This window comes from Prosopis cineraria, unplaced genomic scaffold (assembly GCF_029017545.1).
Source record: "Prosopis cineraria cultivar Desert tree isolate PC_DT_omini unplaced genomic scaffold, ASM2901754v1 PC4, whole genome shotgun sequence".
Classification (NCBI taxonomy): domain Eukaryota; kingdom Viridiplantae; phylum Streptophyta; class Magnoliopsida; order Fabales; family Fabaceae; genus Prosopis; species Prosopis cineraria.
In genome coordinates this window covers 21,790,129-21,862,217 of record NW_026555335.1, presented here as the reverse complement: position 1 = coordinate 21,862,217, position 72,089 = coordinate 21,790,129, and the positions used below count along the sequence as shown (strand labels likewise).

The window sequence follows — 72,089 nt, the reverse complement described above, 5'->3', positions numbered from 1 at the left end:
AAATCTTTCTGTGCAGATTATCAACAGTTGGAGATGATGATTTCTGAGGAGGGTAAATCGTTTTTCTGCATATTCAATTTTTGGGGTGGAAGAGATGGAGATTTTTTTGGTGGAGAAAGGATCATCTTGAACGGTTCTATTCAATGCGGGGTCTACTTGTAAAAGTTGATGATTAGGTAAGATTCTGTTGGTCAGAGCAGTATTATTAGAGCATTAAAGTGAGCATTTTTTCTTTCTGATGTTTATCTCACAAAGGGTGAAAAACACCTCACAGAAACAAATGCTTGTCATCCAAGAAATGTATGGATAGAAAATTTAGTCATTGTCCACTTTAGCCAGTGGGTGATTCAATTGTCTGTTATCTTTAGAATTTTGAGGCTCCATTTTCTTCAATAACTTAATGCTTTTCGTTTTTGGTGTGCTTCATTTTGTTCATGTTCATCTCAAATAGTTTTTGTCGACACATAATGACTTCACTGCAGAATAGATTGCCCTGCTATGTCTTGAATTTTTTTCCTTTTAAATTTCCGAATTAGGGATGCCCTGCTATGCCTTGGAATTTTTTGTTTTTAAAATTCAGATTAAAATTGTCTCTTTTAAAATTTGGCTTCAATCCAATTTTACCTGTGAAGTGTGAGCCAGGTACATTTTCTTAGTTCAGGTTATGAATTTGCTGGGCTACTACACTATTTCTTTGTTTATGTACTAATTATTAATTATACATGGAATTATTGCCTTGGAATGTAATTAGATCTTTTCATTCGGGATTCTTAATTCTTGGCGACAACTCTTACTAATAACCCCTGTTTCTTTCAATTTAATATATTTGGCATCATTATTATGATGTTAAGATGTTCGTATGGTGATACTAAGATGTTGCAACTCCATTGGTTTTTTTTTTTAATTTTAAATTTGCATAGGTAGTGTGCATTTTTGTTTCCAAAAGGTTTAAATTAGATCACATTTCCTGTTTTATGTGGCGTTGGGCTATCATTTTAAAAGTATTTTGCGCAATAAATTTACTTCTTTCTCCCTTTTCCTTTTTATATGATTTCCATGGTCATTTTTCCTTCATTTTCTTCATCATTCTTCTTCTTTGTTAGCCTTTTATTTTCTTTTCTTTTTTTCCCCCCTTCTTTGTTTACATTTTACCTTTTTTGATTGTGGTTCTTTTTATTCTCATCTTCATCTTTTGCTCTCTCTTCCAAATGATGCCCGACGATGTCCAATCTCAGATTCTTCAATTTAAGCTTCTCCAGATGTCTTGCTTAGCTTCCTTTGGACGGAATGAAGTAGTCTTATTCCTCAGATTCGATCTCTTTGATTGAAGAAGCAATGTTTGATTTTTTAACTTTATTTATTTATATTTTTGTTTTATGAATGATGCTTCTAGATAGACCTAGTAATTTAGGTGGTTGCACTTATTCGGGTTGAGAACAATTAAGCCTTAAAATACCTGAACAATAAAAAAGCATATATATTCAAGTTTGATGATCACACATCAAGCTTGTTCAGATTGTTTCAAATATTCAAATTATTAAATATTATTTTATATTATTTTTCAATTTTTTAAACCAATTCCGATTTTCATTTTAAAAATTAAGAGTTTATAAGCAATATAACCCTACAATGTATTTTTTTTTCCTATCCTTATTAAAGTGAGACTAGGCATTGAAATAATAAAAATAAAAGCATATAAAGTAGTCTCGTGTGTTTATTTTTTCTTAATATATATATAATATATATATATGTTACAATTGAAAACAAGTAGTAGAATATTCAAACTTCAATAGGAGAGCGAAAATGTACAAATTGGAAGTTTGGGAAAGAATTTGTTAGTGCTAAGTGAAATTTGAAGTGATTTTATTGTTAATAATAAAAATAATTTGAGCATTTGGACTAAGTCTATTTGGATTTGGTTTTGACTTGAATTTCTTAAGGTGGCTTGAATAAGTTCACATATAGAAAAATTTATAAACTCAAATCCAATCCAAAAATTCTTTGGGGTTATTAGGTTGGTTTATAGAGTTTGATTCAAATTATTAACTTTATTTTCATGTGAGTTGTTTATTTTGATCTTTCAAATGGGTTTTTTCCATTGAATGTGTCTCATTCTTTAAGATAGGTACCCTAATTTAATGGAATCTCATAATTGTGTTCAATATATAATCGAGGTTTCATTTAACTAGAGTCAGAATACAAGTTGAGTTTGATAGGTTGCCCATTCAAGCTCATTTTTTAAGGGTTTAGGCTTGAAAATCATACTCCCTTCATCCAAATTATAGAGCATTTTGTAAGAAGTTTTTCTATCCCAAAATATAAGATACTTTGAGTAGATTAAAGTTTCATTAAATGCACCAATTCTAATATTATCCTTTCTCTTTTTATAATTGCTTTTTATCACTTCTCTTTTCAATATATTAAATAATGGGTATTTTAGGAAGTTTATATTTTTATTTTGAAAAGATAAGATTGTTAAGTGTATTAATAAGGTTTATTGGTATGTGAGATTTTATTTAAAAGTTTCTTATAATTTGGAGTGAGGGAGTATTTTTTGTATAGCCAGGCTCCTATTGGGCCTTGTAAAAACATACTTGACTTTGATAATTTTTTTAGGCTCGTTTTTTATTTTACCGCATAATTTTTTCTAGGTCTCAAGGGATGTTTCTGTCATTTTAGAAAATTATAGAAAATGACACTTTTGCCTTTTATTCAAATTAAAAAAAATTCATAATTTTTTATTCACAACTTTTGTTTATTTATTAACAACTTTCGTCTCTAAATTCACAACAATTTAATAGCTATTGGCAAATTCTGATCCATGGGTTTTAATATATATCAGGTGTTGAAAATTTATAATTTTTCATTCACAACTTTTGTTCATATATTTACAATTTTTAATTTTAAATTCGCAACAATTTAATAGTCATTCACAACTTCGCATTTGTAGGCTTTAATATGCATCAGGTGTTAAAAATTTGTAACTTTCTATTCATAATTTTTATTCATATATTAACAATTTTTGTTTCTAAATTTGTAACAATTCAACAGCCATTCACAACTCTGAATATGCAGGTTTTGATATGCATTAGATATTGAAAATTCGTAACTTTTTATTTACAACTTGTGTCCCTAAATTAACAACTTTTGTCCTTATATTTGCAACAATGCAATAAGGAATTGTAATTTATCAGTACCTTTGTAAATTGATTAAATCAGCAAAAATTAATTACCACTTTAATTCAAGAAATAACGACTTTCATTAATTTAAATGACAAGAAAATCTTAAAAAGTGACAACTATTTAAGGTTTTGTTGTCAGTTACATGATTTACAGCTTGCATCAAAATATACTACAATCCTTTTGACAAAAATATATGAAGGGTTGAATCTTCTAGTGTCATCCTAACATGTCAACCATTCTCATGCCAATCTGAAACAATAAAATAGCCATTCATTAACATGTCTATTTTTCAAACAGCATAATCATATATCTGTTATGTTTTATTTAACAACAACTATTCTTCTTATATTTATAAATTTGTATTGGTCATTCACAACTTTGGTTGATGCATTTATAATATAACTGAAAATGATATATCATTTGTCATTTATTCATAAGTAAGCATCCATATCCATGTACAACAGAGAAAATTAAAAAATGAAGACCTCAATTATGAAGAGGATATGAAGACCTTAATCATTTATGCACATTAACCCACATCAATTTCAATTATTACATATGGGAGGAGAAATTTTTAAGGAGAAGAATAAACTTACCTGCATATTGCACAGCTAATAGAGGAACCTATATATATAAACTCAAAAAGAAATAAGATAGACGAGAAGGAGAAGGAGAAGAAGGAGAAAGAGATGGACTAGAAGAAGAGCATGAAGAAGAGAACACGAGGATAACAAGAAGACGAAGCAGATGGAAGAACGCACAAGAATGACTCTGAGGCTTGAGATTTTTGTTTTATTTGAGGGCAATTTAGTCATTTCTTTTAATTCCCTAATGACAGAAAAATCTCATGGGACTCCAAGGAAATTATGCTATTTTGTGGGACCATATATCATTTACATAATTTAAATGGATTTTTCTGTTATTTTCTCATTTTAATTTTTGAATATTATAAATATATTTTAAAGAAAGAAAATATAATATTATAATGTAAAAATTAAAATTTTAAAAATTAAAAAATTAAAAAATAATTTTGTAGTAAGGATACTTTAACATGTGTACAATAGCGCGGAATGTTGCAGACCTATTTACAAGACTGTATCAGATGCTACATGTGTTCTTGAAGTCATTGCAGGCGAGGACTTTAGGGATAAGGCAACCATTGAAGCATTAAAGTATGTCCCAAAAGATGGATATGTTCAGTTTCTGAGAATAGATGGATTAAGAGCAAAGAGAGTTGGAATAGTGAGACGTTTCTACGATTTTGGCAGTGATTACTTTCTGGCAGAAAACTTTTGAGTAACACCTGAATGGCTCAAATCTGTTCTGACAAATCTAAGGTATATATTGAAAACTATTACGAATGGCTCAAATCCGTTCTGACGAATTGTCGGGTAAGCTATTAATACTTTGATTCATATTTTAGGCAACGAGGTGCTGTTTTGGTTGACAATTTGGTGATAGATAACATTGACAAACTTTTTAATGGCTCAAGTGAAGACATTGCAATGTCAGTTGAATTGAAAGTATCCCTGAACTCATACCTTAAAGACCTGGTTGCTTCCCCAGTGAGAACCTTGGCAGATGTAATTACCTTCAACAAGAAACATGCAAAATTGGTAAGGATGTTGTTCGTGTTTGATTTGTATGGAAAACTATATATAACCTCCTCAAACTTAGCATTTTATTGCCCTAATATTAAAATCGAGCATCTAAAGGCCGCATGATTGTCACATGAGGTCATTTTTCCCCCTCACATGATTGCAAACTTCTCATTCCCCTAAAGTATGAGATATCATGTGATAATCACATGATTTAGCTGTTATGAAATGTCTTCGCATGTGATACTTGAAGTATTTCATTTTACAGGCTGCGTAATAAACATTTTTAGGCTATAGTTTATGAGAGTTATATATAGTCTCTCTTAATACATGTGATACTAGACGCCAAGTTAAAGTGGTGTGGTGAGAATAAAAGTTTTTGTAAAGCATTTGACAGTGTATAGAAAATTGCAGGAGAAACTTGATAAGTATGAGCAGGACTTTATGGTGGAAGCTCAAAAGACAAATGGAATGGGAAAAACAGAAAATGAAGCATTATTAAACATGATAAGGTTGTTGCAGAATGGATTTGAGAAAGTTATGAAAATGAATAGACTAGATGCAGTGGCGATCATCCTTGGTTCAGGCTTTATTTGTGTACTTGCCATTGGAGGTTGTGCTGGAATTGTTGTGCCTGCAGGGCACAAGAAGGACGAGCCATTTGGGATTTGCTTAGGTGGGTTGAGAGGCTCAGAGCCAAAGCTTATTGAAATTGCTTATTCATTTGGACAAGCTAATAAGATCAGGAGGCCACCTCCGCGCCTTCGTATGCTAAAAGCTTAAGTTAAATTGAACAGAGGATGCTGTTGTATGTTGCAGTCATCAGTTCCCATTTTTCAAAACTAGCATTTGCACCTCGTGTGACGCATAGGAAGCATACACTTTCATTGCACCCAATTTCAGAATTTTACAAATAAATATTATAAAAAATTATAATAATAATCACCATCAAGCATCTAAATTATATTATTCCACTTACATTGTCATTAAAGATGAAGCAACTAAATTTAAAAAGAACTTCTTTATATGTTAAAAAACTAAAAATCACAAAAAAAAAGTTTATCAATAAATAAAATGATATGAAAAAAAATTGATATTAAATTATGCAATTTTTTCAATGATGGAAAAACTGCTCTCCTTGCATTATTTCTATCAATCATAACAATATGCTTTATAACAAATCCAAATGATACAAATTTGATATAATATAGAGATATTAAATTAGTATGTTGTGTAGTATTTCATTAGATAACAATATTAGTTTGTTTTGTAGCATTTGATTAGATAATATAGAGGTATTAATAGTAATTTGAGATACATTAAGAGACAATAAACTCCCCTAGGTTTGCCTAAAAAATCATAAAATTATATCTTACAAAACAAAAAGAGCCATTAATATCCTGTGGAAATGATACAAATTAAAAATGAAATGCATTATAGTCTTGCCAGCTTGCTTATAATTTAGCTCTTTTCTCGAGGCTTTCCTTTCTCCCAGTAACAATTAATAAATGAATTATAATCAAGCAAGTTAATTGAAACAAATTTTCGAATGTCAATAAGGTATTGAGAGTATGAAGTTTCTAACATATAACCATATCTCACTCAAACTCTCACTCTTTCTACAATTTATTTTCTACAATTGATCTCACCATATACAACTACATTGAAAATTAGTTTCTACTTTTCAAATTCTAAATTATAGTCCTCACTGATTATGAGGAAGATTATCTCCTTCTCGCTCAAGCTCTCACTCTTTCTAACATGATCAAAGGATTGGGCCAACACCTTCTACCTGAAACATAACCTCTTCTTGCTAGTGCTCTAGAATTTGCCATCAGCCCATCACTGTAGAATGCTTCGTTGAAGTTGTTCTCATGTCAAAATGAGCAACATAAGTATGTTTGAAGAAGTAATCTTAATAGTAATTAAGCATAAACAGTTATGGAATATATGAAAAATGCGATGTGAAACTTTCAAAAAAAAAATGTAATCTTCATCATAAACATCATGAACGATTAATATTAGCATGGTGATTCAAGAAGACAATGATATTTGATAAACATTAAAGAAAAAATTAAATAAAAGTAATCATTGACTCATTTATTCCTACAGAACCATGCTGCAGACATATCAAATAAGACTAAGTAGTAGCAATTAATTTTGATTGTTTAAAAAAGATTTCATTCCACGTGAGGAGAAAAACAATTGATCACAAAATGATGTTAAGGAATGAGATTACACTTATACTTAAATAATCTTAAATGCGTTGCATTAAAAAACCTAGAAAGTAAAACATATTTACTAATTACTTCTTAAACGTGCTGACAAGACAAAGTTGTTACAAAATATGCTATCATGGGAAAATTGAATTGCTAATATTAATCACCAAACTTTATTGCTCTAAGAAAGCCCAAATTATGACTACTTGTTTTCAATGGATTAGATTATCATGGAAAAACCTAGAAGAGTTTCTTTGATGTAGCTAGTGCATTTTGCTTATCCAAACATAAAAAATAAATGATTGTGATCAATAAAATATATAAGGTTTACATGAAGGTTCATACATCTTTTTAATTCAAAATTGCATTGGTACAATGGTAAAAGGTTGCTGCAAAGCATGAGGCTATATATATATATAGATATTAGATAGGATTTGATGGTTTGCGTTGCCTATATTATTCTCTAGAATGCAAGGGGAGTCTTGCATGTGTATATAGCTGTTTATTTCAAGCTTGGAGTGGGTAAGAAAAGCTGACATCCATCACACCTGCTCACAAAATGTGCTTGGTAAATAAGAAAAGTTGATGACTTATCCGCATGCATGTAAGAGTTGTATAGTAAACATCGATATGACAACTTGACTAAAAAGAACCTCCTACAGAGAACTTTTAGATATTGCAGCATTTGCTTTATACTTGACTAACACAGCAGATGTTAAAGAATCAGATAGAGGAATATGCATAGAGCGAGACTCCAACATATCAATTGCCATTCATGCTTGCGACAAGCTACATGCTAAGATAAAAACAATAGATTGGTAAAGGTAGTCACTTAAAAATATTTGTGCACCCTCCTTGACTAAATGCTCCTTTTTATCACTATTAGCTAAACTATTCATGGGTACATTTGTAGGATCAGAATGTGGTGAGGTCTCTTAAACTTTTTTGCAGCCTGTGTCTCTTTCTCCAAAATGTCCACAAGTTCATTTAACAAAAAGTTCAAGAATTCATGTGCATCCAGCAAAGGATAAAGATATCTATTAATCAACTAGAGAAAAAACCTCATTGGAATGTACATTTTGTCATCACTCAAAATAACATCCCTCAATCATTTCTGTAAAATAAATATCAAACATTAGTTCCCAAAAAAGGTAGAACCATAACCTCAATCATCATTTGACATGCAGTACCAACACTAGTAAGTAAGAAAAAGAATATCACACACTCTTATTGTTTATTTTCCTTCTTGTCTAAAAGAATAAGAGTGGCAGAATCAAAATAATAATGTTCCAACAAATAATCTGCAAAAAGAACATATATTATCTCTCAACTTTGCCTTATAGAAACCTTAACCACATATAATAGAATCTATTGTTAGGATCAATTATTAGAAGCAGCAGCAACATATTATGAAGGAAATACCCGAACCTGTTAAGTTGGATGGACAAACACAGACATTTATAATGATACAAAGCTTGTTACGTTGGATAAAGCCACATTTTGAGTCCCCTAGTTAAAATTTCTATGCCATCAATTTATGACAAAATGAAGTGTAACAAATAAAATCTATACCAGAGCAAAGAAACAATAAAATGAAGTAAAATAAGCTAACAGATAGAAAGATGATACTGTCACTGCTTTTGAGAGGCTAGGAATTCTCCTGCAACATAAATGCTTCCTTGCCTCTCACCTTGATCCCTCCAACCATTATACATTATCCACCAGCAGCTGCCCTTCTATTGTCTTTTCTATCTCAATAGTCTATTCGACAAATTTAAATTAGATACAAAAATTTTGAAACTTATGGGAGAAGAAATGAAGATGGAACATGACATGTATTTTTTGTCAATATCATAATGCCAAATATATTCCTTAATATTGAATTGAACACACTCTTCCATGTTAAAAATAATAAAATATGATATTTTTCATGAATGCCTATAGTCCCTAAGCATACTATAACGCGCGTGGTTATAGCCCTAGGTGTTGCCTAGAGATGAGATAATATTTTTTGCATATCTAAAATTTATTCAAGAATACCATAGTTTATTGCAAACTACCTTACTTCCTACAAATTGACATCATCAAAAATAAAAACCTCTACTTGAGCATAAAAAGAATAAGGAGATTTGAAGAACTAAAATTTACCTACTAAATAATTTGTTTTCAAGGGCTTCAAGAGAAGCAACATACCAAAAGGCACACTCAACTTTAGGAGCTTTGTCAATTTCATAAAATGCTATAGCCTTGGCTTTCCCTTCTTCTGCTAATAGATGATTGAAAAAAAGACCTTTCAATAGTCAATGAGCAGTAGATATATGAAGAAATTCTTCAAGTGTGATTAAGCACTTGTGTTATGTGATGCCTTAAGTTTTGGTTCTACATGTAAAACCATGTGTGAAAGCCTTTGTTGTCCACACAAGTTTAGCATCTATGCTTCATTGCATTATGACAAAGTGCAAAACCATGCATGAAACTGATGGTAGCCACATATGATTTGTCACTTGTTGCACAATCACACTTTGTTTTGTTGAGTCTTAAATTTCTCAAGCTAAGCTAAAATTATTCACTTGTATGATCATTGATTCACAAATCTATATCTCTTGATCCTGCAAAATATTTCTTCAGTTATGTGAAGTTCCATGCATAAAAATGCACTAGATAAATTTATGCTTTAATGCTTGCAATTTCATGCATGATACCATTCTGGTTTCATGAGAGTTTTAATTACACAGAAAGGCTTTGGCATTCTGCTAGTCATTTCATGTGTGAGAGAGAAGAGGTTCTACGTATAATTTGTCACACAGAACTAATGATAGTTTCTTATATGCAAAACCATGCGTGAGAGCAATATGGTACCACACGAGTTTTAACACACAGAACTAAATGAATTTTCATAAGTGCAAAACCACATAAAAGGGTAATATGGTACCACGTGAGTTTTAGCATATAGAACTGAATGGTTTTTCAAAAGTGCAAAACTACATGTACAAGGTATTCACGCGTGATTTATTACACTCAGTTTTCTAGAACAACTCTAGTGCAAATTCACGCATGATTATACCAATCACTCATAAGAAAATACACTAATAGATAGAATTACTGTTGCAACGGTCTGTCAACTTTTAAAAACTATATAAATGATTCATTTTAAACCAAAAAAAATGATCATTGAGCGAACAAATTATAATTTGTGCATTTAAAGTGCTTTCAAATTGTGCTTTTACTTATTGCATTTATTCATTATTCTTGAAAAGAATTGTGGAAAGCTTTCATAAGTTTATAAGATTTCAATTGTATTCTCATTTACTCTTTAAGAGAGTTTTCTGTAAAAGCTTATCTTATTTTATCAGAAATCTTGAAAAGAAATTTTTCAAGTGTTTATAACAACTTGCTGGATAGTAGCAAGGTTTGTTAAGTAAATCAAGATAAGTTTAGTCTTGAGAGTTATATTATGGTAGCAAATACCCATTAAAGCTTGTGATTTTAGTTGAAAATCTCAAGTGTGATTTTGAGGAATGGACGTAGGCCAATTTTGTGGCTAAACCAATATAAATCTCGTGTGTTTCATTCTCTTCCTTCACACTTATGTTCTTTACTCTTTTCAAGTTTTAAAAATTTTTAAGTGTCACCTAATGCACTTCCTCTTGGGTGCTAGCCTATCCTAACATGTTTAAAAACAAGTTATAGTTTCAAACCCAAAGGATAATCTATGAGATACAAGTATTAGTTCAACACTGTTCAATTTAGAGTCTGGTTGGTTGTGCGGTACTTTATAGATTGTGTACTTCATTTCTGAATACAAACTATAGATATGTTTTAGTAGAGACATAATAAGATTTAAAAAATTTCGTGTTAAACAAATAAGTATATGAAAAGTTATGATCTCTTTAATTTAAGGCCAGAAGTCTGGAAATCACTAGAAGCAAGTTTAGCTAAAGTGAACTTTGCTTGTGATTCTGGAATGACAAGCTCACGTAATGGCCTAAATGATATTTGAATATTAAAATTGAGTTTAATATGGATAAATAGGTACCAAAATCATGCGCATACGATTATTATTCAATGAGTTGTGAATTTTTAAAGTTTGGATGTAAAAACCAGAAATAGCTATATTTTAATCTGGAACAGTAGGGATCTTGAGGCTACAAGTGGTTCCTGTAACAAAGGGAGCTTCTATAAATGATTTTTCTTTTATAGAGAACATCTCAAGGTTTATTTAGAGGCTAAGATCATGCCCAAATTATTTGTCTATAATTAGTTATGATTTTTCACAATTAATACAAAATTCTAGAAAATTTATGTACGAGGCAGAAACTTAAGAATTCCTCATGTCCAAGTTACGGAATATATGTTCCATATTTGGGCCTATACTAGACATGGGTTGTATAAGGCACTTGTTGCCACCTAATCTAGTCACTATGAGCCAAAGAAGTTTAAGTTTATATGTTACAATTATATGTTTTTAAGCCAAAGTGAGTCACCTTTTCAATCTCGAGGTCAAGCACTAAGTTGGGGTAGGCTAGGGTGCATTCTTTATTTATAAAATAAACTTTGTATGAATTTTAACCCTAGTATTATCATAGGAGTTGGTATTGTAAGAAAACCTTGAGGTTGGAGACTTCAAGAGATAAAGCAACAACAGGTAGCTAACTACTACTAACTCTTGTATTTATTTTTGAGCATGTTAAGATGAACTATTTTCCATGTATGCTTATAATGATGATGATGATGATGATGATGTTATGTTGGATTCCTTGGCCAATGTGAATTTGCATGCTATGGTAATGATGTTTATATACATGGTTTCTCTTTAATGTTTTATGAAAAGGTATGAATATATCATGTTGTAAATACATGAGTTGTATAGTTGCTACTGAGATTCTCTGAATCTCAATCTCTCTAACTAACCTTTTAGGCACTGGTGGAATTGATAAATGAAAGACTAAGGTATAAAAGGGTGGCATACAAGAGAGTGATCTTTTTGACTAGTCATATATATATATATATAAACATATAATAGACATTTAGTCTACTAATATTTTGAGGATATTTTCAAGGCCATATGTTATATGGCATATCTTTTATATAATGTTATGGATGATTGTAATGGTGTTCATAAGAACACTTTTTATGATTTAAATTTTATGATGCGTGGTGAGACTTGGAGAGTAATAACCGTGCTAGGTTAAAGAAAGGAAAGGAACTAGAAAGGTCAGGATTGAGATCTCACTAAGGTTCTAAAGACATACATGATTTGAAGTAAAGATAAGTTTCAATTAAAATCATCCTGAGCCGATTAGTGAATGATATCTTCTTATCTATATCTATTAAGTATGCCATATTACAAAAAGAAAGAAAAGAATTTTATTGTTTTTCAATAACTGGAGGAGTTATGTTTTCAAAGAGTAGTAAAAAGTTCTACTATAAGTACTCTGATAGTGCTACATTGATTTTGTAAAGTTGCTAATCAATCTGGACTTTATCATTCCCAATCACACAATTAATAATACAATCATAAATCAATATTAGAGTAATAGCCCTTTATTTTTTTTTCAAATCACGGGATCCTGACTTTTTAAAACATATATTCAAATAAGAGGGCAAGCAAAAGCACAAACGCAGTCATACGACTCAACAAGACACAACATCTTAACCTTGAAAAAGTGTCATGCGCTGCAGCTTGTACCACATGTGCTGCAACATGTGGTACAAAGTAACGTGCTCTATTTCTGTTTGTACCATACGTTGGGCAAGCACATCATGCACCGTTGCACATATGATAGCAATTTCTACTATCATATGATAGCTTGAAAGATGAACTTTCACTGCACGCCATTTCCACATCTAACATCCGATTAAAGTGATTTAAGGTCCCTCACAAAGCTTACAACATATGCTAGCTAATGGAATAAGTTTAGACTGGATCTAATGATATGATATAAAATTGGACAACTAGATGCAAAAAGTCACTTTTTCATTCAAAACTTACATCCTAAATGCTCAATTCTCATTCCTTATCTTATTAGACCACTTCAGGCCTTGAACTAAGCCCAAAAGGATCACATACACTTGATTGAAACCTCATACCACATATATTACATCAATTCCCATTTTGGCCTCTTAATGCTACATAATTGTAGACTTGTATGTGGAATACACATATAACACATATTAACATATATAAAATTAGACTTGTTCTATTTTTAACCCTTCGACTCTTACATATGGGGCTTCGTCTTACTATTTGTATCAAGTTCTCATATATATACACAATTCACTATCAATTTCACATTTAACACATCATTTCACATATAAACAAGTGGAACAAGTTATAAACAACATACAATTACTTGAATGGCATCTAGGCCTACCCACATACCCTTCACTAGGGCACCCTTAGTGAGATGCAATATCATACACAAATACAAGCAAGATTTCACAACACTATTCATATACACAATAACTTAGCATCCTAGTTGGCAACTCAAACTTTAACAACATATTATACATTCATTTTACTTAGATAGTAGTCATGCCACTATTAATCAAGGCTACTCTTTTCTTGCTTCCTTTTTCGGCCTTCTCATGCTCTCTTCACCTATGTTTAAAAGTAACAGAGTGAGACATACATCCCAATAACTCAGAGGTAACCCCAATTACTAGTTAGTAAGCAAAATCATAAACAAAAGATAAAGTAGCATGTGTATTAGTAAAACAATACCATATGCATATATAGAAATTCATTCTCATTAATATCATCATGCTCATGCAATGTATTCCTAGTTTCACCTAGTGGAGTAATCTCTACGCTTAGACTAGGACTTCCAATCACATAGAACAGGGCCTACCATACCACTGCTCAGACCAGGTAATCCTTTTTGCATATAGGTGGTTTTTTAGGTCTGTCATGGTGAAGTTAAACTCTATGCTCTGGATCATCCCAAATAAAAGGCTGATCCTTCCTCATTAATTGAATCAAAGGGATAACAATTTATGAAAATCCCTAAATAAATCTTTGATAACCAGCCAAACTCAAAAAACTTCATACCTCGGTTATTGAATTTAGCCATTCCCATTGTAACACTGTGTTTACTTTGTGAGAATCTAGTGAAATACCCTCAACTGACACCATGTTTTTGAGAAACCTTTCCTCCTGTAGCTAGAATTCACACCTATTTAGCTTAGCATATAACCAGTTATCCCTCAAAATCCTTAGTACAGTTCTCAAATGCCTCACATGCTCTTCCACATCCTTAGAGTATATCAGTATGTCATATAAGAATATGACAAAAAACTAATCTAAGAAAGGATGAAATATCTAGTTCATGTAGTCCATGAAAATTGCAGGCACATTTGTCAACCCAAACGGCATCACCAAGAACTCAAAGTGGCTATATCGAGTATGAAACATTGTCTTAGGAACATCTATGTATTAACCCTCAATTGATGGTACCCAAATCATAGATCGATCTTAGAAAACACTAAAGCTCTCACTAGATGATCTAGCAAATCATCTATCATTGGAAGTAGGTACTTGTTCTTTACTATCACCTTATTTAGTTTCCTGTAGTTAATATATAATTATAAGCTGCCATGCTTTCTTCACAAATAGGACTGGCGAACCTATAGTGATACACTAAGGCATATGAAGCCCTTCTCTAGTAACTCTTCAAGCTACTTCTTAAGTTCTACCAATTTGAAGAAGCCATCTTATATAGAGCTTTCGAAATAGGCTTGGTACTAAGTGCCAAATCAATAGAGAATTTCACTTCTCATTCTAGTAGCAAACCTGATACCTTGTTTGCAAACACTTTAGGAAACTCGTTTATTACTCGAATCTCATCAATATTACCAATTCTGTTTCCTTTTACTATAAAGAAAACTACATAGGCCTAACAGCCTTCAGAAACTAACCTTTCAGTTTGTACTATTGACAACAATCTTGGTTGATCAACAGTTATTGTGGAAATCACAATTGGCATCACATGAATTGGTAGTAATACCATCTTTCTGGTGCAATCCAAGGTAGCATCATTTACTATTAACCAATCCCTTCAATGACCACATATAGTCCTTGCATAGGAATTAGATCAGATCTATCACAAAAGTCTTACCCTCAAAGCACAACTCAACTTCCTTACACACTTTATTGGTCTCATCTAGTAATCCAGAAGGGACAAACACCTTAACTATATAGGGTAATTCATACACAGGCAAACTTAGTTTTTTCATATAACCATGCGACATGAATGAAACAGTAGCTCCTGAGTCAAATAGAGTCTTAACTCTTTACTTGTGGATAGAGATTATACTTGTGATTAGATTCGGTGCTTTCTGACCCTCCTCCTGGGAAATAGTGTACACTTAACCTGGAACCATCAGTTGCTATTCAAAAACTCTGCCTTAGTTCTTGGGACAATCCTTCATAAAATGGCCCATGCCACCACAAATGTAGCATGTCTAATACCTTCCAGGATGGTTTTGCCCACAAATTGTACACATTAATGAGCATGTAGTGCTCACATGAGATGTAGGGCAGTAGCTATTTGACTCGACTGTTGTGGAGATCTAAAGTCTCTAGCTTTATTAAACCTTATACCTTAGCCAATCACTTCTTGAGACTGTGATCCTCTACTGAAAACTCTCCTGCCTGAGGATTCAAAACCACTGGTGCTAGAACTACCTCTCTTGAATATTCCTCCAATTGGGCCTAACGGAGTGGAAAATCACCCATAGTTATCTCTTCTCTTCTCAACATCTACCTCCCGACCTTATCTTGCAGCTATATGAAGTCAGTTATAGGTTTCCTTATATGTAGCTTCTCCCAGTAATGCAATTTGCCTTCTATACTTAGGGCAAATCTTCTCAATCAACTTCTTAACCTTCTATTTGCTATTATCTTTCTCGTGCAAGTAAGTCACAAACTTGAAAAGTTAGTTGAACTTCCTCATAAATGACTCCTTATCCATGTCTACCTACTGAAATGGATAAAACTCTACTTTCTTTTCATCTTTAATGCTATAAGGAAGTGGTAGTCAAAGATTTAAACTGCTCCTAGCTAAGTCGACTAATACCAGAAGGTCTAACCAAATGCCACCAATACTTGGCATCCTCAATCAATTGTACTATGGCTAATACCACTCTCTGCTTAAAGGAACATGGAGTAACCTCAAAGATTGTCTCCATTCTCTCAATCTAGTTCTCAGCATCCCCCCTCTCATACTATGATTGAAGGTTAGTGGATTCAACTATGAAAAAGTCCTCCAGACTCAGTCTATAAGAATCTCTTAATCTTCCTTACCAGTCACTGGCCTATTACCTAAAGCATGGGAGGTCGCTGGCCTACTCAATTGCATCTCAAGTTCTACTCTCTCTTCAGCCTCAAGCCTTACCTCTTACTTTGGCCTTGGCTCCTCGTGATCCTTATTATGGTTCAGGGCATCACAGCCCACTGGAATTTGCTGAATGTCTAGCATTACTTCCAACATACGTGCTATTATAGGGTTATTACCTTGAGCTTGTTTTGATGGCACCTCTAAATCTTACACATCTTGGGCATTTTGAGCCCGTGTGTGTTGTGGAATTCTACCATATCCTCTCATAGCTACTGTAGAGCAACTGTAGCTTTCTCCCCTCCTTTAGAGTAAAGGTAAAAAGTTAGTAAATAGGTGGTTTGAGGTCGAAAAAGAGCAATGAATATGCAAAAGTTGCCAACTAATGTGATGTAATGCACAAAGAGACCAAAACAAAAGAAGACTAAGACCAAACTATAAAATCCCTAATCAATCCGAACTTTACCATTCCCAATCACGTAATCAATAATATGATCATAAATTAATATCAAAGTAATAGCCCTTTAGTTGTTTTCAAATTATGGGATCTCAATTTCTTAAAATATATATTTGAATAAGAGGGCTAGCGGAAGTGCAAATGTAATCATATAACTCGACAAGACACAACATCTCAATCCCAAAAAAGGTCATGTGTCACAATTTGTACCACATGCATCGCAGCATATGGTACAGAGCAACGTACTCTGTTTCTATCTAGGTTATATGCCACGGCGGGTGCATCTTGTGCCATGACGCATATGACAGCAATTTCTGTTGTCATCTGACAGCTCAAAAGATGAACTTTCACCATGCGTTATTTCTACATCCGACATTCGATTGGAGTGATTCAAGAGCCCACACAAAGTTTACAACATATACTAGCTAATGGAATAAGTTTGAACTTGATCTGATGGTCCAATCTAAATTGAACACTCAGGTGTAAAAAGTCACTTTTTCATTCAAAAGTTACACCCTAAGTGCTCAATTCTCATTCCTTATCCCACTGGATCACTTCGGGCCTTGAACTAAGTCTAAAAGAACCACATACACTTGATTGACACCTCATACCACATATATCACATCAATTGCCCATTTAGCCTCTCAATGCCACATTACACAATTATGGATTTATATGAGGAATATGCATACAACACATATTCACATATGTACAATTAAACTTATTCTACTTTTAACCTTCCGACTCTTACATATGAGGCTCCGTCTCACCATATGGTTGGAAATCACAATATACTTGACTCTTCTAAATGGAGCTCCACCTCATAATTTGTGTCAAGTTCTCACATCTATACACAATTCGCAATCAATTTCACATTTAACATATCAATTCACATATAAACAAGTAGAACAAGCTACATACGACATACACTTGCTTGAATGGCATCTGGACCTACCCACATACTCTTCACTAGAGCACCCTTGACGAGATACAATATCAAACACAAATACAAGCAAGATTTCACAACACCATTCATATACACAATCAATTATACATCCTAATTGGCAACTCAAACTTTAACAACATATCATACATTCATTTTACTCAGATAATAGTTATACTACTACCAATCAAAGCTACTTTTTCCTCACATCCTTTTTCGGCCTTCTCATGTTCTCTTTACCTGTGTTCAAAAGTAATAGAGTGAGACATACATCCTAATAAGTCAGAGGTAACTCTAATTACCGGATAGTAAGCAAGATCATAAATAAAAGATAAAGTAGCATGTGTATCAGTAAAAGCAATATCATATGCATATATAAGAATTCATTCTCATTAATCTCATTACGCTCATGAATTGCATTCTTAGTTCCACTAGTGGAATAATCTCTATGCTCAGATGAGGACTTCGAGTCACATGGAACAGGGCCCACCATATCACTGCTCAAAGCAAGTAATCCTCCTTGTGGGTGCTTTCTTAGGTCTATCATGGCAGAGTTAAACTCTACGCTTTGGATTATCAAGACTTGCTAGCTTTATATAAAGTAAGACCATAACCCCCTTCCCTAGTTTAGGGTAACCTCGTGGATCATTCCATATTCTAAGTCCGTCGTGGCAGAGTCAAGCTCTACGCTCTGGATCATTAGGACTTTTTAGACCTATTCAAGATAGGGCCATGTCCCCCCTACTATAATCTAGGGTATTCTCACGGATGCAATGCATGTCAATGCATATGGCACCTCAAATTTCATTTCAATCAATACTCACACACCCGTATGCATATTATTTCATAATGCTGCTACTTTATCAATTCCACAACACAAATGCACGTAGTTATATAAAAATACTTGTAAACAGTTTCACAAACAAACAAGTAAAAGAATTATTCCAATTACCTTTAACCATTGCTACTAAGGGTTATCAATCACACTAAGCTCTAAAAGGTGTATATTCTCACGAGAAATACCACAAGTACTCAATCTACACAACACAGTGTCTCTCAGTCAATTCTCAATACTTAGCACAAGTATTGATTTAGCTAAACCAAATCCCTTAACACATAAAATAGTTCAACAAATCCTTTTTAACTTATAAGTTTGTTATCCATAGTCATTGGCCTAATAAGCTATTCAAATGATCATAACAACCTCCTAACTCATTTATTCACATAATTTCATCCTTTTAACCTAACCTTTAGGCTAATTTGAGCTTGAACTCTCAATTCTTAACCATTCAACTCCATACTAGTCATAAAACCTTAATTCTATATTCATTAACCCATTTTAAACCTTTCTTTTAGACTACAATACCTTAAAACTTCATGATTTAATTTCTCAACCAATGAAATTCAATAAAAATGGGGTAGAATTGAAGCTTAAGATTGTACAATACTTACCTAACAAGTTACTAATTGAAGCAGAATTCAAACCTCCTATATATTGCTTGCCCTAGTAGATAAGAACCTCTTTTCCTCTCCGACTCTGCTTCCCAGCACTTCTTCTTTTACTTTCACGAGCTGATCATGTCAGCTTTAAGTGATTCTTGGATAATACACCGCAGCGTGTGGCATAATAAGGTCAATCTCACTTGTGTTCGTGCGTTATGACTTGGATTGTCATTCTACCCTTCAATCCTGTCAACACTATAACCAAACAACACAAAATACTATCTCAACATCTAAATGACAATCAATCTACTAATTACTAATTTACCCCTTAGTTAGCAACTAGTTCGTAGGATTGAAATTCATGATGGTATAAATTTCTCCTTCTATTAGATGGCATACTTAGAGTGTTAAAATGTTAGATGTGGCAATAAGCAATTGGACTAAACTAGGATAAATCTCTTGTACAGTATCTCTATCCCTTACTCTCTTACATTCAATGTATTTTACTCTTGCTCTCTTAGTTCTTTATTTTGGATACCTTATTTATTGTAAGATCTCTATATGACAAAGTGATTTTTAACTCCTTAAATTGTTTATTCTCTTGTTTTAAAGACTTACAAATTTATTTTTAAAGAGTTTTTGTTTTCAATCTTATACATCTTTTTTTTAGAAATTTGATTTAATCTTTCTATCAAGAGTTTATAAACTCTTGCAATTAAAGTATTTGTAATTTATTTAAACTTGTTTTGATAAACTTCTAGTTATACCTTCATTTAAGCTAAGTTTTGTAAAATATTTTATTTGAAGTGAAAAATTTGCTAAACACCCAATTCACTCCCTGTTGGGTGTAGTTGCTTGATTTGACAACTTCTATAAATAGATAAACCTAATACTTATTGTTCTTCAAATCAAAGGAAAATTTGTGATTTTTGGTGAGCATATCTCTCATAAGCTAAAAGGAAAAAAATTTAAAATTCCAACACTTGCAATGGTTCAGGAATTGCTACTAAAATCACAACCATTGTTAGTGCACCATCAAGTTTTCACTGGTTATAGCGATTCTATAAACTGCTACCATTTTCCTACTAAATATTCAAACTAATCTACCAAATTTTGGGTGCGATTTTGTTTCAATTCAGGCATAGCCATTTATCTAAACCTTTACATTTCTTGTAGCAGTTTGACTATGCTGTATTGCTTGCTACACTTTATATAGTAGCAGTTCCACAAACTGTTACTAAGGTCGATGGTAGCAATTTAAATCACTACTAAAATAGCTCTAGAACCATTATATATACCTTTTTTTATAGTGAATGGTTTCCACCACTTATGAATTTTGTCAAAATGAATGTGGATAGAGTTTTGTCTAGATATAAGCAACAAGCTACTTGTGGAGGTGTCTTGAGAGATTGTAGAGGTAACTAGATAGTGGGATATTTAGACTCTATAGTTCTTATTAATATGCTTATTGCAAATTAAGCACTTCCTCAGTTATTCTTGGGATGTCAAGCTTTAATTTATTCCAAGAAAAAGCAATTGTGTCACTGATACTTTGGCTAAAAGAGGTCTTTCCAACTTTGCTTTTAATGATATTACTCCTCAAACTTGAGGAAATTAGTATTAAATGAGTCTCTAGGATTTGAATCCCCTTAATGTAATGCATTTTAATAAGGCCCTCTCTCATAAAAAAAAAGGTAGAGAACAACCTCAAATAAATTTGTTGCCAAAAAAGGTGTAAAAAAGAGAACTTCTTCTCATCTTGATGATCTTGATAAATATATTTTTAGGCCAAAGCACCCTTGTTTATATCAATTAAGTATTATTTATGATTTATAACAATAATTTGGCTTATAAACTCTTGTTATTAATTGGATCCTATTTTGTACACTTTTATTATTTGGCAAACTCCTAAATTACCATGGTAGACTTTTTCGTACTATGGTAATCAGTCTGAAATTGTTTTATTTATTTATGAAAAATCCTTTTCTACCATGACAAAACTTTGTAAAGTTAGTTTAACTCTTTTCTATTATGGTAGTGTTTTCTAATAATACATTTTTTCTTTCTATCATGAAAAGAAATTTTCTATGATGATAAGTTGTTTTAAAAAGATGAGTTTTGTTCTAATTACTATGGTAGAGTTAAATAATTGAGAAAGAAAAAGTGGTGTTACACGGAATAAATTTTAGTTTTGTAATGCTCAAACAAATGAGCACCGAGTACGGCACACACAAGTTTCAAACCTCTATAGATGAGGGTGTCTTTATGATACTCAAACTCAAGATGGTTGGTTTATGCCACCATAAGTTTTGGAGTTTTAGAGAGGAACTTGATTATGAGCACTCAAAACATACATTGGCTAGTGATGACCCATGTGAGTTTTAATGTGGCAATATCAACCAAGGTTCTAGATGTCTTATCCTTATGAGCAGCGTAATCTTTCTCAGGAGTTTTGAGTTTTGTTTACAACTTGAGTTCTTGAACTTTATATCCTCTTATTGGCTAGTTGGTACCCACTAGCCTAATATTCAAGTTCTTTTAGTTTAAGCCTTAAACACCTAAGTCATTCTAATTTATTTTAAGTGTTCAAAACTTGTCTTAGCTATAATCTTGTAGTTTGGACTACGCCCATGGGTTTTTAAATGTGTTTAAGAGATCTTTTATAACATCTTGGTAACTAATTTACTAATCAGGGGTGGATTAGTAATTAGTAAATGATTGAAAATTTGGATGATTACTTGATGATTTTAGTCTTTGGAGTGTTTAATGGACAGATACAAGTGGATGAATCGTGTTTGGGGTTGAAATGTATGAGTGTGGTAAGGATTTTCCTCACTATGTCACGCTCTGCGGCACAAGTTGCTTGCACCATAATGCATAGCATAGAAATTTATTAATTTAACTTGTGGTTTAGGAGAGAAAAGGGAGTAAAGCACAAAAGGAGAAGAGGAGAGAGCAGAGGTCAGCTAGGGCAAGCAATTTTTGGAGCTTGGAAGGTAATTTTGACAAGTATTTTTTTGGGTAAGTATCGTACAACCCTTAGCTTCTATTCTACTATAACTTCTCCCAGAATAGGTTATAGAGAAATTGAATTAGAAAAATTTAAGGGGTTAATTTCTTTCCCTACAGTAATAAAAAAGTTATTGAAAGTTAAATTAAAGTTTTGTAAGTGGTTTGGGGGTTGAACAATAAAGTTTTGAAATTATAAGCTTGATTTTGGTCCTAAATTAAAGGAAAAAAGGGTGAAAATGGAGTAGAGGTGAAATGGGGCTGTAAGAAGTGATAGAAAATGGTAATTGAGGAATAATGGTCATAGAGTGACTAAGTGGAAGAGAATGGATGACTAAATATATCTTTACTTAATAATTAAGTGTTTTTTAGTCAATTGAATTAATTGACTAATTATGCCAATTGTGTGTAGATTGGCATATTACGCAAGTAAGTTGAGAAAGGGAACTTGTAGAGAGCTTTAGTGGTTGTGAAAGTTTACAGGTAACCTTTATTGTGACAGAAGGGTTGAGGTAATTGAATAACTTCCTCTAGTTGATTATCTCTTATAACTGTTTGAGAGTATGTTTAATAATCATGAAAAAGGTTTTAAAATCAGCATGTTTTCCAAATGAATGTTTAGTACATGAGATTGAGTTTGTTTTAAAGAAATGAGTTTATGAATCACATGATTTGCGATATAGATATATATAGTTTTACATGTGTATAAAATGTGGTAATTGTACAAAGGCATGATCATAGGGATGGAAGTTCACCTGTAAGGAGAAGTAGAGAAAGATCATATGGCATTACTCTCCTTGGTACTCGATGGGGTACAATGTTAAAGATATAATTTCCTTAGTGCCTTTTTGCCTAAATGTTATGTTCAAGGATAATTTACAAAAATCTATGTTTGTGGAAATAGGTTGATTTATATGTGTATATGATATAAATTATTATCAATTAGGTGTATGAGGTTCTTTTGGACCTGGTTCAAGGCTGAGTGTGGTCTAACAAAATAAAGGGATCAATTTAGACGCTTGGGTGTGTTAATTTCTTTCAAAAAGTAGCTCTTTGTACTTAGGTATTTAAATTTTGATTGGCTCATTAGATTATATCCATGCCTATCTCATTAGTTAACTTATGAAATAAGCTTCATGTGGATGCTTGAATTACTATGATCGAATGTCGTATGCGAAAACTGCGCACGTCAGAAGTTCACCTTGTGAATTGTCTTATGACAATAGAAATTGATGTTATGTTCACCGCAACGCATGCGTGTCATACCATAATACATGGCATAGAGTGGGTTGATCATGGCTGTGCCACATGCCGTGACACATATGGTACACATTGCAGCACAACTCCTATTTGAATACCTTTTTTATTTTAAAAGCATGAAATGGGTGTAATGAATGTATCTGTTTAGTTTTTGCTTTGTACTTATCTAATATATCAAAGATTCTTGATGCTTTGCAAAATCAAGTCTTAGGCTCAAGCTTTTGAATTAGGACTTTTGAATATAGTTTGGTTTATGAATATGGTGATTTGGTTAGCCTTCCTAATGTCAGGTAGATATTGGGAGAGGTTACCTCTTTCACTTCCTAAACATATTCCTCATGTTGGGCTATAGTACTCTTGTGTGAATTCTAGCATTGCAAAAAAGCTTATGCTTTTGTACGTCTTATTCTCATGTTGTGAGATTTAGACCCACATATGTTCGAGCTTAAACCTTCCTAGACATATCACTAAGCCATTTATCCTTGTGTTAGCAAGAATAACCCATACAAGTATTAGGTTTTGTCAAAACATTTAATAGATTTCCTAAAAAAGTTCCTTTGCTTAGTTTCCATTATCATACACACAATCCAATAGTCTTAAGTAGCTAGTTAACGTCTCTAATGGCTAGAATCATCCAAATCACTATAAGTAAAACCTCATTCAAATAAGTGGGTAAGAGATTAATTGGTTGCATTCATTATTTTACCTACTGTATTGACTATTTTGAAAAGCTCTTTATTTCACTTTATTTCACTTGTTTATAAATTTTCATGTTATAGAAAGCATTTATACAATTATAAATTTTAAAAAGAGATCTTTCTAAGTGATTTAACTGCTTATAAGGATTGTAAGTGTCTGTAAAAAGAAATCAAGGCTAGCATCATCTTATGGTTGTGTTGTGATTGCAAACACCCTTTGAAGTTTGTGGATTAAGTAAAAACTCTCAAATGTGATTTTGAGGATTGGACGTACATCAAGCAATTTTGCTGAACCAATATAAATTTATTTTGTTAAGCTTCTTTTTCCCTTTACTTTATTTAATTTGGAAAGCTCTCTGTTTCAAATTTTGTTTTAATTCATACTTAATCTTTTGGTTGAAATTTAAAAAATATATATAGAATATTTAATTCACTCCTCTAGAGTGATCAATTTAACTTTCAACTATGTGAATTTGGATTCCTCATCCGATTGGTGTAATGTCCTCCTTGACATTACTAATATTCACCATACAATCATAACAAATAATGATAATTAGGAGCTATAGATTGCTCTTAAGCTCGCAGTAGATATAGAAGGGTTAAAGTTAATAAACAATTAAAAATAATTTGAAATACTTAAGATCCCAAGAAAACCCTTCAAATAGGTAGTTTGAGCTTAAACTTAATAATTTATATGGAAAAGTTTGGGAAGCAAAAAACTTGAAAACAGGGCTAAAATGTCATTTTTGTGCAATCTGGTAATTATGCTGCGTTATGTGGCCATATACCATGGCATATGTGACAAAAAGTTCAATTTGGCTGCTTTATCGTATGTTGCGGCATGCGCAATTTATGTTGTAGTGTAAATGTCAGATAGCATTTTTGCTATCATGACAATTTTTTGGGTGAACTTCCGACATATGCCATTTTAGCACCCGACGTCCAATTGGAGTAATTAAAGTGCTCACACGAAGCTTATTCAATAAGCTAACTAATGATATAATTTTCATTACAATTTGATGTCATATATGAAATTTAGACACTTTGATATAAAAGTGAGATTTTAAAATAGTTTTCAAGCATCTAAGTACCCAAAACTCAAAACTTATACCATTAACCCATTTTAAGGTTTGAATTAAGTCCAATGAACCAATATATACCTGATTAAGCATTGAACCATATAATAACACACCAAACACAAAATTTTTCCACCTAAGGCCGGTTTCACCATTATTGCTAAAAGCACAAATTCACAATCACATACCATTTGGCCTCTAATGCCATATAACATACCACATATACATTATCACCGCATGTATATAACCTTTCTTGCACTTATATTAGTATTTTAGCCATTCACTATAAAAATCACCACACATTCACATCATATACAATATTAGGCTAAAATACAAAATAGTATAGTATAATACAAGTGCTAACCACAACAAGTTATGTATTCTTAGTTGGCAACTCACATTGTTTTATATTTAAGTTTATGTACATACAACCCAAAGCAAAATTAGGCATTACAATTGCAACATAGCAAATATGCTAGCTCTTGCCCAATTCCTTCCCTTGCTCAGACTTAGTAGTAGAACCTATAAAATAATAACTATAGGTTGAAATAAAAATCTCAATAACTAAGATAATCTATATTATTGATTAACATACTAAGTTATAAACAAGTTAAGTGCTTCATCTTGAAAATCCATCCCACATCCACATACAAGGCATTTTTTTTAACAAAGAAGGCCATGGCAAAAATTGTGCAAAAGAGAATAATCAAGTCAAATCAGTACTTAGAAAGCTTATGCACCCTATAGGTGGCTCATCTAAAATCTTAATATCTAGATTATCACCAAGAGCATGAGGTGCAAGCTAGTCTGCACAATTATTAGTTTCTCTAAAGACGTGATCAAAATTTATCATTGAGTCTCTCATAATGAGGCCTCTGATTTTTATGTTTGTTTCAGTGATTGTCATTGAAACCATGACAAATGAGCAAAAGAGCTTTAAGAGAGTTGGAGTAAATATTGACTCTAGAAAACTTGCTATTCCAATAAAGGTTGAGCCCTTTAAGGATACCCAAAAGTTCAGCATTACTTACTAGGATATAATAGCTAGGTATTTAGATAAGCTTTTAATCCAATTTCCTTTTTCATCATAGATGATACCTCCACAAGCAACATCTTTATTTATGTTAACAAAGCTATTAGTGTCAAGTCTAACCCAACCAAGTTCAAGGGGTACCATTTAACTTGAGATCTATCATGATCCATTGATATGAGTTGGAGTTTTCATTTATGTGCATGTCCTGAACCTTAAAGTCATTATTGTGAAAAGTGACATCTACATTAGTTAAGATTGATTATCTATACTAGTTGTAAAACTAGTATAGATAAGACCGGTGTAGATAACCTGTCATTATCTACATTAGTTATTTATAACCTGCATAGATATTGTATATATCTACATCGATTTTTCACTTAGTGAAAAAAAATTAAGAATTTAAAAAAATTTTGCTTAAAAATTATTAGCTACACTGGTTATATTTATAATCAATGTAGATATATATGTTATCTACACTAGTTATATTGATAACCAGTGTAGATATCCATCTTACCTACATAGGTTATGACAATAACTGGTGTAGATATATGTGTTAAAAAAATATCACGTTTGTTTCTTTCATTTACCCCCAGCCATGTTAAGCTGAAATTTAATTAAAACTTGCAATCCTATCAAATTTAAAATAGTCAAACAACCAGATAGATCTAATACAATCAAATATTGATCAATTGAAATGAATTGTTAAACATTTACATTTCCTTTCACATAAAACTATACAAGTACATAATTAAACATCAAATGAATTGTCAAACATGAACTACACAATCCTATTCAACTACACTATTTTTTTCTACAACTATATAACTCACTCTTCTAAAGGATGATTGCTGTGATGGTGTAACAAGAATAGTCGCCAATGTCTTCTAATTTCTTGGATTTCTGATTTAGAAAAGGAGACAGATCACTAAACATCTGAAAAATAAACAAAATTAACCTAACAATTTCCAAGTATACAAAAAATAAACATCTAAAATTAGATTTATCTCTTTAGTGAACTAAGTCAACTCGACCGTGATGATATTATATGCGTTCTCAACACATAAAAGCCGCACAATTTAGTAGGGGGTTGATTATGGTTCGATAGAATAGCACAACATTGTCAAAGTTATATTAAAAAAACTATATCATCAAAATTATATAGAATAAAAACATGCATGTGCTATTTACCTTCGGTGTTATCCACATAGGATCCTTAACATCACGTGGGGCCTTTCCTAATCATATTTGCTGGACAATTCTTATAGCCCTATCATCAATATCATATAGCTAGTAACTTAATCACAGAGAAAATATATTACAAGACTTATCAAATTAATACACTCAAACACACTTACTACTCACAAGACTTCTTCATTGCCAGATTGGGTTTACGATGCAAAGAGCATAAAAAGAGGATAGAATTTCTTTTCATTAAAAAGACTATCTATTTCTAGTGTGTACTACAAAAGAATAAAGTCACTTAAGCAAATATTTAATACCATTACAAATAAATTTAAATTCAAACATGTTTACTTATAGATTGAGAAACATGGCAAAGTAATACTCATTGCCACCTTCACTGAGTCTCTAATTCATATATTCCTCCTTTGCTTATTTGGTGGTCTCCTTATCATTAGTGAAACATGGACAAAGAAATCCATATTGTTTATCTTTTGCTTGAGAAAACCAACAATTGATGCAAAAACCTATGAAAATACAAACAAGTTAGTTTCAATAGCCGATTTGTTTAATTTTATTTAAATTTACAAGAAAACACTTACATTATCCTAATTTGAATATCTACCATAGTCAAGTTAGTATCAATGAGAATCTGACATAGATCCTCATTCTCAATAAAGATTTGGTAGTTCTTTACTCCAGTAAGATCAGGAATTGCTTTAAAACATCTAGGTGGAAATGATCCACCATATGCCATCAAGACAAAATGGTCCTACTTGCTCAGCTTGAACAACTTGATCTTCTCACCCACTTTGTAGGTTGATGAGGTCTCTTGTTAAATTAAAAAAGTTGGTAAAATATGCTTAAATATAAATAACACATTAAAATTAATTAATTTTGTTACTGAATCTTGAGGGTTCCTAACAAGTCTTTTTAGCCATAAGGTAAAAGTAACCTTGGTATCTTTCACCGTCCTAATCTTATCAGTGGCTAATAGAATGGGAGCATCATCAATTTTCACCTCTTCAACGGTGACCTTGACAACATTTTCTTAGACTTCTTGGAAGTGACATTTTAACCCCTTCTGGATCCAACCTCGTGCTACTAAGCATCTCTCTGAATCCCTTACATACAAGAAGCATAGCTCATCAAGATTAGGGGCAGGATCATCCTCTAAAGGAATCAGAACAATGTTACTCCCTTTAGTGCTCGAATGGCAAGCTGGAGAGTACGACATTAGGACACTTTGGTCCTTGTTCAAGCTCATCATCATTACCATTTCCTCCTTCATCTTTTGCCACCTAGCTTCAAGGGTAGCCTCTGCCTCTACCCTTACCTCTTCCCTTGACTAAGCTAATAGCTCATTCATCTATTCTCTAGTCACAAGTTCTGAATAATGCAGTTGCCTCTACCCTTAGCTCTTTTAAATACATCTCTTATGCTTACCCCTGATACAAATCCCCTAACACATCCAGGATGATCTAGTTTCCCCATAGCAATAGTTAAGATGTCATTCTCTCCCTCTAGAATGAATAATCCATCAAATTGTTTCTTTGTAAGCTCATCCTTTAACATGAAAATACCAAACAATTAGTAATATTTTATATTTAAAATACATATAGATAGGAAAATTGCTATACTTACAATTTTTTGAGCAACATTACAAGCATGCTTGCTTGAAAAGGACCCATCATTCTTTTAGTAAGCATGAATCCATCTCTCATTGTGATGTACTGGAGATAATGGAGACAAAAAAATAGAAGGATCAAATTGAGCTTGTTCTTCCCTCTTCCTTCTCTTGGCGTCCGTCAATTCTTTATTGGCAAAGCATAACCACCACGAGATTTTATTAGAGGACAATTATTCATCCTTCTAATTTCTTGAGCCTTTCTCCTTCTTTCTTATAAATTTGAATTACTAAAATATTCATAATTTAAGAAAAACAATGATATATAACTTAAATAAACTAATAAACTAACTCACCATAGCATCTGGTGCAGTCCTAAACCTAAAGAATTCGTCAAAAGTATCTGGTTCTAAAAATGTATACTTGACACAAGGATTAGGCTAAGGCTACCCTTCTGACACCTTGACATGCACAAATCTTTTAGCCAATGATGTCTTGGAACCCCTCTATCAGTCATATGCTTAGGTCATTAAAATTTTGTATCATTAGGGACATTATAGGTGACCTATGACCTGTAATATATACCATTAAAATAATTAGTGACATACTTATATTAATAATTAGTGACAAAAAAGTGATAAAAGTGCTCACATTGATGGCATCCTAAATCTGTTCCTTGACACGTTTGGGGACATCAGCCATGTTGATGCCAATATACTCAGCTTGTTGCAGGCTTGGAGGTCTACAAAATTGGTAAACTTGGCTATGTTAGGCCCGATTGGCTTCCAATTGCTATCAAACTAGATCAGAATCCTTTCGCCTCTACTTTAACTTAGAGCCAATTCCCTTAATCACATTCCACTTCTAGGTCTCCTCATTCATGTAGATTGGCTGCTACCCACAATCTAGGTTTGGTCTCCCATTGCAGGCATACCCTTATCACTAGTAGTAGACACGATTCGAGTAATAGAAAGGTTAGGCTGTCCCCAATTAATGCTCTGATCCTCCATAATCCTGTTTAGACAATAAAAAAATTCATAAGTGATCAATAAATTGAATAAATAAATTAATAAAAAAATCAAACATAATGATAAATATTTTTTATGGTAAAAGAAATAACTAATTAAGTGATCAAACACAATGATAAATAAATAGCTAAATTTTAAGATAGTTTTAAATAGTGATATTAACCCATATCCCTTCACGGTGATCATCTCTTGTGCCATATTCATCATCTACTTCATCTTCAACATTTAGTATAAGCAAGCTTATTGAGAAGGAAGGAGTCTCAAAAATATCAAAATTTGAACAATCCTTCTCATCAATATTAACCTCCTTTTTTGCTTCAAGAGCTACTGATCATCTTTCATTTCTCGGATCTATGACATAAAACACTTGTTTCGCTTGATCTACCATAATAAAAGGTTCATCACTAAAATTTAGAGTATTCAAATTGACCAATGGAAATCCCAACCTATCCTGATGAAAATTATTTTTTACATCAACCTACTTGCATTTGAAAATAGGAATGGATATGAACAAAGGATTCAAGTTTTTCCCACTTGAGAAGTGCATTCTTGGGGCCACTAGCATAACACCACTATTTTGTGCATTACTCCTATTGTCTATAGACTTTGTGTAGAACAAATACCCATTAATATCTAATACAATCTAGCATATAACATCACACTTAGGACCTTGTGTTAGCCCTTTAATAATATCAAAAATGCAATCTTCATTCTCAACCTTTTATTTCAACCACTTGTAAAAGTACTATCATGCTCCCTAATTAATCATTGCTCAGTCATCCTAATTCAACTACTTTTCTCCCTCACAAGTTCTTTATGCACATTTATGTAGTCTTGAACTTGATCAACATTATTCAAAATGTGTAAGTATGCTTGTTGCAATTCACGAGGATCTACGATCTTCACAGATATGCCATGCCTACGATCTTTGAAATCATATTGTCGCAACCCAACAGTTTGTACATTATTCAAGTAATCTTGACAAAATTCTATTGCTTCTTTAGAGACATATTTTTAAACAATTGATGCTTCAGGACGGCATGGACTCTTCACATACCTTTTTAGGACTTTCATTATTTTTTTCAATTGGGTATATCCATCGTAAATGAACAAGACCACACAACTTTATCTCTCTTACTAAATGAATAATTAAATGTATCATAATGTCAAAAAATGATGGAAGAAAGAACTTTTCAAGTTGGCACAAGATAAGATATGCTTCATTTTCTAGTTCATCCAATTGTTCAATGTCATGGACTTTATGACATATAGCATTGAAGAAAAGCAAATCCCGGTTATGATGTCTCTCAATTCATCTTTCCAGAGGCCTCGAATAGCCACTGGTAGTAGTTGTTGCATTCAGACATGATAATCATGAGACTTGAGGCCTATTAATTTTGAATCCCTTATCAATACAAGCTTTTTAAAATTTGAAGAATACCCTAAGAGCACTTTCATGTCGTATAAGTTGTCACAAAAGCTTTTTTTCTCATCCTTGCACAAAGCATGCTCTACCGGGGGACAATAAGTCCTCTTACCATTTGGACTTGGATGTAAGTCCTCTTTAATTTTTATATTCACCAAATCCAATCTTGCCTTCACACCATCCTTGGACTTGCCTGATATGTTGAGAAGTGTTCCAACAATAGTATCACACACGTTCTTCTCCACATGCATGACATTAATACAACACCTCACATTAAGATAATGCCAATAAGGAAGGTCAAAGAAGATAGACCTCTTTTTCCAAATATTTTTTTCACTACTCTTTATAGTTTTACCAAAGGTAACATTGATGTCTTTCACTAATTGATAAACTTGCTCTGGGAAATTTCATGCTCTTGCCCGCCAAAAAAAGCTTTCCTCATTTTACAATAATGGTGACCTTCTTCAAGAAATCTTCTATGGCTAAGATAAACTATCTTTTTTTCATAATGAAGTTGATGATAGCATGTGCCTGCTTCACAAATTGGACATGCTTTATGCCCCTTAACGCTATAACCAAACAAGTTTTCATATGTAGAAAAATTATTTATGGTGCAAAAGATCATTGCAAGTAGCTTGAATACCTCGTTTTGATTTGCATTGAACACATCCACATGTACCTTCCATGGCTTTTTCAAGTCTTTGATCAAGGGTCTTAGGTAAACATCAATGTTATTTCTCGGTTATTTTGGTCCTGAAATGGATATAAACTATTGCAAATTGTGCCCTAAGGCCAATTATAACATCATAAAATTTTTTGTTTCAAAACAATTTAACTCAACCATGATAAAAAAGTATCTATCATGGTAAACAAAAGTCAACTTATCTTTCAAAACAATTTAACTCAACCATAATTAAATTACAGCTACCCAACACATTTTATATCAATAAATTCAATATAAAAACATTTAACAATTGGCATAAGCTTGCACAATACAACATCTCAAACAAATCTTACCTCCCATATGCCATTAGGCTAAAACCATATTTTTTCATCCTTATACTCCCAACAAGTACAAACCATAGACTAACAACTAAAATAAACAACTTAATCAATTCCAAAACTAGCCAATTATTTGGCCTTATAATCATGCCATTTCAAACCATTCAAAATAAATTAGATATCATATTTACAGTCATCCAAAGTGTACCAAAAGTAAAAATAGTTTGAAGGCCATGATTACATCATTACATTCATATATTGTCAATAAATAAAAAGCCCGAGTATTAGCAATATAACACATCAAAAATCATAAATCAAATACTCAAAAGAAACAGTGGATCTCTACTACTAAGCTTCAGGGATTCCTCCACGCGCCACTTTTTACTCTTCTCATAAAAATTGTTAACCACATAATGAGACTCAAAAGTCACAGTAACCAATGCTAATTTATGATAGTGTATATAAAAATTAAATGTGTCCTTACTAAGTGGGGAAACAACAGTCACATAATTCCAACAAAAATACAAAAATATTACAATACACTACAACAACCATCCTTATCTCTCTCCATTAACCTCGAGCCGTATCTCTAACTCAATACTAAATTACTCGGCCAAAGGTAGATTAGCCGAGCCCTTACAAGCCACCTACTGGGCTCCAATAGGGGCATACCATGTGGCACATAAATACAAAAAGCCGCAAGTCTCCCAACAACTCCCACAAGAATAAAAAAAATTCATATCAACATTGTACAATTATACAACATTACAATTTTTACAACTTTCTCATTTTCAACAATATTACATGATATGCCACTTGGCAAAAATACTTCAAAATGCATCTTCAAAATTTCACATTTTTTCATAAACATAACAAAATAATTTCTCAACAACAATTCATAATTTTATCAATAATTACCCAATTAACATAAAGCAACACTAATCACAAATTAAAAGCATGGTTACCTCGTGGCTTTTTCAATATATTTTTCATTACAATTTTTCTCCCACCATAATCTTCACCAACAATACAATCTACAAATAACATATTATTTATAAATATTAGTTTCAATTATTGAAAGTAACAAAATAACTCTAATAATAGAATCAAAGAATATAATATAATTCCTAATATCAATCTTAATACAAATATAGAATTAGTACTATCAAATAAAATTTCTAACTCTCTTTTAGTCATCAATAAATATTAATAAGCTAAAATCAACCTCTAAACTAATTTCTATTATCAAAATTTTTCGTTTTATTTCACAAATTCACACCTAAAATATCCAAAAATTGAAAATGAGTCTCAAGCCTAGAATCATCATCCTATAGCCATAATAATGCATTTCTCATCCTAAATAATCATCTAAACCTCAATAAATTAACATATATTTTTGGATTTAATAAAAATCTAGTTTAGGGTTTGATCCATAAGCCTCAAATTCAAATGTCATCAATAAATTTATACTCTAGAATATTTATTATACTACTAACAACCTCAAAAATCATATTTATCAACATAAATTCATCCCTTTTTCAAACCTTAAATTTTTTACCATTAAAAAATTAAAAACCAAAGAAGAAGGATGCTAATAAAATTTTTAGAATAAATAAATAATCTTTAAAAGCTTAAAATCACATTCTCACCTTTAAAACTCAAATCCCCTGCGCTTATGAACCTATACTCTATCGCTCTCTCTCACTGTGTTTGTGCACCAGGAAAAAGAAATGAACAGATGAAGGAAAAATGAAAAGGAATAGGTGTGGGTTTCTTTAAAAAACCATTATGGGCTCCACATCCTTTTTCCTTTGTTCACTTTCATTTTATTTTTGTTTATGTATCTACACCTACACAGTACACACATAGCCGCGAAAAGATCCACTCCCCACCCCTTCATATATATATATATATATATGTTACATTTCTCAATCTCTCTCTATCTTATATTTTTTTTCTTCTTTCCTAATAATAATAATGATAATATTTTTTAAAAATCTTAACTTAGAATTATATCTTAAATTAGTCCAATAATTATCTCTTAAATAATTGACTTACTTCTAAATATGTTCCAAATTTTTATTATCTCAAATTAATTATCAAAATTTAAATTGGGATGTTACAATAGTCAGCTCAGTGGTACCAAGTTCAGCCTCAACTTGTTAAGTAGGAGAGGTTGGAGGATTGAACCTGGGGAGGCTCTCCTCATGGTATTTATCGTAGAAGAATAATCCCACCTACTATTGTGGGGAAGCCTTATCTCCTGACGCTCTATTAAGAGGGGGTTGTCTTATGTAGAACCTAGGGGGAGGTGTGTCCAGCATGGTGAAAGTCTAGGGGGAGAGGCCCTTGGTGAGTTAGGGCTGTTACACCAATCATTGTACTATGCATATTGTTATTTAGTGAATTTCTCTTTTGTTATTATATCAATTGCATGTTCACTATGATAACTGTATCCTTGGACAAACTATAGTTATTGTCCTAAATATCCCTGATCAATCATCTATAAGGGATCATAGATGAAACAAGATTATTATAACTTTAATTAATTATAGAGATACAAATTAAAGTCATAGGCACTTGAAAGAGTACAAGGTGTTGGATCGACCCATTATGAGAAAATTGCATGATACAAGTCATAACCTTATCCTATATGTAATCATATCACTAAGCCCTTTGACCTAAGATCATCATGGATTCCTACTTGATGACTAGTGAACTTTGACCTAGTCAAAAGTCACCTTTGACTGGGTGATCATAAAAGTTATGATTGAGTTTAGTGATATTCGTGCAAAGGAATATGAGTGGTCAAGATAGAATTTGTCCCTCACATTAAGTGAAAGATATTACTGGGCCCTTTGATGAGTAAGATTAAGAAAATGTGTGACCATACTATAATGGAAAGAGTTTTTCCATTATTACAGTCAGTCCACTCAGAGATTGAGAAAGTGATAATCAGGTAAAGGAGAATGATAATTCTACATCTCACATTTGATTGAAATATTGCGTAACAAAAGAGATGTGATACGATTACATGATAGGCTATATCGGATCATCGATCCCCATATGAATTGGGTAGTTGCAATGTCTTGCTAGAGGCCACTTGTGACTTGTGAGCTAATAGCATAGTTAGCCTACTACCAACTTCATATAGGCCTATAAGATTGCACACAAGAATAGTCCAACTCAAACTATAATGTTCAAGTTCATTGAATCTAGAATATAAGGGAATGAATTATATATATATATATATATATTTTTGAATATTTATTTGATAAATATATATATATATATATATATATGAAATATAAAATTCAACATATAATTTTATGTATATATATATATATATATATTCATGTGTGTGTGTGTGTATGATATATGTATATGATATATAAAATTAAATATATATACATATATATATATATATAAAATATATGTGTGTATGTAAATTTTCAAAATATATATGTGTATATATATATATTCGTATTAATATATATAATATAATGTGTATATCTGATATTATATTATATTATATTGTGTTCGTTTTAAATTTAATTTTATATGATAGATTAAATTTAATAACTAACATGATATAAAAAATATCATATCAATTGTATAGTTTGAATTTATAAGATAAATTTAAATTAGATATAATATTATAAATTTTATTTATGAGATAAATTTAATCTAAATTTCAGTTGGCTCTTCAAGAGGAAGGCAAAAACCCTAATCTATATATAATAGATACAAGAGGACGTGCAAAGAGAGCAAGTTAGAAAAAAGTTTTGATAGCCAAATACTTGGAGAGCCACAAAATACCTTAGAGAAAGGAAAACCAACGTTCAAAGAAGAACGAACGTTGGGAGCACTAGCACACTATATGAGTTAGAGAGTTGTTCATATGGATATCGATAAGGGAGAAGATCTACATTGTCAGCTTCTGAGATCTAAACTCTTGAAGAGAATATGTGTCAAGTTTGAAGAATTAAAGGTAACTCTTAATCCACCTTAACTTAAATGAGTTCGTTCGGTACATATCAGGATAGGAATTTTAAAATTTTAATTTCTCACTATGCCTCCCTATCCAACATAGACAATATGATATACTTGCATTGCATGCACAATATAGGAGAAAAGTTGTAAATTATCAAGAGAAGAGGCCATAAACTGTGTATGCGGCTAAGGTTACTATAAGGATTCATGCCATCCGTACTAAGTCCAAGTCTAAGGTTCCTTAAATCACTGCTGAACTCAGGGAATGATTTGTCAATTTTCTTTCATTATTCTGAATTGGCCGGATGTTGGAGCTTTCTGTAAAAAATCCTTTCATCTGCATGCCATCTCAAAATCTTCACATCCTTTTCATTAGTAAACAATCGCTTAAACCTTAGTATAATTGGAAGATACCAGAGCACTTTTAAAGGAGCTTTGTTCTCTCTGTACCTTTGCATCTCACATACCAGACACTTCTTCTTTTTTATATGTTCTTTCCTATACAGTATGCAGTCATTTGGGCATGCATGTATTTCTTAAACTTCATGTCGAGTGGACATAAAATTTTCCTCACCTCATAGTAACAAACCGGCAACACGTTTTCCTTCGGAAGCATTAATTTCAACAACTCCAGCATTTCTATGAAATTCTTATCAATTCATCTAGATCTAGCTTTCAAGTTCACCAATTCAAATACTGCTTTCAATAAACTATATTTCTCACACCTCGGTACAAAGGTGTATTTGCATCATTACACATATTATTATACGCTGGGGATTATGCAAAGGCCTCTTTACCCACTTTATGAATCATGTCCTCTAACAGATCAACCATATCATCATCATCATCATCATCATCAACACCGACATCCCACGCTTGAGATGTACTCTGCATTAGCATGTTCAGTCTTTCACCATGCTATATCCATACTCTATAACTTTTGAGAAACCCTTCACAAATTAAGTGTTCGTATATCTTATCTACACTTAGCCACCTCTCATTCAAATAGTCCTTACAATGATGGTAAAACCTCTCATTATCGTCTTTAGTATTGCTCCGAGCAAATTCTAGAAACCCCTTAACCTTATTAGCATACTTTAGGCTTGTTCATTTAGCATCTATCCAACTACGATCCATGTTTAATTTGTCTTCCTAAAACATGACAAATTTCATGATTTATTACTAAATACATCAAGATAGGGCCAAACAATGAGTTACATGTTAAAAAAAAAAAGAACTAAGTATGCTAACACAATAATTTCTTTTTTTTAAAAGAATACTTGTTAGAGTTGGCTTCCCTCCTATCTAATAAGTAAGAGAGAAGCTAACTCTATATAGAGGAAAGGAAAAAACAATAAGTTTAAAAAAAATCAGCAAAATCTCTCCTAAAAGTTGAACTTTCTAATAAATTTACAATTGAAAATACAAGAAGAAAATAATATTTTTTAAACAAAACAAAGTCGCATGCAATGCCTAATGGCCTTAAACCTCTACCAGCACTCCATCAATGTACAAAAAATAAATTAGTAATGCGATCACAATAGTTTATTATAACAAGGAAAATGAAAAGCTAATACAATTTGTAATGTTTCATATATACCGTGTGTGTGTGTGTGTGTCTCTCTCTCTCTCTCTCACATAGGACCTTCCTAAGTTTCAACATAAAGATTAAACCATCTAAATCCTAAATTTAAATCCTTAATGCACCTAATATACTTGATTACTCCAATCCAACTCTCCTATGCAATTTAACAAACACCTTGTGGTCATTAGTAAACCAACTATATTATCAAGCTTCCTACTCTTCCAATCTCTTACTCAACAATTCCTAAACTTTTGTGTAAATTTGTTATGCTATCCAAACTCATGGCTTTATCAAAAATCCATTCAAACAGAACTAGAATTCTACCTTTACCTATACCGAATTATCACAAAACAAGGAGGAAGAAGAACACGTGAGTTGGAGCGCAATCTATGATAGCAACAAGTAAACAGGGTGTGTGCACCAATGGCAGAAAGGAAAGAATAGAGGAAGACGCTCAATGGGATTGAAGAAATGAGAAAAGAAACCCTTGTTATGCAGCGGCAAAAATAAAAAATCAACAAGAAGAAGCTCCCAAACCAAACACCACACTGACTCTTTCTAGCAATCTGAGATATATCAAAAAGAAATATATTAGTATGCAAAACAGCTTGTATGAAACAAACCTGCAAGAACTAAACCCCTATAAATCCGTTAGTGATGGAGGAATGAGATGATAGTCTCTCAAGTGCCAGAAAATTCTTTTAGAAATTTTCCCTCCAACACAGAAATAAGAAAATGAGAGGGAAAAAAGATGAAGAATTGAAAACTATTTTTGTTTGAACAGAGGGATGAGGCGACAAATAAGTCTCGTACACACCATTTTTTTTCCACTAGAATTTGAAAACTACTTCAAAAAATGAAAATTGAAATTTAAAACATACACGAGAGTATTATATATAGATTATTAAAAATACCTATACTAGTTATTAGGAATACTCAGTGTAGATATATAAAATAAAAAATAAAAAAATAATAATTCATATCTACATTGGTTATAATGTATACCCGGTGTAGATATATTAAAATAAAAAAGTATAAAAATTATAAAATATATCTACATCAGTTATTAGAAACACTCGGTGTAGATGTCTAAATGTTAAAAAAAATAGAAAAAACATTATAATGCATATCTACACTGATTGGAATAAATAATCAGTGTATATATGCTAAAATAAAAAAGGAAAAAATTATACAAACATATCTACACCTGTTATTATTTATAACCGGTGTAGATATATTAAAACATATATTTTTTTAAAATTAAAAATATATCTACACCGGTTACTCTGATAACCGGTGTAGATATTAATGCAACTTCAATTTTTTTACAAAAATGTTACTTTTTTTTTCCTACACCATATGCATAATAATTGGTGTAAATATGGGAGTTTAGTTCTACTTTTTTGTACTAGTGTGTGAAGCCCATTCTCCTATCTTCAATTTTTATATGAATCCTTCCATTAAAAGCAATTATGTTCAAACCACAGTTCACACACTAAATATAAATGCTTCTTTTAACAGAGATTCAAATTTTGATTGTTAGATTATAAAGAACTATTTTTTATTTTTTATTTTTACTATACTCAACCATGTTGGTTTAGAGAGATAATTCTTTTATGCCAATATTATAATAATGGTTTGACAAGATCTTCCTGGATTTGGTGTTACAAGATCATGGAATAACACATAATTTATAGGAACTATGTACTTTTAAATTTATTCCAGAATCACATATTGCTAACTAACCGCCGTGGATATTATTTTTTTAAATCACTTCACGTATTTTTAATATGTTCAGATTTTGAAGACACCAAAATTTCAATTTTAATATATCCTTTGTTTTCTTCAAGTTTTATCATATCATCAACCGTTAGGTTACTACAAGACGAATATGTATTTTTGTTTCGTTGCACAATAATATGATACCTGTTGTATCATTACCATTGTTGTTTGAGTAAAATACCCTGACCTTTCCTTTATTTTATTGTAATTATAGTTACCTTCTTTCTATTTTTAAAACCTATGTAAACTTCCCCTAATATAAATAGTTAGAAAATACAAACATCACCTCTACTTTTAATTTTTTTTCTATCCACCCAACCGTTAATTAATTATTAAGTCACATGTGTTTCATTAAAATACCCCTATTTAAATATATAAACTAAAAATCATTTAAATTACTAAAAAATTTAATCTATATTTTTTTAACATTATCGTTTATATTTTAATTTTTTATTATGTAAATGTATTTATCTAGTAATTGTAAAAAAATTAAATGCATAAATAAGTTAAAATAATATTCAAACATGCAGTGCAAGAAATTTAAGGAATATTTTCATAAAAAATTTTATGATATAAGACTATAATATAATAAATAAATCAATGTTTATCTTTTTTAATTTCATTACTTTAAATACAAAGTTTTTAAATTATTTATTTAAATATTGAAAATGTTAATTATTTAAATTTTGTTAAAATGGGAGAGAGAGAGGGTAAACAATTAAATCATAGAGATGAATTAATAATTTTAAAATTTTAATTTAATTATAAATAAAAAAAATTAAGTATCTTAAAACCTTTAAAAAAAATTTCAGCATTAAGGATTAAATTAAAGTGGATGTGTTAAATATAGAAGAAAAGTCTATAATTTAAAAAAAATAGAAAAAATCACTGTATTTTACTCTTATTACTTTTTTTTTTTTGCCAACATTTTTTTTTTGGCGTTATGCCAACATCTTTATTGTTGTCATCACTACTACTCAATAGACAATAATAATCATTATTCTTGTTATTGCTGAAAACCAAACATCATTAAACGTGTCAAGGAAACACTGAATCTCAATGGTCGCAGTCAAAACACTAATTTAACAATTTATTTTTTTAACTGGAAGGATCAACCAGAATTTCCTTTCTTTTTTCCCCCTTTTTTTTTATCCTTTACCAACACCCAGATTTTCATTGATGTTATTGTTCTATTCATTCCCTTCCTAATACAAGACTTTCTGCAATGCAACTAAGTACACATCAGGAATCTATTGTTATGTCAACCTTACTATAAATCTAAATCAAAAACTTATCCACCCTTTTTAATATGATCTCTTTAATCCATCCAAACGTTTCCAAAAGAAGAAAATATATTCAATAAAACCTCCACACATAAATAGAACAAATATTTGAATGATCCCTCAATCAATTAAATATAAACTTGAAAGGCAAAAGATGGATCAAGTTGAGGTCCAAAGAGCCAAACACACACCCACCCATGTTTAACTTTGTTTTTTTTTTTTTTTTAAACACTAGACGACGAAAAACTATTGCCCCCCAAATCAACCTCCGAGATTTGGAAATCATCTTGCTCATGCATCATCAATACTCAGTAGGAATAGTTATAAACTAGATTGCAAGTTTTACAAGAACTATTGCGCGCGCATAATATATTTCAAAAAGCTTGTGGCAGAAAGTATACAAGCTAGAGGTTTCCAGGGAGAATACCGCATCTTTCAAGATAGATTCAAGACTCCCATGTTTTTTCTCCGTAATTAGGGAATGCTGAACATCCCCATCCACGTGCAATCTGCAAAAAAATAGAACTAAATACAAAACCTATCCCCATGACCAAAACAAACAAACCAATTGTATTCAGGAATGCTATAAATCACCCTAAACATGCAATCTGTGCAATAAACACGATCTCTGACTACATAAATTCTCACTATTAGTATTGGCCTCGTCTAAGAAAGCAAGTCTCACAGCACCAAAATTAGGATATGAAATGGAGTTGTACAAGGATCCATTTTTGTCATAATAGCTGGAAGAGAAAACACAACTTTTAGTCCCTGTAGTTTTAATGTGTTTTGGCATAAGTTCCTATAGTTTTTTTTAATTATCTAGGCCACTCTAGTTTATCATGCATGCCATGCAAGTCCCTCCACTTTTAAATATGCTTAGAAGGATGATGAAGTGGCATCAAGGTTGTTTTTTAACTTGCCACTAATGCCATTAATGTAGAAGGGAAGAAAGGATCCAAATTTTAAATGAAAATGGCAGCTACTATGCAGTGACCCCACTTAGTCAAAGGTTATTGGGCATCAGTCAAAGGAACGATGCTTGATCCCAGTGACCCCACATACTCAAACGCAGAATACACTGTCAGATGTCGTCCTTCTTGATCTTAGTGAAAGATCAGAATATTTAACACTATTAGTGTCATCTTATCATCCTTCTGGGCATATTTAAAAGTAGAGAGACTAATACTGTAGATGAAATAAACTAGAGGGACTTCGAACAACAAAAAAAACCACATTAACCTACACCAAAACACATTAAAACTGAAGGGACCAAAAGTCGTGTTATCCCTAACAGGAAATATGCAACAGTCCTCAATTTAGTAAACTACATAAAGTTACAAACAGCAATACAGCCAATGCAATCCCCAAACACTTGATAGAGTAAGTAAGATTTTATAACAACAATATGGAGTACCCTTAAATGTAAAGAAAAAGATTTAAGAAAAATAACATATATGCTCCCAGCTTGGGAAAAAAAAAAACAAATAAAATTAAGTTAAACCAGCTACAGAAAACAAAACTACCATTAGACAAGTAAAATTCTGTTCTGCCTCTATCTCTATCAAATTACTCATCTCAAGCGGACCTATAGAGGAACTGCCTCAAGGAAGCAATCCAACCACCAGTAGATATCAACAACGCATTAAGATGAAGCCAACCCATATCATGAAATTTACATATTTCTTTGTCAAAATACGAAGCCGGGGCCCATCAGCCACATATCGTTGGACTTCTGTTTGCAAATAAAGAACCTAACCAGCCAACCCACTTTTGCTTCCTAATCTCTCCAGAGATCAGCCCTATGGAGTCCGATGGGAGACAAGATGAGGAAGGCTGATAATCTATGTACTGTTTAAATAATAAAGCTCTATTAAATACAGTCTACTGGAAAAATATACAAATTCACCAAACATTGCATCAGCAATCATTTGGCACCCCTTTAACTCAAGATCTATTTCCAACTGAATAGTGTAAGACATAGCATAACTGAACTGACCCCTCCCCACATTTGCACCAAGATAATCATAAAATCACATCACCACATCATCTGGCAATCACTCATTTACTCTATTCATAAGGTAACAACAAACAGGTCACCAGAGAATTCATCACAGAAAAGCTGCCAAGGCAAAATCCTTGTGCAATAGATAAACATAATTACGTACCACTCACATCAACCCAGTATAAATCACTTAACAAAATGATAACATTAATAGTCAATAGTATCAGTACATAAGCAAGGCAACACATTCTATTACTGGTAATGACTGCTTTTAATATGTGAAAGGAAGAACCATAGGAGATGTTCGATAAAGTTTGAGCACTAGCAATCTACACCGTGACTTATTATGAACTGATTCACGGATATCAAACTGAAAACTTAATTGTATTTTCTATATCATCGTCACAAATAGGCAAATTTATGTCTCAGACTAGGAGATAAAAAATAGAACCTTAATTCACTCATTAGTTCACCGGTTCAAACTTGCGAAGCATTTCACAATGTGGCATTTCCCGTATATATCCCCATTGGCGGCGATGCCACTCAAGCCGACAATTCTCTCTAAGAATATTGAGATAATCACTCTCAACCCTATCTTCAAGTGTTGTTCGCTCATGGCTATCTGGTGGGTAGTCTTGATCAAATTTGGCCGACTTAACATAATAGTTGACACCCTTTGGTGTAGTAAACCGATGTTCATATGGATACTGTCGAGAAAGTGAATAGACAGGATCTGAAGACGGCAAGAAGTTCAAAAGCAGAATAAGCAGAACAGGAAGCAACTGAATTAAAGCGCGAACATTAAAGCCACTAGACCCATGTTCAGCCGGTCTGGGACCCATCCCCGGTCCAAAACTAAAGCCACCAAAAGGTGTTGCAGGAGCCATTCCACCAAAGAAGAAATTCCTAAATATTTCCTCCGCATCGATATCAGCTTCATAATGGCCATTATATGCTCGTGTTGTCTGCCTTGCAGCACGTCCTTCGTAAATGGATTCATCCTCTCCAACGAGATCATACTTCTTTCGACTCTCTTCATTACTTAGACACTGGAAAGCTTTAGACACAACCTTAAACGCTTCATCAGCACCAGGAGCTTTGTTCTTATCAGGATGAACCTTCAAAGACAGTTTCCTGTACGCTTTTCGCACATCTTCGACCGAACAGCTCTTCTCCAATCCCAAAATTTCATAATAATTCTTCTTCCTCATAATCTCTCTAACAATCGTAATTTGCTCCTCCGTATATGTAGCTGATGACGTAGAAGATGAAGACCCTGCTGTCGAAACCCTTTGTCGAAGAGAAGGTTGATCAGAGGGTTTCGATGAAGACGTCACTGATGGTCCATTGGCAGCCGCCGCCGGCGGTTGGTCACCTGTATCTTTCTCTATCGTCGCCAACAGATCGCCAACGGGCAAAGTCGGGTCAAGACGGCGAGCTTTCGCGACAAATTTCAAAGCGCGAACCCGATCCCCGCTTTCTAAGGCCTCTCTCCCAATTTTCAAGCATTTTAACGCATCGTCCTTGTTGCCATCCATTTCAGATTATCAAACCCAACAGATATTCCAACAGATCTTCAGAATCCTAGCGAAACCAGGGGGGATCAATTCACGACTTCAGCAAAAGGAATCAACGGTTATTGAATTAGAAAAATTAAGAAATAACCAAAAACCAAATTGAAGAGCCGATCAATTGAATTCATCATATCGACAACAAAAGCAAAGGGGTTTTGGAGAATGACCCTTACTGATGGACCTAAGAGACGAGCGTCAACGAGAGGTTATCCCCCAGACAAAGATGGCGATCAAGACTTCGCTTGATTAGGGTTTCATGCCCAGTGAGATTGCAGATCGATTTCTCCTATGGAGGTTGAATTTGTGAACAATCTTACTCCTATCGCCCTGAGCAATTGAAAGAGCAACTTTCTTCTACCTTTTTTTTTTTTTTTTTGGGTAAATAACTTTCTTCTGCCTTTAATATTGGAGAAGATTGTTAAAAGTTAAACATTATTCGATCCTTTGTTTTAACTTATTTTATTAAAAAAATACATATTTTTTCAACAAAAATTATTATATAAATTTTTTATTATATTTGTTTAAACTTTTAAAAATAATTAAAATTTAAAAAAAATTAATTATTTTAAAATTTTACTTAAAAAATAATATAATATAATATATGAGAAAGAGTGTTTTAAAAAGTAAGATATACAAAGATATCATAAAATTTTAAAATAATATAATAAAAAATTATTTTTATAAAACAAAAATTAAGGAAGATAATATAAAATGTAAACATAACTAACTAATAATTTTTTATTATTATTATAACCAAATATGAAATAATGCATGCTTTTTATAAAATCTGTACGAAATAAATTTTATTTTATAAAACCTTTAAACTACTTAAAAATTATTTATTTTTTAATCTTAAATATAGGCCAACCTTGTTTTAGCTTATTTTATAAAAAATTTATTTTTTTGAAAAATATATTTTATAAGTTTTTATGATGATTGTTTAAACTTTTAAAAATAATCAGAATTTAAAAAAAGCATATTTTTAATTTTTTAAGAATTTATTTTAAATAGCTTTTGAAAATAATCTAATGCAATATATGAAAAAGTATGTTTTAAAAATGTGTAATACATGAAAATATCATAAAATCTTAAAATAATATAATAACAAATCACTTTTATAAAACAAAAAAAAAAAGATATCATAAAATTTAACTAACAATCACTTTTTATTATTGTAACAAACATAAAATAATGTCTAAAATCTCTACAAAATAAATTTATTTTTATAAAATCTTTAAACTACCTAAAAATCACTTACTTTTTTAATATTATACAAACGGGCCCAAACAAGCCCTATGTTAAAGCATTAAAGCACTTTTTAAATAAAAAGAATTATAAAACAGAATTTTATTTTAGAGTTAATGAGCATTTTAGGCCTTAAAGTATTACACAAAAAGCATCATAGACCCTAAACTTCTAAAATATCAAAAATGGATCATGAACTTTTAAATCCAGAGCAAATTACCCCCACCATTAATTGTAGATAATGTGTTAACTGTTGATTTTATGGGGCCTATTTAAATATTAATATGACAGTCCCTTGGTGATGTATCATTAGTTAATGAGCGCCACAGACCCTAAATTATTGCACGAGTAGCAACCTGAATCCTAAACTTTAAAATTCAGAGCAAATTACCCCCTTTGTTAATGTGTAGAACTTTGGCTGTTATGTAAACTAAATTAACTTCAATGTGATCCATTGTGACAAACGTATCATTGGTGTAATGCCCCTTACGACATTACGGTACAACACACCATTCAAAATTACTTATAAACTTAATGAAAATGAATATCATAAAAGGTTGGGATTTCAAAGTAAACTCTTTTTGGAAAATGTTTAACCTCAATTAAAATTCCCATATATGCTTAGTGGAAATATGTGGATTACACATTTAATACACAAAGATAAAACAAAAGCAAAAAGGTGAATTTAGTCTAAATTGAGTCATATGCCATGACATATGGCACATGTGCCATGACATGTGGTACAAAATCACCACTTCTCATTCTAACATGCGCTGCAGCATGTGCATAATGAGCAACGATGCACATACTAGATTTTGCTATCAAACAACACTTCTGATACGAACTTTTGACGCGTGATATTTTTTTCATACAATATCCGATTGGAGTCATTCAAGTACTCACATGAAGCTTATTTCAAAATTTAATTAATGATAATGGTTTCATTTCAATCCATTATTTTATTTAAAAATTGGACACTCAGATGTAAAATGACTTAAAATAGTCATTGTCTTTGACTTAAGCACCCCAATTTCAAACCACATGTCATTAGCCACTTTTAAGACATTGACCACATCTAATGGAACATTTCCCACTTGATTCAACATTCATGACATCATTATCACACATGCAGACAAGTTTGGCTACCAAGTTACCCTTAAACACACACAATAAGGCTATTACATATTTTCACACATTTGCATGCACTTGGCCAAACTCTGTACATCTATCAATCCAATCACCCTAACAAGCACTTGGTATAATATCTTAGCCCTCATTTTCAAAATCATCACACAATGCCCATATACACACATATCAGGGCTAAGTTATGCATTACATGTTTGTGCAAACTTATAAAGATGATAACCATGGGTGAGATAAATATCTCAATAATCAAGATAACTTATCCATGTATATTAACAAGAATAACTTTAAACTAGTGAACCAAAAGCGATTACCATACACACGCACACAAGCTCTCTCTCTCTCTCTCTCTCTCTCTTTCTCTCTCTGTGTGTCTATACATATAATGATTTCCATGAAACCATTCACACACTAGCATAATCATCTATATGCCAAACCTCCACACTCCCTGACTGAATCTAAAGGCTCTCTTGGACCAATTACACAACCATTAATTCGAGCATACCTTCATGGTAAAAACACCCAGCTAGGTCTCATGATGCTAGCTTGATCATATGAATTTTTTTTTTCACACATCTCCACACACTTAGGGTGAACTCCCACCCTCTAATATGATCATGCCACTTTTACACACATAAAGTCATATTTGTCCACTTTGTACACTAGCTTACTTAAAGGAAACTTTTTAAAATCTATTCAATTTATAATTAAATTCTTTTGATGCTAAAGCTTGTTAAAACATGCAATTTCAAACTTAATGACGATTACAATCATAAATCATATTTATATGTACTTATAAATAGTTAAACTAATTAATAGACATAATGAATTATCTAGTTACCTCAACTATTCTATACTTTAGAAAGCTTACTTGAGGTGCTATTCAAATCCTTAATTCCCTTTTGCTAGACAAACGTGCATACCACGTTAATTTACATAAATTAGCATTATAAGTCAATTATTGAACTGACTAAGAGTACTAATTGTCACAGTTAAGCATCTAAACACTTTCATCTAACCATCTTAAGTTCTTATCACCCTATTAAATCCTCTTATCACTTCTATCCTCCCTAATACACTTCTTACCTAAATTTTCACCCTTTTTGACCTATTTAATTTGGCTAAATTAAGCTTATAGTTTCATAGTTTAGCCATTAACTTTCAAACTAGTTGTAAAACCTTAACTTAACTCATAAGGACCTTTTTATTACCAAAGGGTCAGAACATAACCCCTTATAACTTCTTGATTCAATTTTTTTATAATCTAAACTAAGAAAAATTAATATGGAACAGGAGCTTAAAGCATGTGAAACTTACCTGACAATACATAGGTTGGGACTATCTCCCAAGCACCCAAAATCTCTTGTCCTAGCAAAATACCTTCTCTTTTCCTTTTCTTTGTGCCTTTTATCTCCTCTTTCTTCGGTATTCACAAGCTAGCTTATAATTTTAAAGTCAAAATTATGTGTCATATGCCATGGCATATGAAGTATATACCACTGCGTATGGCATAATGGAGAAAATATCACCATACTCACTCACTTCTCTTCAGGCCATTCTCTCCCTCGATCCTCTCAACCAATAACCAACAAGTCAAAACACTAGTTTACCATCCAATCCTAACTATTCAATTAATTTACTAATTTACCCCTAGCTAACAATTAGTTCCTAAATTAAGAATTCAGGTTGTTATAGTTAGCCATGGCGAACAACCTAGAATTTTGTGAAATGATCTTTTCTGCCCCTTTTTTGTAATGTTTTTCAAATGATTGATATATCATTCCCCATATACTTTATAACTCTAATTTAGTCTTATTTTGAATAAAATTTATTTATTTAATGGTGAAAAATTTGGATCCATTTGAAAAGAAGTTAAGTATCAAAGGATTTTTAATTAACTTATTAATTTGGGTTTGAAATTTGTTGATAAAATCATCAGCTTTTGCATCCATCATTTGTAAAATCCTTTGATGATTTTATCAACAAATTTCAAACCCAAATTAATAAGTTAATTAAAAATCCTTTGATACTTAACTTCTTTTCAAATGGGATCCCAAGTTTTCACCATTAAATAAATAAACATTATTCAAAATAGGACTAAATTAGAGTTATAAAGTATGAGATACCAATCGTTTGAAAAAAATTGTAAAAAAAGGGCAAAATATGTCATTTCACAAAATCCTAGGTCATTCGCCACAACCAATGACGCGTTTGCCATGATGGACCAAGTTGAGATTAATTTGATCTTCATAACAGTCAATGTTCTACACATAAATGGTGGAGGTAATTTACTCTAAATTTTAAAGTTTAGGGTCTAGGATGCTACTTGCACAATGGCTTAGGATTTATGGTGCTCATTAACTAATGACATATAAGCAAGAGACTACCACATCAGTATTTAACTAGGCCTAACAAAGTCAATAGTTAATGACATTATCTATAAGTTAATGGTGGGTTGTAATTTGCTCTGGATTTAGAAATTTAAGGTCCATTTTGCACATTTTAAAAGTTTAGGGTTCAAGGTGCTTTTCGTATAATACTTTAAGATCCAAAATGCTCATTAACCTTTTATTTTATTACTAATTTAGATTAGATATTGCATCAATTTTATCCCCAAAGATTATCGGGAGAATTAATTTAAAATCTCACTCAAAATAATTAATTACTCCCAGGTCTATTAGCAAGTGATTGGAGTAATTAATTGTCTGGAATGAGACTTATATGTAATTTTCTTTAGATTATTTGATAAGTCACATCCTTGGTTTAATTTATAAATTTTTTCAAGAAATTTATTTCAAAGTTACCTTTTTATTATTTCTCAAAAAATTGGAATTTAAAATCATATCATATTAATAATATAAGAATATAATTTTTATTAAATTTTATTTCATAATTTTAAGAGTAAGTTCAAAAAAATATATTAAATAATATAATAGCATATTTTTTAAGTCATTAAGTTACTTTTTTTTAAGAATTTAAAATTTTTTGTAAATTAAAATAAGTTAAATTTTATTATTACCTAAAAAAAAGTTAATATCTCCTTCTTACTTTTCCACAATCTAAATTAAAATATATTGGGAAAATAACAATTAAGTTTCAAAAGGATTAATTAATTTAAGTCAGATTCCAAGTAATTCTAAAATACCAATAAAGTTCCTCAGTCCTTAAGTGGCATTTTGATATAATGGGAAAGGATTGAAATGCCCTTATTCATTTTATGAGTTTGGTTGGTGAAATTTTTAGACTTGCTTGTTCTCTCTCTACCTTAATTGCTAGCAACCAACTGGAGGAAATCTTCTTTGTCTCTTCTCTGCCCTAATTGCTAGCAATGAATATTGTTGATCAAGTGGATGAAAGTCCTCTTTGTCTCCTCTCTGCCCTAATTGTTCTATAAGTTTGATTGAACATTGCGAGCTCATAAGTGCTTTCCAACTCTGTTACTTGTTGGCGATCAAGTGGAGGTAAGTCCTCTTCTGCCCTAATCATGGTTACTTTTCATGTGTGTTGCTTCTTGACTACTTGTGAGAAAAAATCCATCCAAGTCGCTTTAGCTTTTACTAGTACTCATCTCTCCCATCATTCTTCATATGGATTGTGTTGCAATGGTCAAGTCTAATTTGCAATGTATATAGAAAAGAATTAATAAGTTGGCATTATAATGGATAAGAAGAAAGTTGAATTGAAAAGGAAGAAGTATGGGTATGATAAGTTTAAGATATATTTTTTCAAAAAAAAATGAAGGGAAAGACCATGGTGTTGTAAAAGCTAATGATTTGATGAAAGAAAGTTGGAGTAAGTTATCAAATGCTGAACAAGAAAGATACAAAAAGATTAATTTATTGGATGCAGGGGGAAAAGAATCATCTTCATCTTTAGTAGTATGATTCACATGTATTTAATTTAAGTTGATGAGTCTGTTTCTAAATATGATTATTGTGCATTGCATTGCATTTTATTTTTTTCTCTTAGTATATAGAGTCCATTTAATACGTGTTGCTATCCCCATCAATTTAAGGAAGTTGTGGAACATATAGGCAAAAATAAGAGGTTATGTGCAAAATTGAGGAAAATTGGTTTCCAATCTCTATTAGATTTTAAATTCAATAAACTACTAAGGGAATTATGCAAACAAGTAATGTATGCTTTTGACACACCAACTTCAACACTGGTAATTAAAGGCAAGAAATTAAGCTTTGATAAGAAAGACATGCATACTATTTTACGTGTCCTTTATGGTGGGAAAGATATTGTTTTGAATAGTAATAATGAATCATCTGAAGTGTTGAGGAAGGATTATATTGGCAAACCTTTCATTAAGTTAAAGAATATGATAATACTAGGTAAGGCAAAAAAAAGTTTTTAGATAGTATTTTTGTTATTCACTCTTAGAATGTTTCTTTATCTCAAGAGAAGTACAATAGTTAGTATAAGGACTATTAAAACTTTGAGTGGTAAGGAAAATGTTCAAGAATATGACTGGTTATCTGGTATTATTTGAGCTTGTTAGAGAGATTTCATCTTATATGACAACATTAAGGAACGGACGGGGGAAGAAGAATGTAAGAGGATGTCTATTTTTCTTACTAGTATATATAATTTCTAAGAATTCTATATTTTGTTCCAGTTTATTTGCTATTAGCTGGATCATAAATGCCTTCCTTGTGCAGATATTTTATATGCATCATTTTCTATTAGGCCCAACACTGTCAATAAATGGTAGAAGACCTGTAACATATTTTTAGAACTAAGACATAGTGCAATAGTGGGTAAAGTTAGAGAAAGAAAGTGTTTGCGGCATTCTTTATGAAGGTCCAACTTGTGCAACTAAAATTTTATTGACCATTGCAATGATAACTCCCCAATAAATATATTTCCATAATTTGTTCTGTATGTACTAGTTTTTATATGCTGATAAATTTGGTGTTGAAACTTGGTTAAGGAGTGAGAGAAATATATGAAGACTTTTTATAATATGCCAACACATTTGCAAGTAAAGTGTTAAAGTTGCAACAGAGTCTAGAGCATCTTTAACTATTTGAAAGTAAAGCTACAACTATTTGAAAGTAAAGCTATTGTGAGGGTTAATGAACTAAATGCAGAAGAAAAACAGGAGGAAGTTGAAGGTGGAGATGGAGATGGAGATGAAGCTGAAGATGAAGATAATGATGATGATGATAATGATGGAGATGGAGATGGAATTGAAGATAAAGATAGAGCTATAGATGTAAATGAAGATAAAGATGGAGCTAAAGTTGAAGAAGAAGAAGCATGTAGAGGCAATGATGATTATGGTATTGATGGACAATATGATGATGGTAAGGAAGAAAAAGAAGAACTTATACCTACATATAAAAGTGAAGAAAGATAAGATGGTAAGAAGAGGAGAAGAAAAAATAATCCTCGATGATTCAAAGGTTTGAAAAGAAAAGGATTGAGATAAAGTGATCACCTTTTCTTAAAAACCAATACAAAGGAGATTTACTGAGGAACAACAAATATATGAATATTGCCCTAAGAGGAATAATGAAGCAAAAGATATTGAGTAAGTAATAAAATTTTGCTTTTTGACAATGGTAGTGTGTTATGTTTAATATAATAAAATTTTTTTACTAGATGTGTTGTTGAGATGTATGACTATTACTTAACTAGGGCAGAATGCTAGAGTCTTGATTCCAAGAAATGGATAAGTACGATAGTATGTCCAAAAGTTTTAATTAATTAGTTGTTTAATTAGATATCGCATTGAGTATTGGATATGGTCTTCGTAAGTGATGAGTATTATTGCAAAAGTGATGGCTAGTGAGCAACTTCGTGATATGTTATTATAGAGGCACATGTTTGATTCATAGTTTATGATGAACCTTAGGAATAAAAAAATAAAATGGTTTGTCTATAAGGATGGAAAAATAATTATGCTTGATAAACTAGGATATAATATTGCAAACTATGATTTCCTCTTCTTGCCTAAGCGTGTGTGGAATCATTAGTTTTGCTATTGTGTTGACCTTAAAAACCATAAGTCTTTCGTGTTTGATTCATTAGTTGGAACGTTATATCAAGAGAAGAAGAGGATGGTTAGATTCATGGTATTATTTTTTGGTACTATTGCATAACCACTTTAGGTAACCTCAATTTGCCAACTTCTATTATCTAACATTGAGAATTGTTTATAGAGAAATAAAATAGTAAATTTATTGCAAGCATGCAATCCACAAACTTATTAATTTTTAGATGGAGATTATATTTTTGAAGAATTTCCCAAACAAAGTAATGTGCAAGTAACTATAGAAGCAACTACTTGTTTTGTATTCACTTCAAATAGACATTTAACCTTACCTACAAATGTTTATATTTGTATAGGTGACTGTGGCATATATGTCATTAAGTACAATGCAAAATGGGATAGTAGAAAAAGAGGACTTACAATGGAGACATTTTCAAATGTATGTATATGTGATCTCTAATTTTTATAATTTTTTTCTTGTAATTATCAATGTTTAACATAAATTTTTCTTCTTATGCTTTTTAGGAATGATTGAGATAGTTTAAGGTTAATATGGTATGGTGGCTAGTCGATCATAAGAGAAATCAAGTTTTAGCCTTTGTTTCAGCTACTAATCGATTGAAGAGGGAAGGGAAGAAGTCAGAATAAACTTTAATGACATGCATGTATGTTGTAATTAGAGTGTTCAATGCCTTATTGAGAATGTACGTCACTTATATCCTAAAATTGCTAAGTTAACACTAATATAGTATTAGTGGCAACCTAGGCCATTCTTCACTAAGGAGGCTAACTAAGTTCAATTAAAACTAAACTAGTGAGCTAAACTAACTAAGGTCGGTTAATTTTAACCAATCAAATTAATTGGATAGATTTAATTAAAAACCTAATTAACTAGTGAAATGAAAATGGGAGTGTTTTAACCCTTTCTAAAGTAAAGTCCTAGGAGTTGTGGGATGCTAGATTCCTTGTCTACTCTTTTTAATTAGGCTTAAGTTAATTTTCACTCTCTTGACCCAATTAAATCCCTTACACAATTTTGTATAAGTGTGCCTTCCTAACACATTCAATTAACCAAGTCTTTGTACAAGTTTACACAAGTCCCAAATCAATATCTTAGTTAAGGTCAAAGTGATCAAAATTCCCCTTATGTGCAGCTCAGCCTATGGCAAGTCTAATGCATAATTTTACACACAAGACATTTTATCAAACACCAACTAAACATGTTTATGCATAACCAATATAAGACATATTCAACACACATAAAATATATATTTATATGAATTATAATGTTTTAGAGAAAATTTCTAACAACTACATAAAGGAGAATCAAGTGAAAAAACAATAAACTATCAAGTTAAATACCAATTTTGGTCAATAAAAATAAGATATAACAATGTTCCTAATTTTAAGAATAAGATTACATTAACCTAAGTTTAATGGAGAATGGCCATGACCTTCATCCTTTCTTGAGATACTTCAAGACTCCTCTAGCTTCCTTCCCTCCTAACACTCCTTATTGATTTAGCCTCTAATTATCTTGGAATCTACTTGAGCACAATCCTTCCATCGTGGCTAAACTATACCCATGAACACCTTAAGGATTTTGAAGCTAAATTAAAAAAATGAAGCTTAGGGTTTGAAGAGTGAGGTGGAAGAAGAAGAATGGTGGAGTTGAATTAGGATTTTGATAATTGAATCATGAGATATGGAGGAGAGATGGTGAGATAGAGATGAAGAACAATAAAGAGAATGGAGAAGGGTGGAGGCTGAAAAATGAGAGTTGATGAAAGAATCAATGCTAAAAATGAAATTAGGATAGTTTGATTCAAGTCTAGGGTGGAAGGGCCTAACTCTAGTGTTAAGTAAATGGTAAAAAAATGAACTAGGATAAGTTTATTTTTACCATGGTAAAATGGATGAAAATTCAGATAAAAAAGTCTAGAAATTGAATTAAGTAAAGCTAAAGGTAATGAAAATTAAGAGAAAGAGTGAGTGGATTCAAAGTGTGGTACAATGTGTGCAAGACAACGAAAGGCTTGTACTTTCAACCTAAGACTCAAGTGTTTTGCCTCTTGACTCATATATTATTCCAATCCAATGGTCCTTATGTGCCAAATCCAGGGTGTGTGATACTACACAAATAAATGTGATACACAGGATCAAAGTTCAAAGCATATGGATAATAACTGCATTTCTAATTAAAATTAATTTTTAAACATGTGGCATAATGCAATTAAATAATAAAAACTAATTATGACATCATAAACAGCCTTTGAGGCATTCCAAATAGCCTACAAATTGTAAGGCTATATATGTACAAAAATAATCTAGCCCAAGTGTAAGAAAAGAAGTCAACCTTAAACTTTGACTTTTCAAAATTATCAACTTGTGAAATTAATTATTTTCAATCTAAAAAGAGTTTGAGAAATATAATTAGACCATTGTTCTTATGGACTAAAAATTAATCTTGACTAATTTTCTCAAACACTTTCTCAAAAGTCCAATTTTATGATCAAAATGCCCCTAATGCACAGAATCTTACACTTAGGCCATTTCTCACAATTAATGCAATAAGTGTGTAATTTAGGTAAATATAACATAATTTTTGGTTAATAATAATAAGAAAAAGTGTGTAATAAATGTAACTTATCAATTCCTCCATACTTACCTTTTACACTTCGGGCAAAATTAAAATAAAAAACAAACTCTCTCAAAATCTCAAAATGAGAACAAAGTAAAATGAAACATCTTGTCAAGGGTAATAAAGTTAAAAGTTAAGGAAATTTTTCACAAAACACAAGAGATATTTCTGGCCTAGCTAAAATACCTCATCAGTCACAAGCAAACCATTAAAAAGATGCAATTTCAAAGAGAGAGCCTCATAAGGATAATGTATGTACTCAAGTACTCAAGTGTCTAGGGTTTAATAATTTCACTCAAAGTCTTCAGCAAAAATACCCTGCCATAAGCTTGCAATCCCTCTGGCTGTCTACTACTAACATGAAAATGTTCTCAAGAATTAAATGGACTTTATAATAGAATGTAATGCGGCTATGAAATGGATGCTTTTGGATTTGCATGTGAAAGCTAAGGTTTGGCTCAAGGAATTAAGTCTTAGCCACAATGTAAATATGTAATAACATTCAAATCTTTCTAAGACTTCACTAAGTAGATATAAAATGAAAAATGGATGAAAATGTAAATGGAATGGATGTGAAAAGCAAAGAACAGAATATGTGACTTTTAACCAAAGTATCAATCATGTTATTCAAACTCCTTCTTTTCTTTTCTTTTTCTTTTTTTTTAGTTTCTCATCATTTTTTTTCTTTTTTTAATTTCTTTTCCTTGTCATCTTGGGTATCAAGTAATAAGAGAATAATACACTTGTTCTTTGAAAGAAATGGAACGATGAAAGAATGAAGAATGAGAAAATGAGTTATAATCACTAAGTTAAACCAAAGAAAGATTAGAATGTTAAAACACACTTGAAAATAATACATGCAACCCTTGGTAAAATAGGGATAGTGTTTAAGAAATGAACAAAATAAACAAAAGGCTTAAAGGGCTAAGGAAAAGGGTGATCAATCCACTAAGGTTGGCCTTTTAAGTCTCTTAGCTATTTTTAATGAATGCCATTATCATCTTCCCTACAACAAATGCAATGATGCAGCTTTGATTAAGAGGAAAAACAAGTTTTAGAGCGCATAAATGCTAAAGACAAACTGCAAAAAATTGTTTAGGCTTCTTTCAATTAGGGTTTTTGCCTCTCTAATCAATTGCACATAATATAAAAAGAAGCTTGTTTAAGAAGGTAAAACAACTAAGGTAACATCATTTCAAGGGTTTAAGTTCTAAAAATTCAAAACAAGTTTCTCAAATAATCCAAGACAAAACAAAACAATTTTTTTATAATTTTTAAATTTTTTTAAAAGCAAAAATCAAATATTTTCATTTCCCCTTTACACTCAAATCATACATTGTTCTCAATGTACGCACATACATGTCCTTAGATAATGTTTTCACAAAAGAATGCATGAAAAATGCAAGAGAAAAAATTTTAATGAATGAAAGACTCAACAAGACAAGACTCAAGACTAAAGAACAACACTAGATTGAGACCAAGCACCTAATTCAAGAATTAAAAAAATCCTTTTATTTTGAAAAAGAAACCAAAAAATAATACCTAATTCTAAACCTAATGGAAAGGGTCATATCCCCCCTATACTTAAATCTCAAAATGGATACCTCAAAGCACAATCACAAGCAAGAATTAACTAATTCACATGTGTGCACAAGTATCAGTAGGCATATACTAGAAAGTGCTCAACATGTGTGCTAAGTGAACAGTCAAAGAAAATAAAGGGTGTGAGTTGGAGAGATACAACCGTAAAGCCAATCATGGAGTCTCAAAATAGAAGGTGGAATCTCTAATGAGAAACTTGTGCCCCTTCTAAAAGTTTGAATGATAGAATCCTCCTTTGATTCCATCTAGAAGCTTAGGCTCTATTAGCAAAGGTCTTAAAGGATAAGCAATAAAACAAAGACCTTGCATAAGAGAAGAACTAGATAAACTAATGCAATCATATAATTCATTTAATAAAAGATCTAATGCACTATCAGTAAAATTCAAATTAAATAACTCCCTTTCTTTATCTAGTATAAGAGCACATGAAATGATCTCCTTGGAAAAATCAAGAACAAACTATTTACATGTGTGAGGTAAATCTTGAAATTCTAAAGCTTGAACTTGTTGTTCTCCTTCTTGACTAACCACAGCCTCTTCCTCTTTAATAACAATTTCTCTAAATACATGAGGATTCTCAATCATATCATCTTGTAAACATATAAAATAAAAAAAGAGCCTTCCTCAAGCATATTTTAATCTAAAGAAAATAAATTCAATTGAGAGGAAAAAGTTCCTTCACAAATCATGCATGAATTGTCAACATCATAAGTACAAGAAAGAAAGGAAGACAAACTATTCCAAGAGTATCATGAAAGTAATGGAAGAATTATTCAAGTCAACCTCTTTGACTTCTTGAGCTATCGTCATTTCTTTGTTCACATTTTCACCATTTGCCACAGTCTCCTTAAATATCCTAATAGAATGTACGGCCTTAAGGGTTTTAAGTGTATGATTTTTCTTCAATAGCTTGGGAACCTCTTGGACATCAAGCTCAAGTGGAGAAAATTCATTAAAATTAGCCCCTTTAAGGTATGTACCTACATCACAAGAAACAATACCCTCCTTATACCTATGTATTTCAAGCATAGTAATCATTTTATCATCATTTAACAATTCATGAAATAAGGCATCTTGCAAGCATGTATTAACATCTAAGCAATTTTGGCACACATAGGCATCAATGCAAGAGCAAGGGACATCAATGGTAGCAAGTGTAAACTCATGATCAAGTGAGGGAAATGCATGGTCCTCAATAGCTTTATCAAGCAAAGTATCAATGGAATTAACATCAAGTAAGAAATAACCCTCAAAGGCCTTTTAATTGCCTCCTAGATATTGAAGTTAACTTGATCATCCCCACATTTTAAAATCAAGGTAACTTTATCTATATCAATCATGGTATGCGCAGTCTTTATAAATGGTCTACCTAAGATCAAGATATCTTTCCTATAACCCTTATTATTCATATCCAACACATAAAAGTCCACAAGAAATAATAAATTCTTAATACTTACAATCAAATCTTCCACAATTCCATATAGCTTCTTAACACTCCTATCCACAAGTTGGCAAATCATGTTAGTTAGATGCATACAATCAAGTTTACAAGATGCATATATAGAATATAGCATGACATTAATTGTAGCACCTAAATCAACAAGAGCATATGAAAATCTCAAGTTACCAATCATGTAAGGAATAGCAAAAGGATCTATGGTCTTCACACTTAACAAGTAATTGTGGCCTCATGATTGCACTAATAGAATGAGGTAATTATACTCTAGCATTAGGAATGAACTTCCTCTTATTAGTGCAACAATCTTTAAGGAACTTAGCATATTTAGGGATATTTTTCACAACATCCAATAAAGGCACATTTACTTGAATTTTAGCAAAGAAGTCAATTACCTCCTTATCATACATATTCTTAGAATTTAGAGGCTAAGGCACTTGGACTTAAGGAGATAGAAGCTTACTCACTATGTCCTTGCTTTGAACATTCTCTTGAGCCTTTTCTTCCCCTTGTTGAGCATTGATCGAATGATTTTTAGCATAGACAGTGGTGCTGGAATTTTTTCTAGCACCTTCCACAGCTTATCTTGGCCATGTTTAGGCATTGATTTCATATAGACTTGCTCTACATCATCATCACTATCATCACAACCATCTTTACCTAATTAGAGTAAGAAGGATCATCAATTATCATACTTTTCTCATTTTTTAGATTTTTCAACGTTAACAACATTATTCAAAACAACATCACCACCATCTTTACCAACCCTTTTACCACTCTTAAGTTAAATTACGTTTATAGGGACTTTAGGATTAACTATGATATTATAAGGGAGTGAAGGGGATTGGGCATTATAAGAAGAAAATTGATTAGTAGAAGAACTAACATACTTATAAAATGCATTAAGCACTTCATCCAATTTATTAAGCCTAATAAAGGTGACGGCATTAAACTCTTGTTGTGAAATTATGCATTGAAAGTTTTCTTATCATTCTTCATGTCATTAATAATAATATCTAATTTAGAATTAGTAGACAATTAAGGAGAAGAAGATGGACCATCAATTGGCACAAGTTGCCTATTCAAGTTTAGAGGGTTAGAAGTACTACCTTTGCCTTGATAGTATGAAGAATTACTACCTTGACCATAATGAGTATTGTGGCCTTAGTTAGTATTATACCTTCCTTGATTTGTCTCTTGTAAAGCTCCATGTGAATTTCCCTCAGAAAGATTAGGATGAGTCCTCTAAGTTGCATTATAAATATTGTCATATTGTCCTCCTTGATTGCCTTAGTTTTCCCTATAAAAAGCATTCACATCACAAGCATAATTGTCTTTCATAGGGTAACATGCCTCTACATGCATGGAAGAATTGTAAATGTTACAAGACAAAGGTACAAGAGCATCACAAGTATTAGGAGGCACATTCAAATTTGACACATTAGCTACATTAGCATTGAATGTAGGACCAAGCATTTTGCCAACCTTATAGGCTATCTCATCAACTTGAGAAGGCTAATGATGAGAGGGCTAGTATTAATCGAAGCTACCCTAGACTCTCTTGTCCCAAAATAGGCACTACTGTGAGCTATTTTCTCTATCAAATCCTAAGCTCTATTAGGTAACAACTCAACCAAAGCACTATTGGAAGCAGCATTTATCATGATCTTAACTCTATCTACTAAACCATCATAGAAATATTGCATAAGATGCTCACTAGGTACTTGGTGATGAGGATACTTTGCTATAAATCCTTGAAATCTAGTATAGTACTCATAAAAAGACTTATCAAAGCCTTGTATTGTACTAATGATCTCTTTTCTCATGCTAGATAATTTATAAGAAGGAAGAAATTTCTTAAAAAATAGTGTCCTAAGTTAGTCCTATGTATGCACATTAATATGAGGAGGATGATTTATGTACCAATCTTTGGCTTTACCCTCAAGACAAAAAACAAACAATCTAGCTTGGACTTAATCTACATGAACCCTTTTAGTTTCATTGTGCTACAAACAAGATATAGGGACTGCAAGAATCTATAAACGTCCTCACTAGGCAATCCATGATATTTTGGCAATGATTGCATAAAAGAATGCTTAATTTCAAAACCCACATCATTTAAGGAAACATATATACCATATGAATTATCATGTCAATTGGGTGTAGTCAATTGCCTAATTAAGACTTCATTGAGGGGGTTATAATGTCCCTCTCCCTCTCTATTAAATTGAATCTCTTGATGGCCATTCATCCCATTATTGTGGGGTTGCCCATTGCCATCTCCATTAGAAACAACTCAGTCTCGCCCTTGATTTACAATAGGTGGTTGGCATTTTGAGCCCCTTGTTAGATAAGGTTTTGGAGCAGGTTTTGCACTTCATTGTTAAAAATTTAAGGCATACCAACCTATGCTAAACATTAAAATTGAGATCTTTCATATTAGAATTAAAAGCAAGCAAATTTGTTTTCTCCTAATTTATCATAAGGTCTTTTCAATTTCAGGATCAAGTGAAACTTGTTCCTTAAGATCCTCATGGGTCATGTAACTAAAGAGAAACAAAAAGTAAAAACCAATAACTTAAGAAAATGACAAAACAAAGGAAATGAGAAAGAAACACTCAAAAGAAAGAAAAATTTAAAACTAATCCAAAACAAAATTTGCTTGGGACTCAAGCAAGAAAAGAAGACTCAAAATTAAAAAATGCAAAGAAAAAGTAAATTTTTTTAAAAAAAATAAAAACAAAGAAAAACACAAATCACAACTAAGAAAAACACTATTAACAACTACCCAGAGTCTAAAAACAAAATTAATATGAGTATAGTTTAGAAATGCTCATGAAGCTTCAATGCTGGAAAATGGGTCCTGTTTTTTCATCTAATAGCTTGTTTGCCCTCTCTAAAGCAATCCACTCATCCAATCAACCTGAAAAATTTCATGAAAACAAGGGAGATATAGAGAAAAAAATTATTAAAATTTTAGAATTTTTGGATGGACAAAAGCTTCCCAGTTATTTATTGAAGTTGGGCTTTAGCATGTTGGAGACAGAATTTCCTCCAAAATGACCTAGTGAGATTTTTTCTCCAATTCAATGATGTTAAGGACTCTAAAACTAAAAACAGTTAACATAAAAGTTATAGCTAAGATAACAAAGAGAACAATGAGCTAAAAAGGATCTAATTTGGACAAGTAGACAAAGAGATATGTACCATACAAATTGCCTTAGTGCTTTAGATTTCTCCAAAATAGGCAATTTAATCTTGTTGGCTTTAAAAATGTGCATAGAAAAATTACAAGTCCAAAAATCACAAAATTTGGTAAAATAAAATTAACAAAATAATATTTCAAACTACTAAATTTAAGATCGTTTTTCCTACAAAGAAGTTCTGGACGAAGTTTTGAAATTCACCAAGAAAGTTAGAGAAACAAAGAAAATGAAGTTTTATGCTCTATTTGAAATCCAAGCTAACAAAACACAAAACAATTCACAAAAATAAAAAAAACAAAAATGCAATAAAAAAACTAATTAATCCTAACTAAATTTGTCCTTGCTTCCCTGACAACAGCACCAAATCTTGAGTGCATATGTTGCTTACATCCCAAAATTGTTAAGTTAATACTAATATAGTATTAGTGACAACTTAGGTCATTCTTCACTAAGGAGGCTAACTGAAGTCAATTAAGCCTAAATTAATGAGCTAAACTAACCAAGATTTGATTGATTTTAGGTAATTAAATTAATTAGATAGATTTAATTAAAAATTTAATTAACTAGTAAAATGAAAATGGGAGTGTTTTAAACCTTCTAAAGTAGAGTATTAAGTTAATTTCCACTCTCTTGACCCAAATTAAATCCCTTACACGATTTTGTATAAGTGTGTTTTTCTAACTAATTCAATTAACCAAGTCCTTGCACAATTTTGAACAAATCCCTAATTAACTCCTTAGTTAAGTGTAAAGTGATCAAAATTCTCCTTAGGTTCACTTTATGTGTACTCGGCCTATGGTAAGTCTAACACATAATTTTACACACAAGACATTTAATCAAACACCAAACAAACATATTTATGCATAGCCAATGTAAGACACATTCAACACACATAAAATATATATTTATATGAATTATAATGTATTGGAGAAAATTTTTAGCAACTACACAAAGGAGAATTGAGTGGGAAAATAATAAACCATCAAGTTAAATACCAATTTTGATTAATAAAAACAAGATATAACAATGTTCCTAACTTTAAGAACAAGATTACATCAACTTAGGTTTAATGGGGAGTGGCTATAACCTTTATCTTTCCTTGAGACACTTCAAGACTCTTTTAGCTTCCTTCCCTCCTAGCATTCCTTGTAGATTTAGCCTCTAGTCATCTTACAATCTACTTGAGCACAATCCTTCCACTATGGTTAAACCATACCCATAGCACCTTGAGGATTTTGAAGCCAAACCAAGCAAATGAAGCTTAGAGTTTGAAAAGTAAGGTGGAAGAAGAAGAATGATGGATTTGGATTATGATTTTGATGGTTGGATCATAAGATATAGAGGAGAGAAGATAAGATGGAGATGAAGAACATGAAGAACAATGGAGAGAGAATGGAGAAGAGTGGGGGTTGAAAAATGAGAGTGAATTGAAGAATGAATACTAAAACTAAAATTAGGGTAGTTTGATTCAAGTTTAGGGTAAAAGGGCCTAACTGTAGTGTTAAGTAAATGGGTAAAAAATGAGATAGGGTAACTTTATTATTTACCATGATAAAATGGATGAAAATTCAGATAGGAAAGTCTAGATATTGAATTAAGTAAAACTAAAGGTAATGAAAAATTAAGAGAAAGAGTGAGTGGATTTAAAGTGTGGTACAATATGTGCAAGATCATATAAGGTTTGTACTTTCAACCTAAAACTCAAGTATTTTGCGTTTTGACTCATTTACTATTCCAATCTAATGGTCCTCATGTTCCAAATTCAAGGTGTGTTACCCTACATAAATAAACGTGACATACAAAATTAAAGTTCAAAACATATGAATAATAATTGCATTTCCAGTTAAAATTAATTTCCAAATATGTGGCATTACACAATTAAATAATAAAACCTAATTATAAATTATAAAAGAGCCTTTTGGGTATGCCAAATAGCCTAAAAATTGTAAGGCCACACATGCACAAAAATTACCAGTCCAAGTGTAAAAAAAAAAAGAAGTCAACCTGAAACTTTGACTTTCTAAAATTATTAACTTGTGAAATTAATTACTCTCAATCTAAAAGGAGTTTGAGAAATATAATTAGACCATTGTTGTTATGGACTAAAAATGTATCTTGACTAATTTTCTCAAACATTTTATCAAAAGTCTAATTTTATGATCAAAATGCCCTTAATGCATAAAATCCTATACTTGGTGATTTCTCACAATTAATGCAATAAGTGTGAAAGTTGGGTAAATATAACATGATTTTTTTTCAATAATAATAATAAAAAGTGTGTAATAAATGTGACATATTACTTGTACCTCTGAGTTTTTGTGTAATCTATTATATGTTTAAGCACAACTTAGTTTGTTCATAATGGGGAATAGATTTCATGGATTTTCAACTTTAGTTTGTGTCATAATTTTGCAACTAATTTGTATTCAATTTGCATCCTTCTTTCCCAATTTTAACTAGAAACACAATTGTTGATTTTTAATGTTGAAAAGTATCAAGTATAATGGCACTAAGGATTTGCAACTTTGTATCCTAATTTTGCAACTAATTTGTATTGAATTTGCATCTTTCTTTCATAATTTTAACTGGGAAAACCATTTACAAATTCAATCACCAATTTTGCAACTTACGTATAATAAATTTGCAACTTCTTATCCACATTTTAAGAGGAAACACTTCAATGAATGTTTAAAATTGAAAAGTAACCAAGTTGTTATTCTAAAAAGCTCCAATGATTTGCAATTTCAATTTCCAATTTTACAATTTCATTACAACAAATTCACAACTTCTTTTCCAAATTTTAAAAGGAAACGCTTTCATAAATGTTTAAAGTTGAAAAGTAATCAACTTATTATTCTAAGAGATAGCTTCAGTGATTTACATGTTTAATTCCTCATTTTCTAATTTCGTTATGATAAATTTGCAACTTTTTTTAAAAACTTTAAGAGGAAGTACTACATTGAGCACGAAAGATATGAATTATATGTATAAGTTACATGTATTCATTCATATAATGCATATGCACATATTAGTAGTCCACATACATAAAAGCATCAACTTGGATTTACAAAAGAGAGGTTGTAAATATTAATAGTCCACATACACAAAACCTATACACCAAATCCAAGTTGATCTAATCCCAAATTATAGAGACATTAACTTGGATTTACAAAAGAGCGGTTGCTATGTACAAAAAAAGATCCTTAAAACTACACACATATATATATATATATATATATGCCAACCAAATCCAAGGTTATGTGGTAACCTACTAACAATAATATCAACTTGAATTTGGATTTCTATACTTCTTTTGCATTCGACCTGCTTCATGGCAACGAAAACAATGGCAAACCTTCTTTTGCAGATATTGAGACTCGACCTAAACATGAGGAGGTTCGCTAGCTAGTCGAGATGTTCTAGAAGGCATAAAAAAGGTTTGGTTTATGAGCTTAGATACTGTCAAGGCATTTGGTTTTGACATGTCATGGGTCTCAATAGGATGCATAGTGCCATTATACATTTTCTCCAATGAGATGCATAGGTAGCATTCCTTGACATAGTTATACAAATTACCATGTATTTCTTTAATGGTTGCATAAGCACATGGGTAAAGAATGCCAGACATTTGCCAAACTTTACATGTACATTCGCTAGATATCATATTCATATAAGCATAATAATTACATTTAAGTAACTATTAAAAAAAACTTACCCACCAATTGGGTTTCTTCTTGCCTCTATAGTTTGCTTTTTCCTCCTAATGATGTACACATGAATAAAATTATCATTCAACTTGATTAACTTGTTTATCCTTTCATCATCTTTGTGGTCTAAAAATGCATTAGAATCAAACTTTATTATGTATTTTAACTCTACTCCATTTAAATCATAATTCATGCATGATGATATCAATCTAACTAGTCCTTCAAGAGACATTCCTTTTTGATCATTCTTTCATTAAAACCCCCTATCATAATGCATTGTCCTATGTATATCTTTTGCAATATCTTTACTAAAATGAAAATAACAAAATATTTCTTTTAAACAACTAATGTCCATCGTACCCATTAATAATGAACCTACAACAAGCAAATTAAAATGTTATAATATATGACTCATAAACAAATTATTTTTTACATAAGTGATTTTTGCATAAGTGACAATGTTTCATCTTAAAATGTGGATGCTCAATGATAAATTCTTACACTTTTAGTTGTAAAATGTGAAATCTTCATGCTAAATCTTTAGACTTGTGAAATATAAAAACCTTTCTTTTCTTTCGTGAGTGTGATTTTCTAAGAAGAAAATTGTAAAACCTACATATAGGCTATCATTCTTACATTTTTTTTGTTTACATAAAAAAGCCCATATCTCAAAACACACAAGTCAAACCTACTTCTAGAATCAAAGCTTACTTGGGTCAACAATGATGGCAAGTCCACCTCTTTTTTCATGGGCAACTTTGTTTTTAGTTGGGTTTTTTTTAACCTTGTCTCTCCTTCACTTACATGTAGGACTCAACAATGGCAGAAAGCAGCTTTGCTTGGGAGGAAAATGTTTGACTGATATGCCATGCTAAAGATTAATGATATATTTAACCTTAGGGTATTTTACTCATTTCATTTATAACTCAGATTTGTAAAAAAAAAAAAAAGGCATTAGACTTCGTTGGCATTTTGTAATTACTTGAAACTTGACTTGAATTAATCAGTTTTTTTAGGACTGAATTGATATTTTCCTAAATATATTCATGTAATATTTCTCATCTTTCTTAAAATTATAGTAAAATCAAATTTAAAATGAAAACTTAGAGTGGATGTATATATGGAGGGTTTAATTTGAAATAAATATAAAGATAAGTAAATGTAAATAACAAGATTATCTCCCATATCTTAAAATGTAACCCAAAAATAAATATCGCAATTTAGATAAATTAATCTAGAAATTGACTAATAATTGATGACGAGTGTAAAAGACATTAAAAAAATTAAAAGGGTTAAATGGAAAAAAAATGGCATCCTAAACTTATATGGTTACACATATTTGATTGCACTTGTATGATTGTATTGTGTGTATATGTTAGCCTTAAAATGTGAGAATATGCTAAATGTGACAAGAGGCTAGGATACTAGTACAAGTGCATGTTGGATGTTTTGAATTGATGTGATGTGTGGAATTTGGCTAAGAAATAATTTTATGTGTAAATATGAATATGGCCCTAATAATGAGAGATCAAGGTGTTTAGGTGGCCACATTGATATGTGAATGCATTAATGACAATATAACTACTTAATCATATGTGTAATGGTCTATTAAATGTGATTAAGGCCTTAGAAAAAGGCTAATGATACAAGTTTGGCAAGTGGGACACTTGGTTGCCTAGAAATGACACAAAGTAGTTATTTTGCATGAGTGTTTAATTTTTAAAAGAAATATTATGTTAAAATAAAAATTATGTCATTAGTTAGACTATGAATTGAGCTATAGTAGGTGCTTGAATCAATATAATTAGACCCCATATGCAAAAATGACACATGTTGGAAGTTCATTCTAGACAATTCGTGATGACAACTTTTGTTGTCATATGTGTTGTGGCGTAGGTGTGCATGTCGCGGTGCATGACATAGAACAAAAGTAATCACTCTGTGCCATATGTCATGCCATATGTGCCTGTTTGAGTAAAAATGACCCTTTTGCCCTTGATTTGTTGTGTAATGTGATTTTGCTTCTATTACACATAAATACTTACAATTTGAAATTTAAACATATTTTCTAAAGGTTTTGGGATCCCAACCATTTTTAAAGATTTATTTTCTCTATATTTTAACCATTGTTGATTAAGATAACTTAAAAGCTTAATGACTTCCTAATTATCTTAGTGTGCTAGATTGTGGTGATTACTTGGTAACGTCAACGCGACCATTACATACCCAATATATAAAAAACAAGCATGGTCTCAAACATATCTTCTTCCTCACTGCTAATAATCTTGCTTTTTATCTCAAAAAAACCTTAGTCCAAGAAACTTCCCTTTAATTTCTTGAACAACTTACTTTATAGATCAACTTCTTTCATTACCTCCCCTCCTTCATTAAGTAAGCCCATTAGCATATGCATATTATTGGCTTTTACTTGCCAGTTACTTTGCCTTGTTGATATTGTGCGAGCTTTTGAGTCTATAGCTCTCAACAAATTTCCATATAAAGTATGATTTATCTGTATGTACTTAAGGTCAAGAATCTTACTAAATCCAATTGCATTGGCCCTTGCCATGATCCTTTCATTTTGCTTTACATATTCTTCCACTTTGCATACTTTTTTTTAGTGATCAATGTGTAAGTAATCTTTCTTTGTATGCTTCATTGGATGAAGACACACATACTTTATGCTACCTTTCCTCTTATGTGATTTTGTTGAAGTGGGTCCACTCTTGTTCTAATGGTTTCTTCCAACCCTCTCTTGTGCTTCAGCGATGTTTTAGAGCCCCTTCACCTTCCCTTTCTTTTTCAAATCTTATGCATCTAAATTTCTTGATTCCAAGTCCTAAACAATGGTATAACATAGGGTCATCAATTATTCAATATTAAAGACACTTTAAAAATTTACTCATATTCCAATAAGAGGATTATGTTCATATAAACAAAAAATAACACTCATCACAGTTCCTAAAATGTTATAAATATTGTTGAAATTCACAGTCAATCCCACGTATGAATGGAAAAAAACTCTAAGTTTAAAGGAAAATAAGCCATTGCATTGTAAGGGAAAATAACAGAACAGTAGAACACCCACAACATTTCTTCAATTAACTAAGTCTATTTTTTAGTTGGAGTGAAGAGGAGAAGAAAAAACTCACAAGAAGAGGAAGCTGAACATAGTGCTTAGTTAGACAAAATGTGAACTTTTAGACACAATCCATGCTTAAATTGCCATCTCCATAAAGTATTCTAGTGGTTTTTCAATTAGGGAATGCGTGTGATGTAATATCCTGAATTTTATGTCCCAAACTTAAGACATTACTTATAGGAGATTAGGAAATAAGTTAAGAGTTTAATGGTTTGGGGATGGTTAGAATGGACTATTAGACATAATTCTAGGTTTTATTTGCCCATAGATGAAATACTTCATCATTGATCCACATGTAGATGAACATATAAAATGCAGAGTTCCGTTTTTAGCTCCATTTACACACAGACAGAATTTCAAAGCTCATGATCACGTGTAGACAAAGCCCTAGAATTACATTTTATATGGCTAGAAGTTGCAGAAATTAAAAAGGAAGAGGGGGAAGACTCTGAGAAATATAAGAAGGCTCTATTAAGGCAATGCTTTTTAGCATTTTTAGGCTAGTAATCACCTAAAGAAAGTTCCCACACTATTCCTCTTCCCTTTGAGTAAGATTTTAAGTTAGGGTTTTGATGTTCTTCCTTAAATCCAAACCTTATGATGATTTTGAACTTTAGGTTGTTTTTGGATGAATTATTAGAGTTAAGGGAGGTTATTAAATGTTAGTTTCTGCTCCTAGAACATTGCTTTTGAATGGTTTAAGCTTAAGGTCCAAATTTTTCCATTTTAGGCAAACCTTAGGCTCTTTGAGAACTAATTTGGGCTATAAGCTATTATAATTGTTATTATTTAAGTTGTTGGGAGCTAAATAAAGCTAATGGAAACTAATAAACTCATTGGAATTGAAGTTACACTTGTGATTCACATTATTGGTAGTCAAAGTATGAGTTTGGAAAATGGAAATTAGTGTTATGTTGAGTTATTGGTAATATTAGTTATTGTTGATTGTATATTAACTTTGTTATGCAGATTGTTTATCTTTATTTGAACTTGAAAAGTGTAACATCCTAAATTCCTAATTTTAAAATTCATTACTAATTAGGGGTAAATTAATAAATTAATATTTGATTAGGGTTTTGGAAGGTAAGATGATGTTTTGACTCTTTGGGATGTTAAATGAGTAAATTCAAGAGGAAGAATGGCATTGCAGAGCAGCAAGCATGGTGAGAGTTTCTCTCACTGTGCCACACGTTGAGGTATACATAGCATGCGCTATGATGCATGGCATAAAATTTTGACTTTTAAGTACATGAGTTAGACATGAAGGAAGAGAGAAAAGAAGGGAAAAAGATGCGTAGGAGAGAAGAAGAAGAAGTGTTATGTAAGGGCAAGGCTTTATGGCTACTCGAGGCATATTTCTAACTTGTCGCTTGCTGGATAAGTTTCATATAGCCTTAACCTCCGATTCTACACCAATTTCTCTTAGTTGAAGTTATAGAGAAATTGAATTAGAAAGTTTTAAGGGGTTATTTTCTCACCCTTTAGTAATAAGAAGACTCTTTAAAGTTAGATTAAGGTTTTACAATTGGTTTGGAAGTTAACAATTTGATGTTAGAGGCTTGAATTAGTTGAGTTTAGTGAGAGAAAATGGGTAAGAGTTTGGAAAGAAGTATATTAAGACTATAATAAGTGATAGATGGGTTTAAAAGGATGAAATGAACTTAGGAAGGGTAGTTAATAGCATTTAGATGTTTAAGTATTGCAATTAGTAATTTTAGTCAATGTGAGAATTGACTTTGGGTGCTAATATTATGTAGATTATCATAAATAGCACGTTGCTTAAGTAAAAAAAGAATTTGAGTGAGCAAGTTATACCATAGGTAACCTTTCTTGAAAATAAAATGGTCGAGGTAACTATATAGTTTGTTATGTTTATTAATTAGTATAATTGCATAGAAGTAAATGTGAAAATATAATTTTGATGCCTTTAGGATTCCTGAGTTTAGATGTTTTATAATGTGCATGATTTGGCATTAAATATGTTTTCAGTAATACTTATTTAGTGACTAATGGCTTTTAAATGAAATTGATATATATATATATATATATATACATGTATATGTTACATGTGTGAAAGTGGTGATATGTACATAATAGTAGCATGATCATGTTAGGGGGTGGGAGTTCACCCAGTGTGTATGTGGGTGTGTGTAACACTTACCTCGAGTGTTATCCAAAAATTACACAATTCAAATAAACTAAGTGTGGTTAAGAAGTTAATCCTAAAACCAACTTAGGAAACAAATCATTTAAATCAATAACAATTAACATAATAGCAAAACACACATATAAAACCTCTTAGAAAAGTATAAAGGATTAATATGTAGCACACGGAAGCAAATAAGGCAAACAAGGGTAGTTAATTGATGTCATGACAGCATTAATTTTGCTGTCATGACAGCCCTCCCGGGCAAACTCCCGGGAGGTTCCGATTCACCATATGGCCTCCGATTGAAGTAATTTTAAAGCTCACACGTCACATTCAAAGGGTACTATAAGCGTAGCAAATTTCAAGAACATCTAATAGTCGGATTAAAAATTAGATATGTTAAAAATTTGGTTATTTTTGCTGTCATGACAACTAAAAAGCTGTCATGATAGCACCTCTAGACTAACTTTTGGGGTACACCATTTCATCATCTGACCTCTAATCAGAGCGATTCTAAAGCCCACATGTCACTTTCAAGTAGTACTATTAGCATACCAAATTTTGGAAAGATCCAACGGATGGATTGAATTTGTTCATGTTACAACATTATCAATGTTGCTGTCATGACAGCTCCTCCGGATCAAATTCTGGAGTACACCATTTTTCTGTTTGGTATTCGATTGATGTGATTCTAAAGTCCACACGAAGCTTATAAAAGGTTTTACTTGTGACCCAAATTTTAGAGAAATTCAACGATCGGATTAAGATTTGGATACCTGAATGCAAAAGTGCAGTTTTTTAGTAAAAACCATTTTCAAAATTGTCCAAATCTCATCCTAATGGTCACAAACTTGTGGAAACACTTTGGACACGTCAAATAAGACTAAAACACCTGATAGAACATTTAAACGATAGAAAAACCCTTCATCTCAAAATTTGACCACTTGGGTGCCATTTTTCAAAATGGACCATAAACCCCCAAATGCACAAATCACACGAGAGTGGCCAAAAACTATTCCAAATATCATATACACATATGAATACACATGCTAAACA

General features: G+C 31.7%; 2 protein-coding genes and 1 pseudogene across 5 annotated transcripts; 2 read left to right on the top strand and 1 right to left on the bottom strand.

Annotated features, from left to right (window-relative positions):
* Positions 1-5,564, top strand: part of LOC129308914 (probable amidase At4g34880) — a 7,411-nt pseudogene extending 1,847 nt beyond the window's left edge.
* Positions 5,565-43,346: 37,782 nt separating this feature from the next.
* Positions 43,347-45,099, bottom strand: LOC129310176 (chaperone protein dnaJ 49-like). Of its 4 annotated transcripts, none has more exons than XM_054952060.1 (2): positions 44,906-45,099; positions 43,347-44,778 (listed from the first exon to the last, which is right to left on the bottom strand). In XM_054952060.1, the coding sequence occupies exon 2, from the start codon at positions 44,700-44,702 to the stop codon at positions 43,629-43,631; it is 1,074 nt and encodes a 357-aa protein (XP_054808035.1). In that variant the 5' UTR covers positions 44,703-44,778; positions 44,906-45,099; the 3' UTR covers positions 43,347-43,628. The 4 variants fall into 4 exon arrangements, with proteins under 4 accessions (XP_054808035.1, XP_054808034.1, XP_054808032.1 ...); XM_054952059.1 differs by having other exon boundaries at positions 43,347-44,748; XM_054952057.1 differs by having other exon boundaries at positions 44,912-45,099.
* Positions 45,100-51,261: 6,162 nt separating this feature from the next.
* LOC129308913 (phosphopantothenoylcysteine decarboxylase subunit VHS3-like) lies at positions 51,262-52,494 on the top strand. Its single transcript, XM_054950283.1, has 2 exons — positions 51,262-51,466; positions 52,226-52,494. The coding sequence occupies exons 1-2, from the start codon at positions 51,262-51,264 to the stop codon at positions 52,492-52,494; spliced, it is 474 nt and encodes a 157-aa protein (XP_054806258.1).
* The last annotated feature ends 19,595 nt before the right edge of the window (positions 52,495-72,089 follow it).

Excerpts from the sequence above, each read along its gene's own strand:
- LOC129310176 (XM_054952060.1), bottom strand. The coding sequence starts at position 44,702 with ATGGATGGCAACAAGGACGATGCGTTAAAATGCTTGAAAATTGGGAGA.
- LOC129308913 (XM_054950283.1), top strand. The coding sequence starts at position 51,262 with ATGTATGCTTTTGACACACCAACTTCAACACTGGTAATTAAAGGCAAG. Across the intron at positions 51,467-52,225 it reads AAAGAATATGATAATACTAG|AAGAAAAACAGGAGGAAGTT; the intron begins GTAAGGCAAAAA and ends AACTAAATGCAG.